The 70,407-nt window shown below is 50.0% G+C and overlaps 2 protein-coding genes and 2 non-coding genes across 7 annotated transcripts in view; 1 reads left to right on the forward strand and 3 right to left on the reverse strand.

The window, feature by feature from the left end:
* The first annotated feature begins 27,068 nt into the window (after nucleotides 1-27,068).
* TRNAK-UUU (transfer RNA lysine (anticodon UUU)) lies at nucleotides 27,069-27,141 on the forward strand. Its single transcript has one exon. It is a non-coding gene; the product is annotated as a tRNA-Lys (tRNA).
* Nucleotides 27,142-27,703: 562 nt separating this feature from the next.
* TRNAV-UAC (transfer RNA valine (anticodon UAC)) lies at nucleotides 27,704-27,776 on the reverse strand. Its single transcript has one exon. It is a non-coding gene; the product is annotated as a tRNA-Val (tRNA).
* A 4,657-nt stretch (nucleotides 27,777-32,433) lies between these two features.
* Nucleotides 32,434-57,171, reverse strand: OSBP (oxysterol binding protein). 2 transcript variants are annotated; one of them, XM_074954596.1, is made up of 14 exons: nucleotides 56,855-57,171; nucleotides 44,885-45,093; nucleotides 41,867-42,117; nucleotides 40,461-40,659; nucleotides 39,847-39,949; nucleotides 39,472-39,526; nucleotides 38,906-39,037; nucleotides 38,454-38,699; nucleotides 38,095-38,215; nucleotides 36,008-36,111; nucleotides 35,621-35,716; nucleotides 34,861-35,033; nucleotides 34,372-34,592; nucleotides 32,434-34,278 (listed from the first exon to the last, which is right to left on the reverse strand). In XM_074954596.1, the coding sequence occupies exons 1-14, from the start codon at nucleotides 57,169-57,171 to the stop codon at nucleotides 34,136-34,138; spliced, it is 2,370 nt and encodes a 789-aa protein (XP_074810697.1). In that variant the 3' UTR covers nucleotides 32,434-34,135. The 2 variants fall into 2 exon arrangements, with proteins under 2 accessions (XP_074810697.1, XP_074810698.1); XM_074954597.1 differs by lacking the exons at nucleotides 41,867-42,117; nucleotides 44,885-45,093; nucleotides 56,855-57,171 and adding an exon at nucleotides 41,699-41,851.
* Nucleotides 57,172-70,237: 13,066 nt separating this feature from the next.
* PATL1 (PAT1 homolog 1, processing body mRNA decay factor) overlaps nucleotides 70,238-70,407 on the reverse strand; it is a 20,153-nt gene continuing 19,983 nt past the window's right edge. For all 3 annotated transcript variants that reach the window (XM_074954599.1, XM_074954600.1, XM_074954598.1), the window contains one exon: nucleotides 70,238-70,407. This exon is cut by the window's right edge and continues 1,084 nt beyond it. The gene's annotated coding sequence lies outside the window, so the exon portion shown is untranslated.

The raw sequence follows: 70,407 nt of genomic DNA on the forward strand, positions 1-70,407 counted from the left end.
AGCCTAGCTTTGAGTTGTGCCACCTCCACGGGGCAAACTCTTGGGGCACCTGTCAGTCAATCCTGACTGCCCGCTGCGAAGGAGCTCTGAGCTCTAGCAGTTAAAGTCACGGGTGTGGAGAGGCTCTTAGTGCTGCCATTGGGGCACCTGTCAGTCAGTGTTGACTGCCCGCTGCGAAGGAGCTCTGAGCTCTAGCAGTTAAAGTCACGGGTGGTTAGGACCTTGGGGCATCCGTCAGCCTAGCCCGGGCTGCCCGCCGCGAAGGGACAGTGCATCCTAGCGGTTAAAGTCACGGATGGTATAAAACGGGCATAGCTGGCACCTCACCAAACATCCCTGGCCATCGGCTAACACCTTTGCATTCCCTGATGGCTCTGCCCATCACTATGCAGATTCCCATGACACTGAGGGATGTGTGTGAATGCAATATGGGATGCGCTGCAATCTTGGAGTTCCTGGACAAGGGGCATCTGCCAAACCAGAACATCTTGCTGACCCCTGAGGGGCTATAAGAGCATGGTTCAAGATGCAGGTGCCTATCTGCCCCCTGTGCACATTAGGGAAATGACTCACGGCTCACAACGGTTGCCAGTCTCCTCTCATCTGGGGTCAGACATGTTTAGCTTCTAGTGTAGATGGGGCAGACCCAGCCTCAATCCTCAGATAGAAAACACAATAGACCTTTGTGACAAAGTGGGAATTTTCTTAATGTTTTGTATGAACAGTGTGGGTTCCTGTTTCCCCTGCGTATTGCACAAGTATCTAGGTGGCGGGACAAGGGTGTGTGATATTTGCAGAGACCCCTAGCAGGCAGGTGTGGCTGCCATCTAGCTGCTGGGCCCAGACAACAGCCGGACCCTCTGTATCCTGGCAAGGGATGACTAGGGCCCATCCTCTGCAAGAGCTAGGCGGAGGAGTTTGAGAACAAAGCCAGAGGTGGTGGCCAGGTGACTGGTTTGCCTGGAAAGAGACAAAGGGCGGAGGAGGGGCAACTGGGCATGACTGAGGGTTGGCTGCTGGAAGCGAGTCAGTCTCCTGGTGTGGGACTCAGGGGGACAGCCCAGGGCTTCCCCAAGATGGACTTAGCTGAATCTTTCTACCCTTCTGTGCTAACAAGCACTGTTCTATGCTGTGTTCCTGATGTCTACTAAACCCTTCTGTTTTCCACGCTGGCTGGGAGTCACTGCTGACTGTGAAGTGGGGGTGTATAAGGTTTCCCCAGGTCCCATCTAGGTGGACTCACTTCAGGGAGCAGGGGTGCTGAATGCTCCGAGGTCAGACCCAGGAGGTGCTGAAGCTGAGGAGACTTGCCCTGGTGAGAGTGTGCCCTCAGGGGTGTCACACTACAAGAGCGGCCTGTCTCTTCTTCTTTCCGAGTAGTTCCAGAGCACTGAACCCATGCACCTGTGACAGCCTCACATTCCCCCAGGAGCAGCTCATGCCATGTGCAGGGCCCTTATCCTGACTCATTGTGCAAGCAGGGGTTCAAGTTCTGGTCTTCATTCACAGGGTTTATTTGTGGCCATGTTAAGGCCTGGTGATGTCACAGAAGAATCATTTTTCACAGGTGTCCCAGAATTGTGATTGCCTCAATTTGGGCAGAAATTGGTTCATTAACAGCTCAGTGATGTAAGCATGTAACCTGCTCCCAACAGCGTTGGCAACAATAGGGGCTAGGTCCTTCTGTCTAGGGCAGAGGTGGGCAACCTACAGCCCATGGGCTGGACCGTCCTGCCCGGCCCCTGAGCTCCTGGCCCAGGGAGGCTAGCCCCCGGCTCCTCCCCTCCTGGGCAGTGTGTCTGGCTCTGGCTGGGCGGCGCGGTGGCCAGACATGCTGCTTTGAGTGGCATGGTAAGGGAGCCAGGGGGTCAGATAAGGGGCAGGGGGTCCCGGGGGGCAGTCAGGGGACAGGGAGCAGGGTGTGGTTGGATGGGGCGGAGGTTCTGGGGCGGTCAGGGTATGGGAAACAGGGGGCGGTTGGGATCCCAGGGGGCAGTTAGGGGACAAGGAGCAGGGTGGGTTGGAGGGGTGGGGGGTTCTGAGGGGGGTGGAAAGTGGGAGGGGTCGGATAGGGGGCAGGGGGCCAGGCTGTTTGGGGGAGCACAGCCTTCCCTATCTGGCCCTCCATATAGTTTCACACCCCGCTGTGGCCCTCAGGCCAAAAAGTTTGCCCACCCCCTGATCTAGGGGATTCTCTACAACTTGCTTAATTTTGGTTCTAGCCTCCACCTAGTAATCTAGGAACCCAGATCCACTCAGTGCACTTTTGATAGGCAAATCTAGAAATCTAAATCTAAAAACAGAGGTGTAAACAGAAGAACTTTACTGGAGGAAGGAAAAGGGCAGGATAGGGTGAACTTGGACAAACTTTGCAATTTAACGCTTTCTACCACCTGCTACCTCAGGGAGCATGAATCACAGTCCCTGAGTGGCTGATGCAGGTTTTCCAGCTCTGTGACCCCACCCCAATTCATGGGTCCCCAAATTCCCCACTCACAGTCTGCGGCTCCAGAAGTGCCAGGAAAAATCACAGTCCCCATTCCTTAGGCAGCTCTAGGGCGCTCCCACCTGTCCTTCCATAATGAGTGCAGCAGCTAGGACAGGAAGGCCTTACTAGAGTCTTCAGGCTGGCATAACGGCTGTCATAAACTCCTCTGCTCTACCATAGTCCACACAACTGCTCTTAGTCTGCTGTTGTCCTGCACGGGGGCTCTCACCTATCGCTTTTCTGGCCCCTGCTGACCAGGTAACCAGAACTACTGCTGGACTCTGCCCACAGAAGGCCCCTATGAATGCCACCTCTTCAAACATAAGAGAATCGGTGGCATAAGGAACCCACCTCACTCCCTACCTCACAAACCGATAATCACAACAGCAAGCTAGGCACACACAATTTCTCTTGTGACTAGGTTTGTAGCTTTCCCAGGTCTCTCCCAGGGTGGAAGAATAGCTCAGTGGTTTGAGTTCAATCCTTGAGGGGGCCATTTAGGGATCTGGGGCAAAAGTTGGAGCTTGATACTCCTTGAAGCACATAGTTGAACTACATAAAGTCCTTTCCAACCCTGATAGGCTATGATTCTTACCCAACCTCAGCAAACCCTAGTTCCTGTTAGGGTGACCCTTGAACTTAGTCAGTGACCAGGTCATGCCCAGGTGGTTCCTGATAAAGTAATCTCTAAAATATTGGCTCCCAATGCAAAACAGAGCCAGATTACACCCCAATGTCCTCAAACTATCCACAGCTGACATGCAAATGAGGTGCTGGCTCACTCAGTCAGCTCCCTTCACTGTCAGCAGAGACCAGCAGACAGCTCCTCTGTCACCACCTTCTGCTTGTTGACTTCAGACCACAGGGCCTGCCAGCAGAAAACACAACAAGGACATTCCTCAAAAGCTTTTTATAAACAGCCTCATTTATCATTTGGATCATGCGCTGCCATGTGGCTCATGATCACACACAAAATAGCTGCTTTCTGGGCAGCTGCTTGGTACAACCAAGAAAACCAAAGAGAATATGAACTGGAAGTGTAATTTACAAGGATCAGCACCTGTCTATTTATGTAGACTCATGAGTTAAGGTTGCTGGGGAATGTACCCTTAAGGACAGCGGTGCAGCCACTCCTTTCTCATGGGATGCAAACATCTGTCAGGGATGGTCTAGATTTACTTGGTCCTGCCTCACTACAGGGGGCTGGACTTGATGACTTCTCAAGGTCTCTTCCACCCTTGTGTTTCTGTGAGAGGTTTGATAAGTCCAAGGACCTTGGGAATAGGAGATATTGGTAGACGGAAAGTGGTCTGGGTTATAAGTCGTGTTTGGGAGGAAATCTTGTTACTGTTTCTTTAAGGGCCCAGGACCAGGAGCCTTGCAGAGTGGGTGGGACATGGCACCCCTCTCTCCCTGGCAATTGGGATGAGCTTTGGGAAGGGGACCAACATGTATGCTGCCTCTTCCCTTATTCAGCAGGGGAGGGTGGTGTGCTGTGCTGTGCTGGACCTCGCAAGCCTGAAGGGGAAAGGGTGGATGGAAGGGCTAGCTGGAGGAGAAGCTGGCTGAGGGCCTGCACTTGGCCTCAGTGAGAACCCAGCTCTAGCAGGAAGGGCTTTGATCTAAGGACAGAGCTAATAACTGCCTGAAGAGGCTGGGGGTGGACTTGAGGATGCTTCTCAGCAGCTGGCTGGGAAGAAGCTGTGTGAGGAGACAGCTCCAGAGCAGGAGCAGTGGAGTCTGCAGCCTGTGAGAGATGCCGACAACCAGGGAGAAGATAGGAGCAGCCTAGGGAAGTGGTGGGATTATTGCACGGTGCTGTCCTTGGCTGCCTAACACAGGGGCCCTGGGCTGGAACCCAGAGGCGAGGGTGGGCGTGGGTTCCTCTCCTGATCCCCCCCATCAAGAGCGGAGGTACAAGCTTCAGGGCTAAAAGCTGATCAGTCCCAGATGGGTGCTGAGAGCTTGGCACAGAGGCCAGTAGACTCTGGGTTTTCTGTTTGGCCTTTTTTGCTACCTCTGGAAGGGGACTGAACTGGAAGGTGACCTGTCCGGAGGGCTGAGCCATGAAAGCTGCAGACCACAAATGATGAACAACAGGCGGTGCTAGAGCAGAAGAGCTCTTTCCAAGTTGCATTGTGGCATGAGCAGATGCTATGGTGGCGAATTCACCCTGTTACACCTTCCAGAATAGTTTAGCAAAACTCAAACCTTTGGAAACCAGGAAATGCAGAGGTAAGGTCCACGCTAACCCAACTTTAACTCTGCCCCCCTGGAGCTGGCAATAGCCCCTGGGCATTATCAGCAAGCACATCAGCTGCTGTCGCTCTGAGGTGGAGGTGTATTGAATGGTGGTGGCATTAGCTGGAGCGCTTTGACAGCGGTGTGATCTGATGGCCATATGAGATCTGGGGACTAAGCTGAAGAGCACCACAGTGTTGTGATTGTGAAAAGAGAGATGAGAAGTGCATGTGTGTGACAGATACCGTGGAGTACATTGTATAAAGACTGCAGATGTTTATGTGTGATTCTGGGTTGGTACAGAGCATCTCTGGGGGCTGGAGGCAGGACCCATGTAAATCCTGGGATGTGTTATGACCTTTAAAGGATTATTTCAAACAATGTGAATTTTTAAAGTTCGTAGACTCCAGCCAGAAGGGACCATTGCGATCAAACACTATTCCCTTTATCAACCAAACCTGTAATCTCATCCAAAAAAGATATCAAGTTTAGGTAGATAACATGCACAGTGTAATCCATTTGATTCATGAGCGTCAGTGCCTAGCTGGAGAGCACTTGTGGCACCTTAGAGACTAACAAATTTATTTGAGCTTAAGCTTTCGGATGAAGTGAGCTGTAGCTCACGAAAGCTTATGCTCAAATAAATTCGTTAGTCTCTAAGGTGTCACAAGTCCTCCTTTTCTTTTTGCAGATACAGACTAACATGGCTGCTACTCTGATAGCTGGACAGCGAAATTCTTTCTCGAATACCATTGTCACTTTTGCTTCCTCCATAGGAGGTGTGCATGGCACAATGGCTGGAGTAAATGCTGGGAGACTGAGATCATTTGGGCCACAATCCGAGCTGTGGTTTGATCCCAGGTCTAGGGGAAAAAGACATTGGAAGAATTTGTCAATCTTAAGCTCTTTTTTTGGAGGGGGACGTATTTCAGGGACCCGTTAGTCAAATCACCCCAAATTGGGAACACTCACCCTACCCGACATTGTCTGGAGGAACATGAAGTTTCAAGGCAATCCAAATAACGGGTGGATATTAGAGCACTTAGAAGAACTTGAAACAGAAAGCAATTCTTGCCTACGGTGGCAGAGCTGCTGCTTGGCTCTACTTAGGTTTTTTCATAATGCTGTAGTATGTCAGCAGTCTATGAACAAGGAGAGCTAATGCCAGCTCCAAACATTCATAAATTGTGAATCAGGCCCCAAGAACTCCTGGGATTGTTTTCCATCAAGAGTAAAAACAACCAAACTTATATTATGTTCCTTTATGGATATCCTGGGTTTGGAGCCTTTTGGGTTCACATTTTGCAGCTTTTTTCTACAACCACGAAAGCTGACAATTCACTTTTTTCCCCCTTAAATTAAATCTGAGACTCTCATAATTCCAGGAGGTAGGTGTTTAAGAAGATCAAATATCACGAGCCTTGTGGTAAAATCACCAGAGCTGGCCACACCAAGGATGTGAATTCTGCCGAAAACATTTTATAGAAAACTTACCTTAGGCTGTTTGCTGTATTTTTCAAGAGTGAGAGTTCCACCTTTCAGCTTGGGTGAATAGGCAAACATTTGGGGTCTGGTGGGTTGCTCTAATTAGGAGGAGAAATTGATGACGGAATTAAGCATTTCTTTAATGCAGTCTTATTTGTTTATTATCACAGGGTGAATGGGGTTCCTTTAAGAGGGAACAGATCCAGCACATCTGTGCCTCATTAGCAGCCTTGCCATGGGGCCTGAGAGAGGGCAGCTCTATAAAGAGCCGGAGGGTAGCTGTGGCAGAGGGAGCTGCAGAGAATTAGACTCCAGCAGGTTGTAGAGAGCAGATGGCTACAGAAGAGTTTAAGAGACCAGGACAACAAGACTCCAGCCAAGTAGGGCTGGGAGTGGCTGGCGTAAAGCAGGGAACTGAGGTGGATGGTGTGGACTTTTTATTGAGACTTTGAGTTTCGTTTGTAACTGAACTATTAATAAACCCAGAACCTAAGGAGGGATGTTTGCACAGAAAGAAGCCTCTGTGTGAAGTAAGAGGAGCCCAGGAACAAGGGAAACTGAGGCAGGGTGTCGCAGAATTACCCCTGGCCCTGAGGGTGTGTGTGGGAGGCAGCCAACTCTGTTACAGTTACAAAGAACGTACAAAGTCCTGTTCCCCTGAACACAGTAGAAATCAAACAATGAGAGACAATGTTATTGCTTACGATTCCCAGCACCTTTCCAGGCTGCACTTAGCCCAAAAGCTCTCTCCTAGCTTTGCTCAGGGCCGTGTTCCTAGTGCTTGTCTTGGCTGTGTCCTTGGCTTTTCTGCTCCTTCTTTGTGTCTGTTTCTGTGGTTTCTTGCTGCTTCTGTCACTTGTGCACACGCTTCTTTCCATTACCCCATTGACTGGGGTCTGGTTGAAATACCATCATCTACCATCTTCTTTTGTCCTAGGTGGCACTAAGGTCCACCTGCTTGCCATCTTCTTTGATGCTATCCATCCATCGCTTCCTCAATTTTCCTTGGGGTCTCTTTCCTGCTACCTTCTCCTTCCATGCTCTCTTCACCAGGTCTCCTTCATTCATCCTCTGTATAGGTCCCTACCAGCAAAATTGCACTTTCTGGATTTTGTCAGCCACATCATGAACATTGACTTTCCCCACAGTGCTTTCATTGTGTTCATGAACTCCTCGTCTGGTGTGAAGGCATCTAATCTCAAACATTTGTAGGTGTTGAACCTGCCATCTCTTTGCCACTCAAGCTTCTGCACCATACCGCATTGGAGGATGCATAATTGTTCTGTACAGTTCTGCTTTCATTCTTGGTGGCATACTCTTCTCATAGACAACATCTGAAATGTTATTCCACACTCTTCCAGCACTCCCTAGTCTAGACTGGGTCTCCCATTCAGACTCGCCAACTTCCATAACCCCGCTGCCATGGTCCTTGAACTGCTCAGTCTGGTTTAATGGCTGTCACACCTCTACTGACCCACCTGACCTCAGTCTTAGTCATGCTCATTTTCATCCCACTCCTGCTTACTGGTCAAACCACTGGTTTACCATTTCTTCTACCATCCTTCTTTTGAGGATGCCTTTATTGCTGTATTATCTGCATAGAGCAGCTTCTCGCCTTTTCCTCTTGGGATCTTCCTGCTGACACTGTCCATCAATCTGATAAACAGCAGTGGACGGCGGGCTGACACTTGGCATAGTTGGCCTTTCATTTCAAAAGGACTCATCATTCCAGAACATGCTAAGATCCCTGTTTTGTAGGTGATCTGCCTAGGGCATTCATTATAGTCGGTCACTCCTCAGACACTCCATCTTTCCTCAGCACTGTCCACTTTACCGGATGCCTTTTCCAGAAAAGCTATTCTGTTGGTGCTCTAGCTGCTTCTCTATCTCTTACTGTATTACAAGCATGGCATCTGTGGACTTCCTTCTCCTCTCCTACAGCCGAACAGAACAAGAACACACACACACCCCTCTACTAAAACAATACCTAGCTACGCCTCTCTGCGCGCACTCTCCAAATTCCTGAGCAGCCTCCCGTGGGCCTCTCTGTTGGGTGGTGAAATGTGCCTGTCTTTGCTGGGAGCCCCATATGGTTCCACCTTCCGCAGAACTTACCTGTGTAAATTCCCTGTCCCCGTCGCCTATGTGCTTGTAATGTGCAGCATCCCCTTTCCTGGACACGCGCACGCACCACTGCAGTACCCGTGTCTCTCTCTTTAAACATTTCTCTGGTATCTTGTTTATTCATTTGGCAGCCATCTGGTTCCATTTTGATGCAGGTGGAGCCGGCCAGCAAAAATGTTCCCCAGTGTCTAATCAACTTAAACTTTTCTTCTTGGCACCATCTTTTCAACCACACATGGAGACCCTGGCAGTCCCCATGCCTAGCTGGACTGGCCCGGGAAATGAAGCATTTCAGAGAGCGCTACTGCTGAGGCCTTGCCCTTGAGCCTTTGACCTAGCAGGCTACAATTAGTAGGGTGACCATATTTTCCCAAAGGGAAAATGGGACACACCACGTGGGGTCCAAGGCCCCCCTCCACGTGGGGCTGGCCCGAACTCTCCCTGCCTCCTGCCTGCACAGGGCCAGCCTGAGGCCCCCATGGAACAGCCCGAGATCCCCTGCCACCCTCCCACACAGGGCTGGCCTGGCCCAAGTTGCTCTCCTGAGCACTTCCTGCCATGCGGGGCTGGTGTTGTCACTCCCCGCCCCCTGCGCACGTCCTCCGCACCCTGCTAGGGGTCGCATCCCATCTTTTTTGGCAAAACTGTGCATCTGTCCCGTTTGCTCTTACCAACAGGGCTTAAAAAAGGGACTGTTCCAGCCAAAACAGAACATATGGTCACCCTATGTTTAGCTTTCAGGATCTCTCCCCACATCACTGGTACCAGCATGGACCACAACTGCAAGCTCCTCCTCACTGCTCATCAGATGCCTGTCTAGGTGTCCCCCACACTGACACCCGGCAGGCAAGTCACCAAGCAGTTTACACTGTCACCACACACCCTACTTCCCCTTGCCTGATGATCAAATCCCATTTCCACCACTGCCTTCACCTCCCTGCTGTAAGCCACAGGGGACTGGGGAGAAGCCGCCATGGAAATGCAGAGCAAAGGGGTGCAGTAGTCCTATTTAAACACTGGTGCTTCAGAGTGGAGCTGCTGGTTCTACTGGCGTGGGCCTCAGACTCAGTTCCTTATAGAATCTCAGGGCGGGAAGGGACCTCAGGAGGTCACTAGTCCAACCCCCGGCTCAAAGCAGGACTTCTGCATGTAAAAGAGCCAAGCACACCACTACACTATGCAATTTGCTGGTGGATAAGGGCCCCTCAGGACTCTATTTAAAGGTGATCCTTGCAGCTGTGGTAGGCAGGATCTCTGCAAATTACAGTCAGGAAGAAAGAGATGGAGCTCAGAGAGGTATGGACAGAGCTGAAAGTGCATGAGGGAGAGAACAGGAAATACCTGTCCTCACAGCTTACCCCTGACTCACTAAAGAGTCAGGAGACCTTGCAGTGAGTGAGTCATTGCTCCAGGAAACAAATGGCACTATGGCAAAAGGGCCAGCAGGTCACTTGCTAGAATGGCTGAGTGGTTAAGGCATTGGAATTAAGATTGTATAGATATATGCCCATGTGGGTTCAAACCCCACTTCAGTTTGAGATGTTTTACCCCCCAATATTTCCATTTAACAATAGGGATAAAAACCATTTTCTTTCCACAGTTCTTCACATAGTGAATCGTGACTGACTCCACTTGACATTCAGTCATCACACTGAACAACACTAAAGTAAATGATTAACTTAGGCCACCCCTAACTCACTTGGTCTGGTTTAGCTTTTTCTCTAGACCCTGTCATAATAGTTCCCTTGAATTCCTTGATCTGGACTGGATGGGACTTGGGGGACAGGGGGAAGGATATTTGTAGCACTGCTGAAGGAGCTACTTCGTACCACCACGCCCCTGAATTCTTCTCCAGGCCTAAATTTGGCACGCTACCCCATCACACCACAAAGTTGCTCACATGGAGAGCACCCAAAGTCACACATCACGAGATGCCTAGGAGCTGGTATCTGGATGAAGCCTGTATCACAGAAAAAAGAGAGAGCTGATCCCATTGCTCCTGAGGGGTTAGATGGTTCCTCTTGATGTGGAAGAGGGCTAATTTTTAATCAGAATGGTGTGTGGTGCTAAGTCTCACAAACGTCTAAATATATGTTACCGTTATCAACCAAACTTTGTCATCTCAAGCAAAAATATCAAGTTGGTTTGATAAGGCTGACTTTCCATAAAACCAGGTTCATGGGCATTAATTATATTCCCAGTCTTTACTGATTGAATCGTGTATCAGCTTTTCTAGTATTTTGCAGTGGTACGAAGGAGGCCATGTTCCTGGAATACTGGCCATTCTGGGAACAAGGCGTGGCCCAGCCCTTGCCAGCCTTGCCCTGCCCCCATCAACGTGACAATGCATTTGCGGTCACAGCATAGGAGGGGTGTCATTTGTAAGAGCCAGAGAGGGCGGAGTGGCGTTTCCCCATCCGATACCCCACAAAACCACATCCAGTTTTGTCTCAGTACCGGATGTGGGAAAAGCCTCTCAAAAACAGGACCATCCAGTTTCATACCATACAATTGATCTCCCTACCTGGAACTGATTTCAAGCTAAGTGGTCTATAATTACCTGGATCATTCCGTCGGCCTTTTTTGTATATTGGCACAACATTAGCTCTCTTCCAGTCTTCCGGAACTTCCCCAGTATTCCAAAACTTATTAAAAATGAACCAGAGATCTCCTCCTCAGCCAACTTTTAGGACTCGGGTACAAACTGTTTGGGCGTACTGACTTTAAAATGTTTACTCCTAGCAGATGCTATTTAATATCTTTCTTAGTTACAAAAGGGCAAGTAGCTCAGCATCCTCATGTGCTATGAATACATCATCCTCTTCCTTTCCAAATAAAAAAGTGAACATTTCTACATCATTAATAACTTTACCATGTAGCCAATCTCCTGATTTTGGGGTCTGACCTATGATTAAGGCATCAGAGAGATTGTGCGAGATTCTATTGTATTGTCTTGGGACCTGTGGGTGTTTAAGACTCCGCCTATCCAGCACAGCAATTTTCAGGGGCTGATTTTCGTTTTGCTGGGGCAGACGGTGTTTGTGACACTGTCACCTCTCCATCATTGAGCTGACTCCAAATGTAGCCCTTTGCAGCTGAACATCACCCCATCTGGCCGTCCCTAGGGCGTCTGCATTATGACAGGCACACGGAGGGTCTGACAATGCCTTTTACTGAATTGACTTCTATTGGCAAAAGAAACAAGCTTTTTCTGATTACACAGAGCTCTGCTTCAGGTCCCTTCTCTCCGGGGCTTTGGGGCACAGGGTTTACAACACGTATTTGACCTCTTGGGGTGGGCTATACTGAATATGAGAAGAAGCGTATCTAAAAATGCAAAGAAATTGCGTGAGATTCTATTGTCTGAAGAGTAGCAGACACTTGGCTATTACAGATTGTCTCATAATGCTGGGGGCTGGTGATACTCCTCTGCAATGGGACGCATTTGGAGCCAGCTTGGTGGTGTCACACAAACACCATCTGCCCCAATGAAACAAAATTAGCCCCCGAAAACTGCAATGTTGGATTTTTGTAAACATTGTCACTACTGGGGCTTGAACGCAGGACTTTCTACGTGTAAAGCCTATATGATAATCACTACGCTATAGAACCTTCCTGTGGGAGTATTTTCCTTCTCCTTCCTTTCTTTCTTCCTTCCTACCCACCCAGGCATCTCACCTGAGCGTCAGGGTCTACAGCAGAGTGGAAAAAACTGAGTTCTTTTCAGGGAGAAGCCCTGAAAGGGGGCATGTAGCATTGTTCTTACACTCTACTGTCTTGGATGGTGAGTCTAGAACGCGAACTGCCACGTGTCTGTAAACTTCCTTTCACATGAGGAAGGATGTTTAGGTGGGGGTTGAAATGTGTGTTCTGCAAAAAGCCCCATGTCTGGGAACCTCCTTCTCTTCTATGAAGTCTCTGTTTTCTAGGCTGGAGTTGAGTGACTTATGTTCCTTAATATGCAGGGCGAAAAAAGCTATATAAAAGCCTGAGTAGCTCAGTTGATAGCACATCAGACTTTTAATTTGAGGGCCTAGGGTTCAAGTCCCTGTTCAGGTGGGGTTGCTTTTTGGAAAAAGCCATTGATTTCCTAGAAACACAGTTGTTTAAGCCCTAATGGGCCCTTCAACCAATCCTCACAAGGGTGAAGGAAAGTGAGATAAGGTCGTCCCAAACTGGGAAGAAAGGACAAAGGAGCCACTTGGTGGGTACAACCCTGATGGGGTAAAAAGCAAACTCCTCCTTCATATCTTTAAGTCCAGTATGAATTTGGGACAGATTGAATGGGTAAAGGAGAAGATATGGGCAAAGGAGCTATGAGAAAGGGGCAGGGAGACAGAAGGAATTTAGGAATTGCCTTCTTCTGTCACCTCCATCTTCTTGTGTCCTTCCATCACAATCATAGTTTTTTTTCAGCATTGGGCTTGTGATTTGGCCCGATCTGCAGCCTTGGTGTTATCTTCCAAGGCAGGTCAAAAGTCAATATACAGAAATGAGAACCAATAAAAGAATTCATTTAGCTTCTCAGCAATGTCCTTATCTTCTTTAATTGCTCCCACTAGCTCCCAGTGACCCATGGGTCCACCAATTTCTTTCACAGGCTTCTTGATCTATTTCAAGAATTTCTTGTTTGTTTTTTACACCTTTAGCTATTTCCTCGTCTAACTCCATTTTGGCCCTTCTCATTTCCCTCTTAATGCCTGCTGTCATGTATGCTCCTGGATTAATTGCTTCACTAGAGTCAGCTTGTGACATTCCCCTGGTGTTATCCGGACTGGTGATCTGCTAGGTCACTCCAATCCTTGACTCTGGGAGCCAGCCTTACCCTGCTCTGCTGGGAGAACCCCGACTCCTGGGCTGTTCATGCACAGCCTCTGGAATGTAAACTGCTCCCAGCTACTTGAAAGTGAATGACATTAGCCAATATCTCCGGACCCAGTCCCAGACACAACCCTAGGAACCGCTATCTTGCAGTGTCCAGTTATGCCTGCTGGATGCTGCAAGCTTATATAAGTTTGTCAATTTAACAAAGAAATTGATGTGTACCATGCTTGTTATCCCAAGGGGAGTCTCTGACACACTTCAAACCAAACGCGCTGCTTCAGGGAGAATAAACAAACAAATTTTAAGTGATCATAAGACAAAACATAAGAAGTCAGATTTGGTCAAATGAAATAAAAGCAAAATGCATTCTAAACTGATCTTAACACTTTCAATTTAGTTGGGGATTGGTCCTGCTTTGAGCATGGGGTTGGACTAGATGACCTCCTGAAGTCCCCTCCAACCCTGATATTCTATGATTCAATGCCCTTACAAACTTAACCTATGTCTACACTTACATTTTTTAGCGCTCTAACTTGCTGGCTCATGGGGGGTGAAAAATCACACCCCCCCGAGTGCAGCAAGTCTGAGTGCTTTAAAGTGCTAGTATAGACAGGCTCCGAGCATTGGGAGCTAATGCCCTTGTGGAGGTGGATTATCAGGAGCACTGGGAGAGCTCTCTCCCAGTGCTCGCACACGACCACTCGCACTTCAAAGCACTGCCACGGGAGCATTCCCGTGGCAGCACTTTGAAGTTTCCAGTGTAGACATACCCTTAGATGCTTCTCACCACAGACTGGCTGGTTGCCCTTCAACCAGCCTCTCCCCTTTGATCAGTGCTTCAGTCACGTGGTGGTGTCTGTAGATGTAGGTGGAAGACAGAGGAAGAGCATGGCAAACGTCTCTTCCTTTTATCATGTCCTTTCTTCCCTCTTGGCTTTGCCCCCCCACCTCAGAGTCAAGTGAACATTACCTCATCGCAGTCCCAAACTGACCAAAGGTGGGGGGGTGGGGGTGACTTCTGGGGGGAAGATCCTTTTGTTGCTGCCTAGGCCAGTGTCCTTTGTTCCTGTGAGGCTGGGCTGGGTTTGTCCCATACATGCCCTGAGGAGGTGTGAACTGCCTCTTTGCTTTTGGAGAGTTTTTGCCTGGGTTTATTTTAAGCCACGAAGACACATTTTCAACCTCATAACTATATACATGAAATTATAATCTATAACATTACTATAACATTGCTGTAACAACAATTACTATAACATCACTATAACAACAATGCTCGGTGCATTATGAGCCTTCTGAAGACACCCAACATGACAAACTTTGCATTGGATACCACACAATCATTTTCTAAAGATGAACGTAGGGGTATAGGGTGTTCCCACGAGGTACAGAACATCACACAGATGTCCATCATGTCTGGCTTTTTCTTACTAGTGTAAGCAGAGTCAGGATGGGCTCCACCCTGACATCTGGTGGTAAGGTGTGGCAAGTAGTGGAAAAGAACTTCAGGGGCTGATCTCAATTTGCATAGGCACACCCACCCCGCCTAGAATGAGGCCATAACTGCCCAAATGGTCACTTTGGCTGTTGTGGGATCCCCAGTGTCTTTGTTATTGGGGCGGGAAGAGTAAATTGTTATTACCCTGATTATGGGAACTGTGCTGGGAACTGTACTTGGCCTTTTGTTATGATGGAGGGACTCACCATCAACTGAGTAGCACTCGCTAGGCAAGGGACATGGGTTCCAAAACTCTGTGAAGGGGGAGAGACTTGAGATAGGTATTAGTACCTGGTGGTGTGGGCCCCTTTGTGAGGGCCTGAAGCACCAATTGCACCTCTGTCTCTCTCCACTGTGGAATGTCAGAGCTAATTTTGGGTCTATTAAGAGTCTTGCTACTGGAACTGTGCTGTATTCACTTTGGCCTTATGGTGCACCAGCACTAAGGCCCCCACTACTATGAGCTGAAATCACTGAGCACTATGTCAAGTAGTGGGGAGCCGGAAGATCTAGAGTGCAGTGGTGCTGTTTGCGGATAGGCTGGCAGAGCGGAGCTGTTCGTGAGACAGCGGTGTGTTCATGAGACGGCGAGCTGTGCAGAGCAGAGCCGGTCGTGGTGGAGCGGAGCCGTTCGTGAGACAGCAGTGTGTTCGTGAGATGGCGAGCTGTGCAGAGCGGAGCCGTTCTTGAGACAGTGAGCTGAGCAGAGCTGTTCGTGAGACAGCGAGCTGTGCAGAGCAGAGCCGGTCGTGGTGGAGCGGAGCCGTTCGTGAGACAGCGGTGTGTTCGTGAGACGGCAAGCTGAGCAGAGCTGTTCGTGAGACGGCGAGCTGTGCAGAGCGGAGCCGGTCGTGGTGGAGCAGAGCCCTGTGGGGCAGCCAGCTTCTGGACACGTAAGGTACCCCTTACCCCTTTCCCCCACACACAGGCACATTTTAGCCAGACTGGGGAGTAACACTATGCAGATGAACTTTTGAACTCTGGGGCTGGACTTTTTGGACTTTGGGTGATTTGTGGATTGCTGGACTCAAGAGACGCTTGGGTGCTGGGACTCAAGAACCCGAGGGAAAGGGGCATGCCCCAATTTGCTTGGGGTGGGTTTTTTTTTGCTCATGGGTTGTGTTATGAATCCTGTTGGTGGTGTCTCCCCAACATAATGCCACATTGTTTCTCTCTGTTATTAAAAGGCTTTTTGCTACATTCAGACTATGTGCTTGCGAGAGGGGAAGTATTGCCTCTTGGAGGCGCCCAGCGGGGGTGGTATATATTTGTCCCAGGTCACTGGGTGGGGGCTCGAGCCGGTTTGCATTGTATTATTGGAATGGATCCCCTAGATATTGAACCCGGCCCTTGTTGCTGCCAACTCTGATGGGCAGAAGGGTTACACTAGCATCCATGCCCGCCTGACCTGTGGCAGCTGAAATAGCTTGGTTGAGAGTGCATTAGACTGAAGATCTAAAGAGTACTGGTTTTCCGTAGAGCGTTTGCTGCTATCAGGGGTTTTCAATTGCTTGGGATTCTTTTCTTTTTCTTTTCTTGATAGTTCCAAATATTCTCACTGTTGCTCCCCCCCCCCCCAATTTGGTTATGATTCTTGTCATTCTTGGGGAAGGAATGGTTTCTTATTAACAGGAGTGTCGTATGTAAGACACGAGGAGGTAACTGTCCTGCTTTACTCAGCACTGATGAGGCCTCAGCTGGAGTATTGTGTAACAGTGTCTAGGTTGGGGTATCACACGTTAGGAAAGCTGTGAACAAATTGGAGAGAATCCAGAGGAGAGCAACAAAAATGCAAGGTTTGGAAAATATGACCTAAGAGGAAAGGTTGAAAGAATTGGGCGTATCTAATTTAAAAAAGAGAAGGCTGTGGAGGAACTTAATAACAGTCTTCAAATACATTGGGGGCTGGGACTGTTAGCAATTATCTTTGAGAATGCTTGGAGGACGGGTGAGAGATCCCATATGTCTGGAGAAGGGCAAACATAGTACCTATCTTTAAAAAGGGGAACAAAGATGAATTGGGGAACTATAGACCAGTCAGCCTAATTTCAATACCTGGAACGATACTGGAACAAATTATTAAACAATAAAGCACTGAGAGGATAATAGGGTAATGAGGAATAGCCAGTGTGGATTTGTCAAAAATAAACCATGCCAAACCACCCTAATTTCCTTTGTTGGCAGGATTACTGGCCAAGTGGATGGGGGGACCCAGTAGACGTGATATATCCTGATTTTTAGTCAGGGTTTTGACACAGTGCCACGACACTCTCATAAGCAAACTAGGGAAATGTGGTGCAGATGAAAATTACTATGGTGGATGCACAGCTGGTTGAAAGACCATTCTCAAAGAGTAGTTGTCAATGGTTCGCTGTCAAAATGGGAAAGTGTATCTAGTGGGGTCCTGCCAGCATCAGTCTTGGGTCTGGTACTTGTCAATATTTTCATTAATGACTTGGATAATGGAGTGGAGAATATGCTTTCAAAATTTGAAGATGACACCAAGCTGGGAGGGGTTGGAAGCATTTTGGAGGACAGAAGTGGAATTCAAAATGACTTTGACAAATTGGAGAACTGGTCTGAAATTCAATAAAAACAAGTGCAAAGTACTTCATAGAATCATAGAATATCAGGGTTGGAAGGGACCTCAGGAGGTCATCTAGTCCAACTCCCTGCTCAAAGCAGGACCGATCCCCAATTAAATCATCTCAGCCAGGGCTTTGTCAAGCCTGACCTTAAAAACTTCTAAGGAAGGAGATTCCACCACCTCCCTAGGTAACACATTCCAGTGTTTCACCACCCTCCTAGTGAAAAAGTTTTTCCTAATATCCAACCTAAATCTCCCCCACTGCAACTTGAGACCATTACTCCTTGTTCTGTCATCTGCTACCACTGAGAACAGTCTAGAGCCATTCTCTTTGGAACCCCCTTTCAGGTAGTTGAAAGCAGCTATCAAATCGCCCCTCATTTTTCTCTTCCGTAGACTAAACATCCCCAGTTCCCTCAGCCTCTCCTCATAACTCATGTGTTCCAGTCCCCTAATCATTTTTGTTGCCCTCCGCTGGGCTCTTTCCAGTTTTTCCACATCCTTCTTGTAGTGTGGGGCCCAAAACTGGACACAGTACTCCAGATGGCGCCTCACCAGTGTCGAATAGAGGGGAACGATCATGTCCCTCGATCTGCTGGCAATGCCCCTACTTATACATCCCAAAATGCCATTGTCGTTCTTGGCAACAAGGGCACGCTGTTGACTCATATCCAGCTTCTCGTCCACTGTCACCCCTAGGTCCTTTTCTGCAGAACTGCTGCCGAGCCATTCAGTCCCTAGTCTGTAGCAGTGCATGGGATTCTTCCGTCCTAAGTGCAGGACTCTGCACTTCTCCTTGTTGAACCTCATCAGATTTCTTTTGGCCCAATCCTCCAATTTGTCTAGGGCCCTCTGTATCCTATCCCTACCCTCCAGCATATCTACCTCTCCTCCCAGTTTAGTGTACTTCATTTAGGAAAGAAAAATCAAATCGCCAACTACCAAATGGGGAATAACTGGCTAGGTGGTAGTACTGCTGAAAAGGATCTGGGGGTTAGAGTAAACTGAATGAGTCAACAATGATGCAGCTGCAAAAAAAAAAAAAAAAAAAAAAGTTATTCTGGGGTGTATTTACAGGAGTGTTGTATGTAAGACACGGGAGGTAACTGTCCCTCTCCGCTCAGCACTGGTGATGCCTCAGCTGGAGTTCTGTTCTGGGCATCACACTTTAGGAAAGATGTGGAAAACTGGAGAGAGTCAGAAGAGAGCAACAAAAATGATAAAAGGTTTAGAAAACCTGATCTATGAGTAAAGGTTTAAAAAAAACTGGGCATGTTTAGTCTTGAGAAAAGACAACTGAGGGGGGGGCCTGATAAGTCTTCAAATCTGTTATAAATAGGACAGGGATCAATTGTTCTTTGTATCCACTGAAGGAAGGACAAGAAGTAATGAGCTTCATCTGCAGCAAGGGAGATTTAGGTTAGATCTTAGGAAAAGCTTTCTAACTATATGGCTAGTTAAACTCTGGAACAGGCTTCCAAGGGGGGTTGTAGAATCCCCATCATTGGAGGTGTTTAAGAACAGGTTGGATAAACGCTTGTCAGGGATGGTCTAGGTTTACTTGGCCCTGTCTCCACATAGGGAGGATGGACTAGATGACCTTTACAGTCCCTTCCAGCCCTCCATTTCTGTGATTGATGAATGCTTGGAGTAATACAATGCAGTATCTTTTCACTCAGTCAGGATGCATAAAGAGGAAAATGAAGAATAATACTAAGACTATTATAATATTTTTGCATATAAATAAATGGTGTGGCCCCTCAGGTCACCCCATCTCCAAGAGGATCTTGGGATTCAGAGAAGGGTTATGAGAATGATCAAGGGCCTGGAAAACTCCCTCACAACACAATCAGTCCCTGGAAATCACAGCATGGGGTTGGATATGAAAACTGACTCTAACCCAGGACCTTTGGGATATACAGCAGGCATAGTAACTACTACATTACAGGTTTCAGAGTAACAGCCGTGTTAGTCTGTATTCGCAAAAAGAAAAGGAGTACTTGTGGCACCTTAGAGACGAACCAATTTATTTGAGCATAAGCTTTCGTGAGCTACAACTCACTTCATCGGATGCATTCTGTGGAAAATACAGAAGATGTTTGTTTTTATACACACAAATCATGAAAAAATAGGTGTTTATCACTACAGAAGGTTTTCTCTCCCCGCACCCCACTCTCCTGCTGGTAATAGCTTATGTAAAGTGATCACTCTCCTTACAATGTGTATGATAATCAAGGTGGGCCATTTCCAGCACAAATCCAGGGTTTAATAAGAACGTCTGAGGAAGGGGGGGTTAGGAAAACAAGGGGAAATAGGTTACCTTGCATAATGACTTAGCCATTCCCAGTCTCTATTCAAGCCTAAGTTAATTGTATCCAATTTGCAAATGAATTCCAATTCAGCAGTCTCTCGCTGGAGTCTGGATTTGAAGTTTTTTTGTTGTAATATCGCAACTTTCATGTCTGTAATCGCGTGATCAGAGAGATTGAAGTGTTCTCCGACTGGTTTATGAAAGTTATAATTCTTGACATCTGATTTGTGTCCATTTATTCTTTTACGTAAAGACTGTCCAGTCTGACCAATGTACATGGCAGAGGAGCATTGCTGGCACATGATGGCATATATCACATTGGTAGATGTGCAGGTGAACGAGCCTCTGATAGTGTGGCTGATATTATTAGGCCCTGTGATGGTGTCCCCTGAATAGATATGTGGGCACAGTTGGCAACGGGCTTTGTTGCAAGGATAGGTTCCTGGGTTAGTGGTTCTGTTGTGTGGTATGTGGTTGCTGGTGAGTATTCGCTTCAGGTTGGGGGACTGTCTGTAGGCAAGGACTGGCCTGTCTCCCAAGATTTGTGAGAGTGTTGGGTCATCCTTCAGGATAGGTTGTAGATCCTTGATAATGCGTTGGAGGGGTTTTAGTTGGGGGCTGAAGGTGACGGCTAGTGGCGTTCTGTTATTTTCTATTTCTAAACACCCATTTTTTCATGATTTGTGTGTATAAAAACAAACATCTTCTGTATTTTCCACAGCATGCATCCGATGAAGTGAGCTATAGCTCACGAAAGCTTATGCTCAAATAAATTGGTTAGTCTCTAAGGTGCCACAAGTACTCCTTTTCTTTTTACTACATTACAGAATCACACTTTGCAACGTGGACCTTTAGCATCTCAGGAAGAGATGTCTCTGGAAGAGCAGGAAGAAGTGAGCCCTTCACAGAGAGGGGCCCAGTGAGGGGAAAGGCTGGAGTTTCCTTCTCATTTTCTCGACATCCCCTTCCTGCAGGTTGCTTGCAAGGAAGAGCTATTGATGGACCCACATTTTTTGTTTCTTTTTCCAGGCAGCAGAGGGCAGAGCTCACGGGTCCCTCTATATAGGCCCTGGGGCTCAGAGTGCCCACCCCCTTACCATTCTGGCCCTTGCACATGGCTCAGGCAGAGCTGGTTGGAAAATATATTTAAATTTCTATGAAATTTTTGGAAACTCTTTTCTTGCCCTTTTCCCCCCAGATTTTTCAGATTTCTTTTTTTGAGGTTGTCATTGAAAAATGACTTTTATTTGGATGATGAAAACCCCCAGAATGTTGCCAAACGTGGTACTTTTCTTCCCAAAATTTCCTTTCCATCCAAAAACAATTGATGTGATTCACACCAAATTTCCTTGAACCAGCCATGAAAAATAATGGCTTTTTCTGTTTTAATCACTGACTGATTTTTATTTTTGCCCTTCTGTTTCCCGTTTATTGACTAAAAGGTGTAGCCAGTTGTCTGACTACACTCGCGGTTTGCTCTTAAAATGTTCAAGAGACCAAATAATTGAACTTAGCCAAATTTATCGTCTAAAGACAAATCAGTACAATACTTCTCGGAAGCAAATTCTCACTGCATGTTCACCTTACACAGAACGTGCTTCAAAGAAACACATTCCAGATAGCAGAATTTATCAGATGATTTTACAAGTTACAAAACTTTCTAAAGTCACTAAAATCCAACCCATCAGTTTGTCTCAGTTCCTTAACTTGTTGTTCTGTACCTTCGTTATCTTTGTTCTGGATATTAGCATTCCAGGTACTGGTCTGCGAAGGTATCAGCTTGTACCCTGGCAACACATTAAAGTATTTTGCCTTTGATACGTTTCCTATTGTCTAATGTCAAAGCTGACTTCAGCTTTGCAAAGTGTTGCGGGATACTTGATATGGGTGCCAGAACTGTGGGGAAAGCATAATACAGTTGGTTAACAAAACTTCCCAACACTCACGTATATAGGTGTAGAAAGAATGAGGAGTACTTGTGGCACCTTAGAGACTAACACATTTATTTGTGTGTTTGTGTGTGTGTGAGTGAGTAATACCAGGCACATAATACTTATTAATGTGGTGTATACTACACTTAACATAGACCATTGGCTAATACCATCCTTGACTTAGTGGGTCTCTGAGCCACATGCCATGAGCACACGATAGCTGGGGTTGAAAGAACATCTTCCTTTTCTTCCTTGATCTCACAGTGACACCTGCTGGCCACTTCTCTATTGTAGCGCAGTGCAAAGGGACCAGCTCCCCAACTGTAGGGGAACTAGAACAGGAGGACTTGTGGCACCTTAGAGACTAACAAATTTATTTGAGCATAAGCTTTCATGAGCTACAGCTCACGTCATTGGATGCATTCAGGGGAAATGTTGCTCGATGGAGGTCTGGGGCAGGTGGGGTGTGATGTTTGCTGAAACAGAGGGAGGCTGGGGTGATGGGTAGGTCACAGCGTTAACTCCCCAGAGAATGGGGGTGATGGTTAGACTGGGGGTGGAGAGTCAGTGAAGGGGAGGGGATGAATGTTACCCACCATAGTGGGTTGGGGAGTGGTGGATTATAGTGAATAGGAATAGGGTAGTATGTCTTTAAATAGTTTGTGAGCCCTTTAGTGGTGCTCACCGTATCCTATGTCTTTGAAGGGACCAGATCCCAGCCAGCGAACAGGAGCAGCTAACGGGAGTTTTGCGAGGGAGTTCTCCAGGTGAAGTAGGAGTGACTATGTGAACCTTGGAGTGATTTTGTTGTCAGTTTGTTTGTTTGTTGTGTGCTTGCAGCTTGACTGAAGTATATAGTGTGGTCTGTTTGTTCGGGGGCCATGTGCTGAGACTACCGGCCTGCTAGGCAAAGCTGAGAGCTTCTTAACTAGGCTTTGATCCCTAAACCATTTAGTACCCATCAACCCTTTACCGGGAGTGGGGCTACTCAGAGCTTTAAAAAGCCCGCTCCTAAGTGACCAGAGGAGCTAGTGAACATGGGAGTTTTGCAAGGGAGTGGGAAAGCCAGATACACCTGATGAACAGTCTCTAGACTTAGGCCAATAAAGACCCTCCCACAAAACAAAAACAAAACCCAACGAATATGGCTGCAGGAGTAAAAAGAGAATGCAAGTAGAAGTCCAGTGGCAGAGTTTATTGCACTGAATGCAGAATGTCTGATTGCCAGCCTTGGGGGCAGGTGGCGTATGTGTGCATTCAGTGCAAGGATCTCCTGGCCCTCAGAAACCAAGTACAGGCTCTGGAGACCAGAGAGGCTGAACTGGAGGAGCTAAGGGAGACAGAGGTACACAGACAAGACTCTCCGGGACACAGCAGAGTGGTCCTACTCCCAGTCTGACAGCCTCTGTGTTGATGAGGAGGATGAATGTCTCAGAGAAGAAGAACATCAAAGTGAAGTGGAGGGAAATGATCTCATATTTAGGAACCTCCTTCCAGATGATGTCATAGTATCCTCTCGCAATGAGGATACCTCTTCAAGGGAGGGAATCCCAGTTATTACCTGTCTCTTCCTTATAGCAATGGGGGATTTGATTATTAGAAATATAGATAGCTGGGTTTGTGATGACTGGGAGAACCACATGGGGAATTGCCTGCAGAGTGCAAAAGTTGCCGATCTCTCGAGACATCTAGATAGGCTATGTGCGGTGCTGCGGAGGAGCCGGTGGCCGTGGTACACATAGGTACCAATGACATTAGGGAAAGGTAGGAGAGAGGTCCTGGAGGCCAAATTTAGGCTGCTAGGTAAGCGATTAAAATCCAGGTCCTCCATGTTTCGGAAATGCTTCCAGTTCCATGTGCAGGGCCAGTTAGACAGGCAGAGCTGCAGGGTCTCAAGGAATGGATGAGAAGATGGTGTAGGGAGGAGGGGTTTGGTTTATTAGGAACTGGGGAACCTTTTGGGAAAGAAGGAGCCTACTCAGGAAGGATGGGCTCCATCAACACCACAACGGACCCAGATTGCTGGCATGTAAAATTAAAAAGGTTGTAGAGGAGTTTTTAAATTAAGGGGGCTGAGGGAAAGCTGACAGGTGCGGAGGAGCACGTGGTAAAGGCAGAGACATCCCTCTGGGGATCTTTTCATGGGAATTCTCTATATCCTAGTAAGAAGGAGAGGATAGAAGTTGATAAAGTACAGGTAGGAACTGAAGAGAAACAGTCAAATGAAAGCATCCCATTCAATTACATTGCATAATGGCAGACAGTTAAAAAGTGACAAATTTTATAAGTGCTTGTATACAAATGCTAGAAGTCTAAATCCTGAGATGGGTGAACTTGAGTGCCTGGTATTAAATGAGGATATTAATATAACAGGCATCACAGAAACTTGTTGGAATGATGAGAATCAATGGGACATGGTAATACCAGGATACAAAATATACAGGAATGACAGAGTAGGTCGTGCTGCTAGGGGACTGGCACTATATGTGAAACAAAGCATAGAGACAAATAAAGCAAAAATCTTAAATCTCTATGGATAGAAATTCCACGCTTAAATAATAAGAATACAGCAGTAGGGATATTTTACCGACCACCTGACCAAGATGGTGATAGTGAATGTGAAATGCTTCAGGAGGTTAAAGAGGCTATAAAATAGAAAACTCAATAATAATGGGGGATTTCAAATATCCCCATATTGACTGGGTACATAACACCTCAGGACAGGATGCAGAGATAAAGTTTCTTGACAGCATAAATGACTGTTTCTTGGAGCAGTTAGTCCTGGAATCCACAATGGGGGAGGCAATTCTTGATTCTTGATCTGGTCCAAGATGTGAATACAGCTGAACCACTTGGTAATAGTGACCATAATGTAATTAAATTTAAAAGATAGATTTGGAAAAGCTATAGAGAAGGGCAATAAAATGATTAAAGGCATGGAATAAATTCCGTATGAGGAGCAATTAAAAAGACTGGGATTTTTAATCTTGGAAAAGACACAACTAAGAGGGGATATAATAGAGGTCTATAAAATCATCACGGTTGTGGAGAAAGCAAATAAGGAAGTGTTATTTACTCTTTTACATATTATATTGGGAGTTACCCAATGAAATTAACAGGCCGCAGGTTTAAAACAAACAAAAGGAAGCATTTCTTCACACAGGGGACAGTCAACCTGTGGAACTTGTTTTCAGGGATTGTTGTGAAGGTCAAAACTATAAAGGGGTTCAAAAAAGAACGACATAGGATCATGGAAGATAGGTCCATCAGTGGCTGTTAGCCAAGATGGGCTGGGACTCAACCCCATGCTCTGGGTGTCCCTGGGGATGAATCACTTGATGGTTACCTGTTCTGTTCATTCCCTCTGGGGCACCTTGCGTTGGCCACTGTCAGAAGACAGGATACTGGGCGAGAAGGAACATTGGTCTGACCCAGTTTGGCTGTTCGTATGTTCTTAGAGTAGTGGTGGGGAAGCAGCGGGGCATCAGTCCAGGCAAGTGAGGCACAGCCAAACCAAGAAGTTCCAAAAGCTCCCGAATACGTTTGGCATATTCTTTTGTCATTTAACTGATAAATATATACTGATTTAAGGACAAATTGTGATTTGATTAAAATGTCAAAACTCACTCTCTCCAGCAGCGAAATGCACCACTGGGAAGTTTGAAGCATGCCATGCTGCGGGAGGCCCAAACCTTGGTATAGCTAAGAGTGCCTCACGAAGCTGCCTTGTTACCGTGGCAATTTACCATGCCCAGGAATCCCTTTCTAACGGTGTTGTTGTGGTAGCCATGGCTTGGTGAGGCCACGGCAGGATTGTAGCCTTTAAGTCTATGCTGCAGGGGATGGGGATGGGGGCCCCATGGTGCATATGCGCAAGAAGCTGTAGCTTATGACTGGTCCACCTGCTGCTGCTTCACTATAAATGCCAGCTTTTAATAGCTAATAAATTATACATTGGGTGGGAGTGAAAATAATTATTTGTGACTTGTGCCTCACATCTCGAAAAAGTAATGAGTTGCCACTGGTGAATAGCCAGGCCTGGCTTGTTTATGAGCATTTAGTAAATTGGTTTTTTTGGGGGACTCAGCTGTGCCAGGCTTCATTTTTTGGGTGGGGGGGTTTAAAGAGCAAAAGATACAACTGGTGGTGAGGATGGGACCCTAACCTACGTGCTGTAAGTCTCACGAGGAACACTTTATTCTTTCAACGGTTGGGTCTTTCCTGACATGGCTTGGCCTTGAATTCTGCTGTCCTTTGTTAGTGGTTGGAGGGCTGCTTGCTTTTGGCTCAGCCCGAGCGATTTCCGAGAAGAGATCTGAATCCTGTGATCTGTGACCTCTATGCTGAACAGAGGATTTGAGCGCAGGAAAAGGATCACTTTTACCCAAAGTGGGGCATAAACCTAGGCAGGTACACATCCGTTGCGCTTAAGGCCCACTGGCCTGGTGAGTGCCCTATTGTTGTTTTTGCTATAGTGAGCTTTGCTTTGAGGAATAAGGATTCTCTCACTGCAGGTTTTCATGTCTCTTCAGCAGCCTGGTGGGGAGCTGTGAGGACAAGCAGATGTTCCCTCTTCTCTACCTCATGCCCTCTGGGGCCACTCTGAGCTCCATTGCTTTCCTGCTTAGCTATGATCCATCCCATCCCTTCTGAAGCATTCCTATCCTATGGCGTCCATAAGAGAATGTACTCAATGGTCATCATGTCTGCATTACACCCACCTTGGGGGGAGACAGGACCTTGGGGGTGGCTCTTTATCTAGCTTTCCCTACCCCAGCAGGAGAGCGTGGTGAGACTGGGAACTCCTGGTTTCCCACCCGACCCCCCAATGTGGGAGAAGGCGGGTTAGCTTAATGTTGCTGTGATGGCAAATGGGGAGCCAGTGCAACAGTTTGTAAGAGAGTGATGGGACCAAGTCCCCCAGGTGAAGAAGGTAATCTCAGTGGTTGTGTGTGGCTGGGCATCACCTCGGTTGAACTGGTGTGTCTCAAACACACTAGGGCATCTGAATTTAGCAGATCATACCCTATTTCTCAAATAATGCATTAGAACAGAGTGCAATTTGCTCTACACCTGGGTGGCATGTTCGAGCTCAGGGCGCTGCTCAGTGTGTGCCCGATAAACAGGACCCAGGGAAGTTTCACAAAGGGAATGCAGGGTTAGCATTTCTCAAATGTGGCCACTGTGTCCACATGCAGCCACCAGGGGGTTTTCCTGCAGCCACGACAGCCTTCTGGGGGGAGATGGAGGAAGGGGCAAAGCCATAGGACTCCAGGGGTGGTTAAAAGGTAACAGAAAGATAAGCACAATGCAGGCTAGGGTTAGGTATAATAATTTTTTTGGGGGGGTAGCCAGGTTCAAGCTCCTGCTTCTGATAAACTAAATTATATCTAAGAGCTGCTGCTTTGTCTTCTTTTTTTTTCTTTTTTTTTTTGGTCTCTTGTATGTTTTCTCCCCAGGTTTTGGACATCCCGTGTTGTTTAAATGAACATGCAGACATGGCTACAAATACATTGAAACTGCAGCTAATACAATTGCTTGGATTAGTGATTCTCAGCTGTGGGAAAAGATATCTGATGGCTGCATGGATAGCTCAGTTGGCAGAACATCAGACTTTTAATCTGAGGGTTGAGGGTTCAAGTCCCTGTTCGGGCGATACCAATGACTTTTTATCCCCAATCCCCTTGCCTCACCTGGGCGTACAGAGGCTGCAGACCATGGGGTGGTTCTGGGAAAAGGCCAGGACCGAGTGACCCTTTGACCACCTACCCCAGCCACCCTCTGGCCCTTACCCATCTACTCCAGTCCTCTGGCACTGCTGGGAGACTCCTCTCTCTCTGTCTCTCTCTCCATGGGCAGTTACATTCTTCTCCCAGGAGGGAATGTCACCAGCAGGGTCAGGGCTCAGGGGCAGACACCTGTGAGGGGGCAATTGGCTCCTTCCTCTGATCACCCCCTGGGAGTGGTGGGGGGGATTCTACTGATCCCTTTTGCCCTGCTTGGAGTGGGGGCTGGTGCTGGCACCTCTGCCAGTCCCTAGTGAAGGGACAGAGCCCTGCACTCCCAGGGCTGGATGTAGTACGTTCAATCAGGGGCAACTGGCAGAAACAATGGGTGACACCACCTCTCCCCTGCTGGGGGATAAAATCAACTCTTGAGGAGAGGTACATGGGGCTCACTAGCATTATTTACTGCTGCCTGTAAAATGACCCAAAGTTGGTTCCACTGGGGCTTGAACCCAGGACCTTCTGCGTGTAAAGCAGATGTGATAACCACTACACTATGGAACCATCTTCTGTAGGTTGGCTCCCCTTCTGGCAGGCCAGGGGTCATACAGCAGTTGGGAGGAACACAGCTGCTGTGGGCAGACCCAGGAGATGCTGGGAGTTCACCTTGCCCAGTGCTCAGAGCACCTGCCTGGCTGCAGGAAACCACATAGCTAGGGTCAGTGCGGTGGTTGCTTGCAGATCACTCACTATGACCAGCTGCTTCCCCAAGAAGGGTGCGAAGTCTGCGTGCATGGGGCTGGGGAAGTGGGGGTGGGAAGGATCCCGGAGCTATGGTGAATGCCAGCCAGCTGTGTGCACCCTAGAAAAACCAGCCATGTCCAGAAACGCTCCCCCTCTGTTGCTGCTCCCATTTGCGCCCGTTATAGAGTGACCTAAAATAATTGGTAAATAATAATGCCACGCGTTTAGCTACCACTCTTTAATCGGTAGCTCTCACATAGCTTTACAGAGGATGGCAAGGTCACTGCCTCCATTTCACAGATGGGGAAACTGAGGTGAAGGTAATCATCACTCACAGTCACCTGGCCAGGCTGAGACTGGAAGGCAGGGCTGAATCCTAGCCCAGTGCAATACCCACTAGGCCACCACCACCTCCAGCACCATACCTTCGTGAACAATGCTCCCTGCCCCCAGGCAGTGCCAGGGCTAGGAGACAGTGCTGCACAGAACGGGGGGAGTGCTAGCTGGGGGGGGAGGGTCTGGGGGAGGGCTGGATTAAGCGGGGAGGTCAGTGGTAGGTGAGTGAAGGCTGCAGGGTATCAGGGGAGGCTGGCTCAAAGGGGAGTGGATGGTTGTCTGGGATGTTAGGTGGGGGCGGGGCTGAGTAATGGGGTGTTGGGGGGATGCAAAAAGGGGCTGTCTGAGGAGAGCGGGTGGGGCCAGATGGGGGGGGCCCCGGGAGGGTCTCTCAGGGGAGAGGTGGGGGGGGCAGGATGGGGGGTGGTGGGAGCAGCTGGCTGCTGGACAGTCAAGTGGGTGAGGCCGGGGGTCTATGGGAAGCCGGGGGTGGTGGGGTCAGTGGCTGAAGAGAAGTCTGGGCCCCGGCTGGCCGCTGGAGGGAGGGGGCTGGGCGGATCTGTACTGCACGTGGTCTGGGGGAGCAGGGGGCGAGGGCGGAGCCGGTCTCTCCCCAGGCTGCCACCTGTGGCTCCGCGGCTCTGGGCTCCAGCCGGGACCAGCCGAGCGACTCCGCAGTGGTCTCTGGTGCCCGGCAGCGGCCATTGCAGCACCGCTGCAGAAGGACTTGGACAACTGCAGCCCCCAGCTCAGTGGTGTCAGGCCCTAATAGGCAGAATTGGGCTTTTTAAAGTCTCTTTAATTTCTGAGGCGCCACGGCCCGCAGGGTTTTGCGCTGCTTTTATTGGGAGATTGCTTATTTGGGCTTTCTATGCAGTAGGCACCTCACTTCTGTGCTGCTGGGAGCCCGGCCAGCAGCCACCCGCTTGCCAGCCGCCCAGCTCTGAAGGCAGCAGCCCGCTGCCAGCAGCAGCGAGAAGTGAGGGTGGCTGTACACCACAGCATGCAAGGATGGGGCGGCAGTGGCAGGGACTCCCCTGCCTTGCTCCCCTGGGATCCATTGCCCTGGAGATAGGGTGGCAGGCAGGGTCTCCCCCCGCAGCCCCTTGCTTCCCCTAGGAGAGCCCCCTGCATGGGGATGTCAGGCTGACCTCGGGGAGAGTGCAGGATTCTGCCCCAACCAGACGCTCCGCCCTGGGGGCTCTGGTGCCCGCAGCTGTGGCTCCCCCAGCTGGGCTCCCAGGCACTGAGAGCTGCTGTAGGAAGCAGGGGTGCCCGGTGGGGGAGGGGGCAGTGCCAGGAGGTCACAATAGGCCCTGAGACCCATGTCAAAGTGGCAGTTCTAGCCAGAAAGCAGGACGGGAACCCAGCCAGCCCTTGCTGGCGCAGAGCCTGCCTCTGCCCCTCTCTCCGCAGGGCACTGCAAGGGGAGTCGAGCAGCAAGCTTGGAGCGGTCCCAGCCCATTACATAGGGGCCTGGCTGGCCACCCCCAGGTCCATGAGCCCGATGCAGTGCTGCCGTCAACCAGGACACGTGCTGCCGACCCCACCCCCTGCCGCAGCCTCCTCTGTCCCGCTGGCTGGGGTCAGTCACGCAGAGAATGGCCCTGGCACCACCTCCCACTCCTCGCTCCCTCGGGTGTCCCTAGTGCCATCCCCTGCCCCTCGCTTGCTGTCTGGCTCTCCCTCCATGCGCTAGCAGAGCTTAGTGCTCACCCCACTCATCCTCAAGGAGGCTTCAGGCTGAAGGGCGGGGAAGACCTTTCGTAGTCAGTGTTGGCTGTTGACTATGGAAAGACAGAGGCGCGTGTGTGTCATCTCTTCCCCCCCCCCCCCCGCCAACCATCTTGCTAAACCCTGTTGCAAACATTTGAGTTTTTCCTTTCCAAGCTGGAGGAGGAAAATCTCCCACTGTTCCTGCCCCCTTTGGTGTTTATGCAGGGCTTAATTTGTGCGGGGGCAGCCTTTTCACTACAAATTAAGCCCTGACCCCATTCCCCTCCCTCTGAAACGGGTTTCGTGTGGTTTGAGAGGCAGTGTCGGGTTTTTTTTCCTCCTTGAGACTTGGCAACACTACAGTTGGGCTAGGCTGGCAGCCATAAACCAGGCTGGAGAGGGGTGTCCTGCTGCTAGCCAGCCCTGGTCCTGCAGTGAGTGCCCTGCTTTTGCAGCAGCTCCAGTTGCATTCACCCAGGGCTGTATGTGTTTAATTAAATACATGGTGGATGGCATAGTCTACTGGATAGATCAGTGGATGGGCACTCATGATAGTCAGGTTCTAGTCCCATCTCGCCCAATGTCACCCCGCAGGCCAGTGGCTAATTCCTACCAGTGCTCTGTAGGTGCCTCAGTTTTCCCCACTCTAGAACAGGGATAACCCTGCTCTGCTGATGAACTAGCACTAGGTGTCGTCATTTCTGAAGGCAGCTTTGCCCCAACCTTTCAGCTTGCAGGAGGCTGCAGCGTTCTGGGTGGAAGATATGTAGCAGTCACGCTGAAGCAGGAGGGTTGAGTAGCAGGATGAATCTCACTCTTTCCTTGCACCATAAATTGGTGCAAAGGGAGGGCTAAGCCAGGAAGGATCACCCCCTCGCATGCTGCTTCTGCAGCAGGAGGCTACAGGGGTGCAATTCCTCCCCCTGCTCCCCTCAATGCATTATGAGAGTCAGTTTATTTTGGTGATTATCCCTGAGGATCCCTGCCCTGCACCTCCCACTCCCAGCCCTCTAGCCAGGGTGGGCAGGAGAAGCATGTAGTATTATGGTCTGAAACTGACTCTAGGGGGCACCTAGGGGTGTAGCATGGAGCAAAATTGGTTAGTGGAAGAAGGGGAAGCAGAGAATAATTGGCTTTACACCCAAGGGCTAGGGCTAGCTTAGCTTGGTAAGCAGCTCACTCCTCTGAGAGCCCCCCCTGCTGTTATCTGGTGCTGCTGCGATGGGGAACTTCCCACTTCTACCCCCTACAGGTCCTAGGACACACCCCTGCCTTCCAGTGCAAGAGGATCTGGGGACATAGGGTGCTGCACACCCCACTACACCAGCACCTACAGAGCTGAAATGGAGAGAGGAGGCTGGAGCCATGCCCCGCCCACCCATCAGCCTAGGGAGCTCTATTCCTCTCCTATGCTGGTGGGGACACTGGGGGGGGGCGTTCCCCAGATTCCCCACCTAACCCCCCAACCCAGAGAGGGTCCATCACCCCCACAACTAGTGACCACAGGCCCACCTCTACCAGTGCTTCAAGGAACAGCTTCTAACCAGGGCTGTGTGCATGTTGCTAACATGAGCACAGCCAGAGTGTGAAAGGGGGATGTGTGGGAGAGGGGACAACAGGGCATTCTGGGGGCAGAGGGAAGGGGAATGCCCCCCCCCCCCACCATGGAGTAGCCCATGGTCCAGTGGCAGATTTTTTGAAAGGAGGGCCTTCTTAAAACATTGCCAGGCCAGCACTTAATGCCCCTCACCCCCCGACACTGTGTGGCCCTGTTTGAACCAGGGGACAGCTGTCCACCACTGCTTTGACTAGAGGGAACCAAGGGGTATGGACTGGGCCTGGCCTATCTCCAACCAGCATTGGAAGGACTGGCAAAAGCCAGGAAGTGGGGGTCCTAGGGAAGCCAAGTGCATCTATGATGGAGAAGGAAATGGGGGGGGGGGTTCATTGCCCTCTGCCTGTGACCCCCCATTGCAAAATCATACCCACACCCTCAATCTTTCCATCGAATCTAAGCCAACTCTGCTGGGCAGTGGCTTGAAGGGAGCATGTCCTAGCCTTGCAGGCCTCTGTCACCATATACAGCCTGCCTGAAGGCCTGCATGCTGAAGAGGGGGAGAGACACCTACACAAGTCAGGGAGGAAAAGCAGGGGGTGGCTGTCTTCACTCATTCCATGGCCTCTCGCTCCATGGTACACAGATGAACCTACCATAACCAGAGGGGGAGGGGACTTTGGGACCAACATCCTGATTGCCAGCCCCTGTGCAGAAGCAGCCAGCCACAGAGACAGCCCCAAGCCAGGGACCAGTTCAGCCCCAGCAGCCCAGCTGGGCAGGAGCAGGTCTACATACCAACCCAGCCAGGAGCTGGTCTCTACAGTGAATCAGCTGGCAGTGACACACACACACACACCCCCGTGGGGCTTTCAGGTTTTTTTTAATTTAGTTGTTTTCTTGGGGAAAAAAAAGAGAGAAAGAAAAAACAGTAAGGCAAAAAACCCAAGACTAGAAGTGGAGGGATTTGTTTTAGTTTTTTTTTTAAATCTACCAGTGTCCCTCCCATGGGAATCCAGGGCCCATGCCCCCTCCTGCCCCAACAAGCAGGGATCAGCTAGCACTGGGCTTGGCCTCATCTCACCCAGCCGGCGAGAGGGGACCTGCCCCGACCAGCCAGCAGTCTAAACACAGGAAGTACGAACACTGCCCCCTCACCCGGTTGGCAGAGGTGGTGGAGTCAAGGGGGGAAAGAATGAACCCAGAATGAAACATACAAGGAAGGCACCTCAGTGTGTGATTCTCAGCCAGGCTCAGGGCTGCAGAGAGACGCCCCTCTGATTTTGGGGCTGGCCTGTTTCCTGGCCCTGCCCCATCCTCTCCTGCTTTGGCAGCACCTCTGAACCTCAGGATCCAACTGTGGCTGCTATCAGTGCCTCCGTCCTTCCTGCTGAAAGGGGCAGGTGACTAACATGGGGGGGGGGGAGTGGCCAAGTGGAGAAGGAGGGATGCTAGCCCAAGTGGGCAGGGCCCTAGCCCAAAGTCAAGTATGGCTCTGGGCCCAAGCACCTCCTCCCCCTCTCCCCCAGACCAGTGCTGTGCCTGAGGGGCTGGGCAGGAGCTCTACAGAGCATGGGTACTCACTGTGCAGGTGACATGAGATGTGGGTGTTACAAAAATGAGACCCACTGTGGGAGGAGGGGGCAGAAATCAAACAAAATATTAGCTCTCTCTACATATATATAATATACAGATATATAACAGGCGCTCGCTTGGCCAGAGGGATGCTCCACCCCCACCGCAGCTCCCCACCTTCCAGAGTGCACATGGGGAGGGGGAAGACAGTGGGGTGGGTGCCTCTTGGCGGGAGAGGAAGGGAGAGCAGAGGGGGTGGGGGTCTCATTGCCCACGGCCCTCTCTGAAATCAGACAAAGTTCAGCAGACACTGCCCCAAACAGGGTTCTCGGAGAGCAAGGCCAGTCACAGCCTCTGCCCCTGCTCCGGGATGGAAGGGGAGCTATGGCTCTGCATTGCCTGCCACAACATTCCTCCATCTCCATGGGCACTCACCAGGCTCCCCCAGCCACTTGGGTGCCCCTAGCTCCTGCCTAAGGGAGGAGAGACTGACCCCTCCCCACCACAATATGAGATACAGGATATCCCCAGCTCCCGCAAACAGCCCCCCACCCCATGGGAAGTACATTGGGAGGCTTCTGTTCTGTCCCACAGCCCCATTGTGTGCATCCCCTTGTCTAAGGGTGTTAACAAGGGCCAGTCCTTTTCTAACAGCTCCAGAGCTCTTCCCTCCCACAGCTCCCGGAGGAGTCGGGCCGAGCCAAGCTGGACAGACAGACAGCCGCGTAAGGGAGCTGGGGGACACGGCCACCTGGGGCACAGAGCACCAGCCCCGGGGATCTAGACATCAATGTCAGTGTCAATCAGCTAAGGCAACCCAGCCAATCACCGCCACTGGCTTTTGCTTGTGGTGATTGATTCGGAACGAGCGATTGGTTAAGACAGACAGACACTCGAGGAAAGCGCTAGGCAAGGAAGTCACATGATCGGCTGCTTCCCTTCAACCTCCATCCTCTTTCCTTCTCTTCCTCCTGCTGCTGATCCTGCCACTTCCAGCTCAGAAAATGTCCGGACACGAGCTCCAGTCCTGCTTCTCTTTGCTCTCCCAGTATCCTCCCCGGTACACATGCGCCAACTCCTTTGTAACAGGGTCCTTCTTCCGCTCGAACCACAGAGCCTTGTAGGGGTCGTAGGGAGTGCCTGGAGGGGGAAGGAAGATTGGCGGGAGCGGTGTCAGACACACCAGTGCCGCCTGGGGCGAGGAGAGGGGCAGGGAGCCAACAGTCTCCTTACCATCCTCCGTGGCCTTCATAGCCTCGGCCTCGCGCTTCTTGCGGGAGATGCGCTGTTTCTCCTCCAGCCGCTGCTTCTCAGCGTTGGCCTCGTCCCAGCGCCCGTTCTCCATCAGCCTCTGGTCAGGCCGCAGCCGGCTGTCAGTGGGGGCGGTGCCGCTCTCGAGGGCGTTGAGTGTCAGCGCCAGCTCAGAGAAGTAGTACATGTTCTCAGTGTTCTTCCTGTGCCGAGGGACAAGGGTGAGACACAGCAGTGGGACGGGATCAGCCAGCATGGCATCCTCCCTCCAGCCCTGCTGCCTGCTCCGCCAGTGGGGAAGCGGTTCCCTGTCCCATGGGAATCCCTGATCTCTGCATTGGAGGGCAGAGATGGCAAGGCGTGAGCCGGCACCTGCATATCAGACCGCCCAGAAGGAAGCTGGGGCTATGCTGGACCATCTAGCCTCCACAGTGTCTCGGCCACACCCCCAGCCCAGCAGCCCTCACTCACGGGAGGGGGTTCCTTTTCCACAGCAGGACCCGACTCTCCTCGGCTCTCTGCCTCCCCTCAGCACCGTTCTCCCCACTGCCTGGCAGCACCTTGAAGCAGTCCATCTTCTCATCCCAGGTGCCCAGAAGGACAAAGTGCACTTTCCCCGAGAGGTCTGTCACCTCCCCCGTCACCTGCCGGGATGGAAAGTACAAAGTGGGACACTGGGTGCAGCTGTCTCCCCAGCCACCCAGCACAGGAGCAGAGAGATGGGGGAGTTCCCATGTGAGCCTCTAGTGCCGCTCCCAGCAGCCAAAGCCAGCTGCAGGAGCCAGAAATTCACCACATTCCACCCCCTTCCTCTCCATTAACTCATCATTCCGCTCAGGAGTTCACCAGATTCCTTGCCCCAGACCCACTGCGCCCTCCATGGATTCCCCAGATCCCATCCACCCCCAGCCCCGTTATCTCCGCGCTCATGACCCCAGAGGAACAGCTAGTTGGGACTGGAGCTGAGCCAGCAATACAGGGCTAGTTGGGCAGGTCACTCCCCAGATGTAGCTGCCATGTCACACCCCACGTGCTGCCTTCTCCCTCACCTGCCATGGGGCAGCAGCTCACACAGGTCCTTTCCCATCCTGTCTCCCCCTCTGCCCCACAGCACCTGGCCCTTTTATTCTCTCCCCTCCTCTATCCCCCAAGCCCCTCTCCAGCACTGCACCCTGCTCGGGGGTGGGGGAGGAGACTCAGGATGAGGATGAGCCATGAATCCCCCTCTTACCTTCCTGGCCACATCCCGGGAAAAGTAGCTGTAAGGAACAAACTTGAGATTGCACTTGTCGCCTGTCTTGTGATTGACGATTTCGATCTCACCAGACTGCGGGGGAGTAAGGTTTGGGTTAACTAGGCTCAGCGGCACTCACGATGCACTTTCCAAGCCCCCACCCCCGTGGTAGTGATGGGGAAACTAAGCCATGGCTGTTAGGTGCCTAGCCCAAGTCACACGGCTGGGAATAGAACCCAGGGGTCCTGGCTGCTGCTGTACGACCCATTCCTGGACTTACTTGCCCCCATTCCCATTCACGCTGCTGCAGGGCTGGCAACAGAACCCAGGAGTCCTGCCTCCCAGTGCTGCCACGTGAACATGTTCCCAAACCTGCCTGCTCACCTGGTCTATCCATAACTTGCCCACTATGATGTTGTGCACTGTGGTGGTCACCTTCTTCCACGTGTAGTGATTGCCGGAGGAGTGGAAGATGCAGTGGATGGTACCTAGAGACAGGGAGGTGGAGGTTGGAACAGCCGTTAGCAGACACCCCCTCCATGCTGGGACAGGACGAACTCCACCCACCCACGCCGCAGAAGCAGTAAAAATGGGGGAAGGGAACGGCCAGTCTAACCCCAGCGGCTGCCTTACCATGCTGCAGACAGCACACACCTGCGCCCATCCAGGCCTCCCGCCCATCTCTAGGAGAGCCCCCAACGCAACACAAACCCGACTTCACCCAGCCCAACACTTAACAGCAACCCAATCTGCTTTTATCTGACAGTCACATGCGCCACGCAATTAGGAAGTACCAAGCTGGCTGTGTGGGGAGCTCCCGGCTACTCCAGCCCCAGCCTCTCCCAGCAGGGAGCACTGTAGGGAGCGAGGGATGGGGAAAGCACTGGATTTGAGGATGTCCCTGCAGGAGCCATAACACTGCCGGGCTTATTTGTTTTCCAATCTCCTCGGAGGTGACCAACTGCATTCACGCAGCGGCACTTCCCTTTACTTTGGTGGTTTCAGCCCGATGTGTGTATTTGCTGTTATGTCTAACACGGTTTCTGGACAGATGCTTGTGCCATGCAACCAATTCCAGGAAGCAGCACACGAGTAGCAGCCAGGGGGCTGAAGGACAGGTCCCAGAGCATGTCTGATTTCTTGCACAAGGGGTATAAAAGAGCAAGACACTCTCCAGCAAATACTGCAGACACCGATTTCTCAACAGCTTATAAGCAGCTTTCCAGATCTCCAATTGTACAACCAATCCCCCACCACTCTGGAGTTACCATCCAATTGACTAGAACTCCCTCAGACCCATGATATTCACTGTTCCTTCCACTGGCAAAGAAACTCAGACAACGTGGTCTACTGGACTGGGCTGAGAGTCAGGGCACCTGGGTTCTACTCCCAGCCAATGTTCCCTCTAATTTTTTACATCCATGTGCAGAATGAAGTTTGTTATGTGCACCAATATGGAGGTGATGTGTGGTGGGTGTGGGGCCGAGGGGCTCAGGGGTGGAGCAGAGGGTTGGAGTGCGGGGAAGTGAGGGCTCTGGCTGGGGCCGGGGATGAGGGGTTTGGACTGGGGATGAGGGGTTCAGGCTCAGGGCTGGGGCAGACGGTTGGGGTGGGGGGGGGGGGTGAGGGCTCTGGCTGGGGGTGCGGCCAGGGATGACAGGTTTGAGGTGCAGGCTGCCCCAGGGCTGCAACGGGGAGAGAGGACTCCCCCCAGCCCTCTCTCACCGCAGCAGCTTGTGGCTGGGGGAGGGGCGCCTCTCCCTGGCCTGGCAGCTGCTGCAGGGCTGGGCTGGGCTGGGCTGGGCGGGGGGCGCCTCTCCCCGCCTGCGTGGCCCTTTTATAGCTTGCTGCATGGTCGCGCAGCTTAGAGGAAACTTAGCTCCCAGCTGTGCCCCAGACAGCAGGGTGATCTTGTATAAGTCACATCCCTTCTCTGTGCCTAGCTCCCCCCTGTAAAATAGAGGCCGTGACCCTGATCTCTATGGCTGAAAAGCTCTACGTCAGAGCGAGGTATTATAAACGTCACCTTAGTTGTGGGGCTGGGGTTAGCCTGCTGCAGTGGCACTTGCTTCATGCTTTCCAAGCTCCCCACCAGCTCAGGCCATTCCCACTATAGAAACTGAGGCACTGCAGCTGGGTGGCTTGCTCTAGATCACTCTGCAAGGCAGTGGCGGAGTGGAAATGGATCCCAGAAATCTGGCTCTCCAGTGCATGTTCCTGCGATGGGCTGGGGCAGAAGGAGCACTGAGCTGGGAGAAGAGAGGGGGCATCATCTTCACCACACTCTACCATCCTCCTTCCTGGGCAGCTGACAACACTACAGGAGGGGCTGGAGACCCTCGCTGGCACATAGGGTAACAGCAAGGGGAGTGGAGATAGAAACCCCCACTAAGGGGCCTGGGACACTCTGCCGTGGCTCGAGGAACCATCCCTAGTGCCTAGCAGTAGGGATGCTGGTGGCCAGGACTCACCGAGGGGCATGATGGATATGTATTTGCCGCGGAATTTGCTGGTGATTTTGATCTCCTGGCGAAGCGTCCAGCCGTGCTTGGAGTGAGCATGGTGGGCAGCAGCGGGAGGGTGGTGGCTTACCTGGGAGAGATAAGGGAGAGAACGAGACAGTTGCCAAGGGACCTGTGCCATTACTTGCCACTCCCAAGCCCAGCGTCTGGCTCTCTCTAAGAGACACAACCGTGGGGCCCTGGGGTAGGGTAGAGGTAGCACCAGGTAAGGTAGCACCAGGAGCTCCAGCTGGAGGAGATCTCTAAGGAGCCCCAGCACAGACGGCATGGCAGCCTGGCTTGCCCTCTAGGGCAGAGGCTGTTCACACCTGCTCGCAGAGGGAGCGGTAGCCGTTCTCCTCCAGTCGGTCCAGCTCGAAGGTCTCCCCCAGGAGAGGGTTGAATGGCTTGCTGGTGCGGAAGACGGTGGTGGAATAAGAGGAGACTGTGAAGGCGGCCACGTAGCAGAGCTGCTCCAGGGAGCTCTCGCACTTGGCTGCTCGGTCCAGCAGCTCGTGGTACTCCAAGTCCTCGGTGAGGCGCTGCAGCATGGACAGAGGCTCGTTGAAGTTCACCTAGGAGCAGGAGAGAGGAGTCAGAGACAGGAGAGGAGCCCAGGATCTTGGCTGCCCAGGGAGCCGCAGCACTGGGAACCTAACAACCTTAGATCAATGGGGCTCATCAATTTGCAGCCTCAGTCCCAGCTGTTCCTCAGAAAACTGGAGGTCACCCTCTTTCAAAGGACTAGCCCCAGAGCACCCCCGCAGGCTGGGGGACTCACCGGCATGGGGATCTTGGAGAGCTCCTTCCCAATGCAGTTCTTCATGATGCTCCACAGGTTGAGGCTGTAGTTCGGCTTGTTGGGAATCCGAGTTCTCTTCTCCTTTTTGGTGTCCTCTGGCTGATGTTTGAACTGAGGGCAAGACATGGGCAAGACCATGCTGGCATGACCAAGGGAAAGCCGGTCTGCAGGCTTTCCTGGCCCTGCATGACTTCTTCTCAATCTTGACTCCTTCCCTCCCTTCGTGTCCTTCTCTCTACCTCCAGCCTCCTTCCATGCAGCTTCCTATGCCTGGGACACCCTGCTTGACCAAGTCCACCAGATCTCCTCCCACTCCACTCCCAGAAGGCCTAGTTCTTCCGCCACTCAGCTTTCATGCACTCCCATACCCACAGCCCTGCCTGTCAGGCCCTTGGCTTCATGCCTGCTTAAAGCACCCAGCAAGCTCAAGTCAACAGTGCCAGGAACATTCCTTGGGATATCTGCCCATGTCCCCCAGACAGCTTCTCTCTCTCTGGGGGCTTCCATCAGCAACAAGACTGTACCTGCCCTGGGTACAGAACTACCTGCTCGTCGAGGCTGATGTCACTGCTGGCGCCGCTGATGTTGCTGCCGGTGCGTCTACAGGAAGAAGAGAAAACAAAAAAGTCAGCACATTGCGCCCCTCAATGCCCTCCCTCCCCCATGCCATCAGAGGCTTTTCTCAGTCTGATGCGCATTGAAGAGCAAAGGAATGGTACAGGACATGGCAGGGAGGTGGAGAGGCCCAGGCCATGCTGATAGCTACCCCTCTTCATCACAGTAACCTACAGTATGGTGCTTACCAGCAGAAGCAGAGCTACATGATCATCCAGAGATGTACGCGAAGGGAAGGGGCATCCTCCCTGCTAGGCAGAGGAGTAGGGAGAACGATGCCCAAGACTCAGCCCGAGATCACTCACTTGTGGCCCATGCTCTCCGGCATGGTGATGATCTCTGGTGCATCAAAGAACTCATTATCATCATCTTCGTCGCTCAGGTCTCCTTTCCCTGGGCAGCATTCATCTGCAAGAGGGAATGGTGGCAAGCTATACACGAGAGTCTTCAGTCTCCATCTGCCTGGAGCCCAGCAGGAGGCGCTATGGGAAGCAGGGCAGCAGTGCTGGCTGTGTGGGGAGCTCCCAGCTATTCCAGTCCTGGCCTCTCCCAGCAGGGGGTGCTACAAGGAGCAGGGCAGGAGTGCTGGCTATAGGGGAGCTCCCAGTTATTCCAGCCCCAGCCTCTCCCACCAGACCAGAGGGCACTGTTGGGAGCGGGGCAGCAGTGCTGCTTTTGGAGTGAGCTCCCAGCTACTGATCTCTTCCAGCAGGAGCAGGGCAGGAGCACTTGCTGTGGCAGAAGCTCCTGGCTACTCCAGTCCCAGCCTCTCTCAGCAGGGGGAGCGCTAGAAGGGAGCAGTGCATAATGATGGAGAGCTGAGAGAGCGCTCCCAATCCCACCAGTCCTTGCATCACCCAGCAAGAGCAACAGCAGACAGCTGTAGTGCAGCCTCGGGGAAGGAGCCCTGCCCTCTGACCTTTAGCGGATCCCCCGCTGCGGGGAGTGCTGGCTGGCAGCACGGTGGCCCCTCGGAAGGCTCTCTCTAGATGATTGTGCTGCTTGGCCAGCTGCTCCAGGGTCTCCTCCAGACGGATGCGCTGGTCTCGCTCGTACTGAAGGGACTTCTGCCACTTCTTGCTGTGCGTCTGTGCCAGCATCAGGAAGTCTCGGCAGGCCTGCGAGGAAGAGCACAGGTCACTGCCACAGCTCTGTACTCCGCCCTGCCCCGGAAGCGCTGCCTTAGAGGGGTCTGCTCAACATGCGTTGGTAGGCTCCAGATGCCTCTTATTCCCACCTGGGGCAATGCTGCCCCCTTGTGGACAAACAAGAGATGCAGGGGAATTTTCAAGCCATTGGCAGTGTCCCAGCCACCACCCCAGCTCAAGTGGCCTTGTAGCCACCCAGACGATAATTCCTTCTGGCCAGTCAAGACAACATCTTCTTTGTGAGCCCCTGTGCTGAGGTTCTGAAGACTAGAGGCAGCTCTGAGGCCAGAGACTCCCTGGCAAGTGCTTGGCAGCTTACAAAGCTGGGACAGCAGGCAGAGAAATAGAGGGGGCTCCCAGCTGAAGCCACCGTTGGCTCAGTCATTTGAGCGAGCATAGATCCCCATTTCCCTCACAGCCCCAGCTCCCTTCTGGGGACCAGCCCATACTGGGAACTTCCCACACCCCACATCCTATAACCTTGTTCCCCATCTCCCTCTGACACCAGGTCGGTGATACCTCAACCCTCTATGGCCAGATGAGCGATCACTGAACCATGCCTTCACTGGCCTCTTAGAAAATCACAGAGCTGAGCTGGAACCATTCTCCATGTGGAATCCTGCCCCATCCCCATCCCTTTCTACGTCCTACTGCGATCAACCCCCAGCGTGGCACACTGTATCAGGCTGCCTGGTGGGCAGAGAAGAGGTGTAAAAGGGTGCAAGGGATTTACATCCTTTTACACCTCTTCTCTGCCCACCAGGCTACCCAATTCAATGTGCTGTGGCAGGGGCTGATCGCAATAGCCACAGAAGCCCTAGATAGGCACCGCAGGGCATTCACCATAACAGGGAGGGCACGTAGGCCACAGGTGCTCGTGTTTTGCCCAACAGAGGGCTCCGATGGCAATGCAGGAACCCGTAGGTTACCTGTACTGATTTACAGAGGACAATACATCTGCCCCCTGCTCCAGAGATCGCCTTCACTGCAATAGTGATCAGGGCCTTACCGTGTCACACAGACCCAGGCCATGGCTGCTTGCCCCACACAGCATATGATCCAGCACGCACAGTTCCGCACTGATCTGAGAGGCCTCTCCAATCTGGAGCAGTGCATGCTGGGGCGTGTAATCCCTGCAGTTCCATGTGCTCCACCCCCCGCAGCTGGCCACACTCACGTTGATCATGGCATTGGAGGTGATGCGGAAGAGTGTGGCTCGCTCGTTGACCTGCTTGATCTTCTCGTTGCTCTCGGCGGGCAGCTTGAGGGTCTCCAGCTCGCTGAGGGAGCGCTGCAGCGCCGTGCCGTGCTTGGCAATAAGGTCGTTGCACGTGCTCAGGTCCTCCACTTTGCTGGACAGGGTGCGCAGTGTGTTCTGCAGCTCCGTCTTGTCTGTCTGTGATACGGACTCTTCATCACCCGACTCATCTGGGGGGCGGGGGGGGGGGTGTCAAGGACAAGCCACGTCACATCCAGCCAGGAAGGGATACTCAGCACCGACCAGCCAAGTGTGTTACCAAACCCCTCCCCTGCTCCCCACACACGGTCAGCGCTTCCTACATTCTGTCTCCACAAAGTGATGGTAGTGGATTGGACAGCTCAGGGGAAATGGTGCCTCATCCTGTCCAATCCAGCTGGAGGTCAGTAATGATTGACAGCAGCTGTCATCCAATGGCTGCTCAGGTTGGAATTGTACCACCTGGCTGGGGCCTCAGCAGTGGGGACTGACCCTAGGACCTCTTTTCAGAGTAGCAGCCGTGTTAGTCTGTATTCGCAAAAAGAAAAGGAGGACTTGTGGCACCTTAGAGACTAACAAATTTATCTGAGCATAAGCTTTCGTGAGCTACAGCTCACTTCATCGGTTCTCAAAACATAAGCCACGCCTACCTGGACTAAAAGAGCCAGCTCTGTTAGCCATGGCTCCATCTGTGGCCCAGCCACCACTGGTGGGCACAGAGTGCCAGGCTGAGTGGCTGTGGGTTACAGAACCACTGCTAGTGACCCATGCTGGCAGCTGGGCTCCCGTACTGCAATCTACATAAGCCACATCACAAAACTTCAGCTAGCGCTCAATGCAGCAGCCCAATCGCTTGGCAAGAATTATTACACCTATGCTCCGTGTCAGCTACCAACGTGTCTCAGCTCCTGGGTCTACCCTCGGAGCAGACTGGGCGCTGCCTTTTCCACCCATGTGACATCTCAGCAGCTGAAGTGCTGGAGCCCTGGTTGAACTGTTAGGGCAGAGCTTCAGCAGACAGGGGCTTTTGAGCTTCCTTCCTTGGTTTAACAGCACATGTCTGCTCACCTACAGGCCATAGCGTAAAGCTCACCTTGCTCCCCAGACAGCTGAGAAGGGGCATGGATTGGAGTTAAAGAGGGAGGGTATTTTTACTCCAGACAGGCTATTTATTGTGCTCCCCTCTATTTCAAAACAGAATCTGAAATGATTATTCTAAAGCCAGGATGACAGTAATGGGCAGGGCTGTTTACTGCATAAGTGGCTCCAAGAAGTCTATCCAAGACACTATCCAAGTCCAATATACTATCAGAACAGATCAAGCCAGGAAATCTTAAGGGAAAGATCTGATCTGACCATGTGGCTGGCATACAAGGTGTGTGTTAAACAGCAAGAGAGCCAACGCTAGGGTATATATTAGAACTCAGAAAATAAAGACGTTTCAGGAATACCAGAGCCCCGAATCTTGGAATTCACGGTTAGAGATGGCAGAGATTGTAATCAAGACTTAGCACTGTCAGAGTCAGTAAAGACATGACAGCTGATCTTTTAGTGGTCTACTTTGTCCTGAAAAAAGAAAAAAAAAAAAAGAGGTCCAGAAATCCCAAGCAGGCCAACGCAGAGCTACATTAAATAACTGTATTGGGGGTCGCTCCCAAAGGCACTACTCAGGAATGATACCTCACTATGCTGGCAGCTGTACATACTGTCCCAACCAGATATAGCTAATCATTTGCTATGTCCATAGGGGCTAATCTGGAAAAGGTCTAGAAAAATTGGGATATTCTCCCCCCGCCTCAAAACTGCAAGTAATCTTTCATTTTCCAGACCTGTTCCACCATTTGTTCTATGTTACATGGTGCAAAAGTGACAGCTGCCATTCAAGCAGCAGTCAGAGGAGACCTGGGATTTTTGTATTAAGGGAGGTAACAGCTGACACTATTAGAGAGGTTCAGAGACAACTTCGATTGTCACACACAAAATTCAGTTCCTGGGTATGGCTGGACACCTACCAAGGGTGCTGACTTCACTTTCCTGAACATTCCAAGCAGCGGCTGCCTGAGTGTGGAGAGCCCTTGTGAGTGCATGAGCAGATCTTTATGCGCATTCATGCCACAGCCCCAGACAGCGCAAGGCGGTAGCTGAGCCACAGTCAGACCCCCGTGTTCCCATGGGAAATAAAATTCAGTGGAGCTAAATACATCAGCCCAGGGGGAAGAATGGCCTCAAAAGCCTCTTGCTGCAGAACACAGCAGCTTAGCCATGGGATGGGGAGCCAGGCAGATTTACGATACAGAAACAGGGTGTAGTTGTGGAGATACAGCTCTACCAGAGATTGAACAGCCTACTGGGTAAAGCAGGGTCCATCTGCCTCTTATGCTAAAGCAAGCTGGAAGGCAACAAGCCCCCAGGCCGTGTGTTGCCATGGGGCATCGGGCACGCAGTTCAGCACTGAGCAGTGACTGGAGAACCATGGGCTTGGTGCTGGGCAAGGCTGGAGACGCGTGGTCTTTGCCCCGAGGAGCTGAAAATCTAAATAGGATGGAACGAAACATGCCAGGAATCCCAATTATAAAATTGTATCGACCCCCACGCTACACATCACATCCCTAAAATGGAAAGGTGATTGGTATCTTGGGGTGAAGCGTTTGGTGCTGCTTTCAGGTGCGAGGTGCTCATCATCTGCAGCTCCCAAGAGAGCTCCAAGCAGGTAGCTACAGGAGTTGGGAGATTCAATTACTTAGGGGGTTCAGATCCCGCCTCCTGACACGCAGCACTGCACCCTGGGACCCTAAGCCCCATCTAGGAGAGCACTCCCTCCCCTGAGAGGAAGGGAATTCAGTCTTCATGTTCACTCATTCCTAGCTTCCCCCGTGTCCTCTGCACTGCACCACCACTGGGTCCCTCCCTCCTCTTCCACAGAGCTCCCTCGGAGAAGCCGCGCATGGCACCCCTTACCTGATTCAGCCAGCATCTTGACAGCCTTGGCCTTGGCCAGCTCCAGGGCCGTGACCCAGCGCTGCCGTTCCACCTCTGAGCTGGCCTTCAAGTGGTAGGTCTGTGCCCCACCGTTGGAGATGATGAAGTTGCAGGAGTCTTCCACGGTGATGTTGGCTGTGGCTAGGTTAATGGTCCCACGACAGGTGTGACGCATCTCCGCTTTCGATCTGCAATTATGGTGGAGAAGGTTGGGGAACAAAGGCAAACAATGGGTAACCCAAGTCAACACTGAGAGGGGCATCACAGAACCAGACTGCTGGCATGTAAAATTAAGACAGACAGAGGAGTTTTTAAACTAAGGGCTGGGGGAAAGCCGACAGGTCATGCTAGTGGGGGAGTGGTTTTATATGTGAAAGAAAGCATAGACTGAAATAAAGTAAAAATCCTAAATGAATCAAACTGTACTATAGAATCTCTATGGATAGAAATTCCATGTTTGACTAATCAGAGGAGAGCAATAGGAATAAACTACTGACCATGTGACCAGGATGCTGACGGTGCTTGTGAAATACCCAGGGAAACTAGAGAGGCTGCAGAAACAGAAAACCCAATAATAATGGGGAATTTCAACTGTCCCCATATTGACTGGGAACATGTCACCTCCGGATGTGATGCAGAGATAAAGTTTCTAGACACTATAAATGACTGCTTCTTGGAGCAGCTAGTCCTGGAACCCACAAGGGGGGAGGTGGAGGGGGGAGATGCAATTCTTGATTTAGAACTAAATGGAGCACAGGATCTGGTTCAAGAGGTGAACATAGCTGAACCACTAGGTAATAGCAACCATGGCGTAATTAAATTTAACCTCCTCGTAGGGAGAAAAATACCAAAACAACACGCCACAGTAGCATTTAACTTCAAAAAGAAAACTACACAAAAATAAGAAAGATAGTTAAATGGATATTAAAAGGAACAGTCACAAGAGTAAAATGCCTGCACACTGCATGGAAACTTCTTAAAAACATCATAATAGAGGCTCAAACTACATGTATACCCCAAACAACAGAAACAGTGAGAGGACCAAACAAAAACAATGCCACCATGGCTAAACAATAGTAAAAGAGTTGGTTAGAGACAAAAAGACACCTTTTAAAAATTGGAAGTCAAATCCTTCTGAGGAAAACAGAAAGGAACAAACTCCGGCAAGTCAAATGTAAAAGTATAATTAGGCAGGCTAAACCGGGGTGGCCAACCCGTGGCTCCAGAGCCGCATGCAGCTCTTCAGAAGTTACTATGTGGCTCCTTGTACAGGCACCGACTCTGGGGCTGGAGCTCCAGGCACCAACTTTCCACTGTGCCGGGGGGTGGGGGTGGGGGTGTGTGTGTGTTCGCTCACTGCTCAACCCCTGGCTCTGCCACAGGCCCTGCCCCCACTCCAGCCCTTCCCGCCCCCTCCACTGAGCCTGCTGTGCCCTGCTCCTCCCCCCTCCCCCTGCATGCCAGGAAACAGCGGATCGGAAGGTGAGGGACGGGGAGGTGGCTCTGGGAGCGGAGGGGGGGCTGCTGACGTATTACGGTGGCTCTTTGACGATGTGCATCGGTAAATTCTGGCTCCTTCTCAGGCTCAGGGTGGCCACCCCTGGGCTGAACAGAATCTGAAGAGCAACTAGCAAAAGATTCAAAAACTAAACAGCAACTTTTTTTTGGGGGGGGGGGGGGAAGGAGTGCAGGGGAAGCAGGGTCCCTGCCAGGCTCTCTGTGGGGCCACGGGATGATCCAGGCGCTGAAGCAGCACGCAAGGAAGACAAGGCCATTGCAGAGAAGCTACATGAATTCTTTGCATCACTCTTCACTGGAGAGCATGAGAAGGAGATTCCCACACTAAGCCATAGCCGTAGTCTGTAACCTATCACTTAAATCTGCCTCTGTGCCAAGTGACTGGAGGATAGCTAATGTAACATTGACTTTTAAAAAGGCTTCAGAGCTGGTCCTGGCAATTGTAGCCCACTAAGCCTAACTTCAGTACCAGGCAAATTTGTGGAGACTATAGTAAAGAACAAAATTATTAGACACATAGATGAACACAATATATTGGGGAAGAATCCTTCTGTAAAGGAAATCATGCCTCACCAATCTATTAAACTTCTTTGATGGGGGTCAAACATGTGGGCAAGGGTGATCTAGTGGATACACTGTATTTGGATTTTCAGAAAGCCATTGACAAGGTCCCTCACCAAAAGCTCCTAAGCAAGCCAAGCAGTCATGGGATAAGAGGAAGGTCCTCTCATGGACCAGTAACTGGGTTAAAGATAGGAAACAAAGGGTAGGAATAAATTATCAGTTTTCACACTGGAAAGAGGTAAACAGTGGGTTCTCCCAAGGATCTGTACTGGGACCAGAGCTGTTCAACATATTCATAAATGGTTTGGGAAAAAAGGGTAAACAGTGAGGTGGCAAAGTTTGTAGACAATAAAAAATTATTCAAGATGGTTAAGTACAAAGCTGACTGAAGAGTTACAAAGGGCTCTCACAAAACTGGGCAGGTGGGTAACAAAATGGCAGATGAATTTCAGTGTAGGTAAGTGAAAACTAATGCGCACTGGAAAACAATCTCAACTATACATACAAAACAATGGGGTCTAGATTAGCTGTTCCCACTTAAAAAAAGAGATCTTGGAGTTATTGTGGATAGTTCTCTGAAAACATCTGCTCAATGTGCACCGGCAGTAGAAAAAGCTAACAATGTTAGGAACCATTAGGAAAGGGCGATATAGTAAGACAGAAAATATCATAATGTCACTATATAAATCCATGGTACACCTGCACCTTGAATAAAGTGTGCAGGCCTGGTCGCCTCATCTCAAAAAAGATAGATTAGAATTGGGAAAAGTACAGAGAAGGGCAACAAAAATGACTAAGGGTCTGGAACAACTTCCATATGAGGAGAGATTAAAAAGACATGGGCTGTTCAGCTTGGGAAAGAGAGGACTAAGAGGGGAGACGACAGAGGTCTATAAAATCATGAATGGTGTGGAGAAAGCGAATAAGAAAGTATTATTTATTCCTTCACATAACTCAACAACCAGGGGTCATCCAACAAAATAAATAGGCAGCAGATTTAAAACAAACAAAAGGAAGAACTTCTTCACAAAATGCACAGTCAACCTGTGGAACTCTTTGCCAGGGGATGTTGTGATGGACAAAAGTATAATCTGGTTCAAGAAGAATTAGATAAGTTCCTGGAGGATAGGTCCATCAATGGCTACTAGCCAAGATAGTCAAGGACACAACCCAGTGGTTTGGGCGTCCTAAGCCTCTGACTGCCAGCAGCTGGGACTGGATGGTTCACTTGATAATTGCATTGTTTTGTTCATCCCATCTGAAGCATCTGGTGCCAGTCACTGTTGGCAGACAGGATAGTGGGCTAGCTGGACCATTGGTCTGACCCAACATATCTGTTCTTATGGCATGGCACCATCTCAGCAGCCACCTGTTCCCCCAGCATCCCATCCTCTTTCCTAGACAGAACTCCAGCCAAGGAGGAGAAGGTGGGGGTTTTGAGACCTTAGCAGCATCACCCCAGAATCAGCCAGAGAGGTGGTTGTGGAGTGCTGGGCACCTCATATGCTGGTGGTTTATTCTGATTTGAGCTCCCCGCTATGTGGGCATTATTAACCAAGTCTCTTCTCTGCCAGCTTTCACTAGCATATGGCAAGCTGCAGAGGCATTTCTCTCCGCCCCCCATGCCACCCCCCACGTTGGCAGTGGCTCCCAGTTTGTTCTATTAATGGGCCAGGCCAATCCCCTTTTAAGGGTCTGGGTGGGGAGGCTTTTCTATGCTCATGTGATCTCTACACTGGCAGGCATTTCTATTAATAGGGCAACATCTTGAACTTCATAGAACTGCCTGATAATTTAGCCCAGCCAGCCAGCCACACACTAGGCAAGCCAGATGGCTGGGGATTTTATGTTCACTGCTGGGACTCGGCCAGACTGGCGAGCTTTTGGGGGTGTTAAGCCCCAGGTGGATGTGGCTTCACAGAGTTCACACAACAGTCTTCCGCCCCCAAAGTAAATATTAACCAAGTGGACTAGTGAATTTCCGGCCAGCCACATCACACACTGCTGTCAACATGCCCAGTTATGCAGGGAGCAGAGCATGCACAGAACACCCACCACCCAGCAGGAAATTCCAGAGCTGGCAAGGGGAGATGTCCCTGCTAGATCCTGTCCTTTGATCTCACTGATTGGGCAATAGTGATGGGAAGAGAAAGGCCCCCAAATAGCCATGGCAGAATTAGCATGGCTGGAAGGGTTGGTCCTCTCTTGCCCCCCCATTAAGGTCAAGGGATCTCCCTTCCCCCCCTCCATATGCCCCCTGCTGGCTCAACTTCACTTTTAGCAAGAACACACAGCCTCCCTGCCCTGAAGGTCACATGAGCTCTTCAGCAGCCAATCTAGTTATTCAGGCTGCAACCTTTCCCTCCCCCATCCCAGCTCAGGATGAGTTCAAAGTTCCCACTGTATCGCTGTGGTACAATGCGGGGCCATCTCCCTGCCTGCATAACCAAGCAACACCTAGGCAGCCAACGGCTGGCACACACTCACACCTTCCCCCTGGCCTTGGCAGCTTACAGCTGGCACACCAAGGAAGCTGATGTAGGTCACCCTCTTGGAGAGGGGGGAGAAGACAACATGGGGGTGACCTGCTTTATCTCAGGGGCTGCCACTTTTCCTGAGTACTCTCTAAACCCTGGAAGTCTTTGCTCGAGAGCATCAGACAAGAAGGCTGGGGGAGGGGAACTGTGCATTCTGCCCTCCCACACCCCCAGCTGTGTAACATGAGCTTGTGTTGCCAGCTATTCTTACCCTCCAGGCTCTAGTTACTCTATGAATAATACAGGGCTAGCTAGAGGAGAACAGCTAACAAGCAGCCACCCCACCCTGGGTTCAGCCAGGCTGGGCGCCCTAACTCTGTGTTGTCACTTTAAACAGTTTATAATCAAGATGCCTGCCTGAGACATAACTCCTGAACCATTTTCCTGGGACTTTTCTGAGATGCCACAGGCCTGGTGTCAAGGGTGGGGAGGATAAGTCACCGCCTTCTGAGGATTTAAGCTTTCATTTATTTACGAAATGATGTTTCTAGCCCTTAAGGTTGGGAAGAAAATCCTCCCAACATGACCAAATGCAGGGCTGCCTTCCTGAGGCTGCAGTGTCTCTGCTCATGGCTTTCCTGAGCATCAGCAGAGTGACATAACAAGATGCTGGTCAGTTTCATAGCTAAAAGAAAAGTAGTACTTGTGGCACCTTAGAGACTAACAAATTTATTTGAGCATAAGCTTTCGTGAGCTACAGCTCACTTCATCAGATGCTTATGCTCAAAATAAACTGGTTAGTCTCTAAGGTGCCACAAGTACTCCTTTTCGTTTTGCGAATACAGACTAAACACGGTTGCTACTCTGAAACCTGTCAGTTTCATAGCTGCCATTCCCAGCCCTTTGGACCACAGTGAGGGTCTCAAGAATCTGTCTCAGCTACTTGCACTTACATCACCATCTGAGCACCTCACAATCTAACATTCCCACTACACCCCGGAGAAGCTGGGCAGTGCCACTTTGACATCTGTAAAATAGAGACACACACACACAGACTTCAGAGTAGCAGCCGTGTTAGTCTGTATTTGCAAAAAGAAAAGGAGTACTTGTGGCACCTTAGAGACTAACAAATTTATTTGAGCATAAGCTTTCGTGAGCTACAGCTCACTTCATCGATGCATCGTGACTTGCTCCAGGTCACACAGCGAGTCTGTGGTAGAGCCAGGATTTGAACCTACGTCTCTCAAGTATCAGGCTAGTGCTCTGACCACTGGACTATCCTTCTCCCTTAGGCTGCTGCTGAGGAAAGATATGAGCAGAAGCAGGCCTTGTGGCAGGCCCTCAGGAGGATCCAAAGCAATAAAGCAGCAGACTGGTCTACACCTAAAAATTACATCGATCTGGCTACGTCACTCAGGGCTGTTAAGTTCCATGTCTACTGTTGTAGTTAGGTCAACCTAACCTTCTGGGGTAGACGCAGCTAGGCTAATAGAAGAATTCTTCCATGGACCTAGTTGCCACCTCTAGGGGATGTGAATTTCCTACCTCAAAGGAAAACTCCCCTCTCGAGTCCAGGGCTACAGCGATAGGGTGACCATATTTCTTAAAGTAAAAACAGGATGGCCAGGGCTTGCCAGAGCTGCCCCCCCCCTTCCCCCACCCACAGGGCTCGCCCAAGCTGTCCCCAGAGCCGCCCTCCCCATGCCACCAGGGGCTAGCCTGCCAAGCTCTGTGCCGCCGGCAGCTGGGGCTGACCTGCTGAGCTCTGCGCAGCCTGGGGGGGTCAGCTCTGAAGGCAGCACTGCCTGCCAGCATCACGCTTCTCCGCTGCTGCTGGAGGGTTACGCTGCCTTCAGCTGAACCCCGAGCAGCAGCCGCTGCTCTCTGCTCTGCCCTGCAGCTGGGACAAGAGCCCAGTTTTGGTGAAAAAGTAGGGACGGCTGGGACAGATTTGAAAAAGGGGACTGCCCCGGCCAAAACGGGACATATGGTCACTCTATACAGTGGGGTAGCTGCAGCTGCAAAGCCCCCTCTACAGTACAGTGCTACAGCAGGGTAGCCACAGCTGTAGCATGTGTAGTGTACCCATAGCCCCATACACTCACACCCGTAGCAGCTAGGAGGCTGGGATAGGGCAGAGTACTGAGAGCCCAACAGTCAGGAGATGGAAGAAAAAAACCTTCTCCTTCCCAGTACCCAGAGGGGCAGGGGTGGGGCTTCAAGCTTGTGAGATATCTACTTGCCAGGGGCAGATATGAAGGAGCCCCCATCAAGCATGGGGGTAGGGCCGGGCTTGGCAGGAGGAACCACCCCCTCCCTCTCTCTCCAATCCAGGCCTCTGGTAAAGCTTTTAACCCTTGTGGAGGCTCTGGGGCTCAGATGTCAGCTACAGGCAGGGTGTGCAAATAGTTCTGTTCTACCTGCAGATATTTACTATGCAGGTGGCAATGAAATTACTTCCTGGCTGCCCAAACCTAAACATGCAAAGCCAGGTCAGATGGGAGATGTTCAGCGAACCCTGAGGTGCTACAACAGCGGTTCTCAAACTTTTGTACTGGTGACCCCTTTCACATAGCAAGCCTCTGAGTGCAACACCATTAAAAACACTTTTTTATATATTTAACACCTTTATAAATGCTCGAGGAAAAGCAGGGTTTGGGGTGGAAGCTGACAGCTCACGACCCCCCCATGTAATAACCTCGTGACCCCCTGAGGGGTCCCAACCCCCAGTTTCAGAACCCCTGCGCTACAAACAGTAGTGCGAGCAATTCAGGAAGGCATACCCTGGAGGAAGTAGTGACTCAAAGCCCCAGTGTGGTGGTGGATACCGGGCTGCACAAGGTGCTGATGTAAATGGCCTTGGTGATTCAAATCTTATCACACTCCCCCACCTGAACCTGGGCATGTTGGCTAATTCCAATTCAGTGATGCCTGAATCCAGTCTAAACACCACTTTGAGATCCTTCAGGGAGGATGGCGCTGGAGAAAGATTTCAGTGGGTTTTTACAGAAGGCTCTAACTTGCTCACCCTGGTACAGGAGAGCAGTCCTTATGCCCACCCCAGCACCTTGGAGGGCCCAGAGCACAGAATCCCTCCACCACACACAGTAGCACTTTACCGCCTAGGTACCCACAAGCAGCCAGACTGAGCAGCACTGTTACACAAGGAGGAGACTGGAGCTGCCTCGGAGCCCCAAAAGTCAGAGGGGGCAGGAGGTGCACACGGCCCCTCTGGCTGGGTGGGCAATGCCCTTGCTGCCCCACTCACCCAAACAGAGAGGTTGCTTTCCACTTCCCTCCTGGTGCAAGGCACTAGAGGGCTGGACTGACCACACATCCCCTGAGCTTACACCTCACTGATCCACGCACTTAGAACAAGAAATATTTTGTTTAAAGCTCAGAGTAGTCCCCAGAGGGGGGAAGGAACCCAGGAGATGTGTTATGGACCAACTGCCATGCCGGGGGCTGCTGTGCGTAGCCTGTGATTCTGGGTAGGGCGTCAACCTAGGGGCATGCAGGGCAATGTACAATGGGCTGCAAGAGGCTTAGGGTTAGCAGCTGCCAGTGCTACTTACTGAGCTAGTGACCTATGTGTGTGTGTAACCCAGTTTAGGTAAGGAAACAAGGTGCCATCTCCCAGCTTGGGGAAGGGGAATTACGGGCTGGCAGCAGGAGGGTTTTCCAGCAGTTCAGGATGCCCCAAAACTGAGCTGAACAAGGGAATGTGAATGATGTCTGCTCAATGCTCTATCGGCCAAATAGCAGAGCGGTGCTGAGCGAGTGCCTAGACTTAGAGTTGGCATCCTGGCCCCGAAGTTTCCTAACGGGCACCAGCCACCAACCAAAAGAACAATGGAGTTGCCCCCCGCTACTTTACCGAATTCTTGGGGCTCTACTCAGCCAGCTGGGCCTCAGAGGGAACATCAGGAAGAGAAGGCCTCAGTACATATGGGTTATGATTGAGTGAGAGAGGAGGAGAGTTCAGATGGGGCAGCGACTGGCAGTGAACCCCTTATCTGTAGCAGCATTGCTCCAAGGAAGGGATAACATGGGGGAATCTCCCTGCTGAGTGAGAGGAAATTCTGGCTCCAGCAGTAGCTCAGTGAGGAGGAGGGGGGTGACTCCGAGCAAGAGGGAACCCCAGTCTCTGCAATAACTTAGGAACCATTTGTCCAGCGAGCCCAGTTAGGGTGGCTGGGCAGGCCAGCCCCTGTACCTTTGCTCAGTAACTCAGTGGCTCTGGCTGGGTGAGTGCGGGGGGGAGGGAGCAGACTCAGCAGGGGGATGGGAGATCTCTATCCAGCAAGAGTTTGGGCAGGCGTCTCTCTACCTAAGTATCTCAGCACTCTGAATGCTCATTGCTTTTCATGGAAAAGAATGTCCCCAGGACAAAAGACATCTCTCTTGCTGGGGTTATCTTTAGCAGCTGAGAAGCCCATTGATCTTTGGGGGAGGAGGGGGTCTCTCCCTGGGACAGGGCTGAGCCAGTTGTGGTACCAAGCTCTTATCTAGTAATTTCATCAGTAGATCTCAAAGTGCTTTACAAAAGTGGTCAGTATCATTACCCACATTTTACCGATGGGGGAAACAGAGGGGAAATGATTTGCCCAAGGTGGCCCAGCAGGCCAGTAGCAGAGCTGGGTAGAGAACCTAGGTCTCCTGAGTCCCAGTCCAGTGCTCTATCCACTAGGCAACACTGCTCTGCTTGTAGCTGGAATAGCTCGGCAACCTGTTGTTCTGGGTTTGGATGGGGGAGGGTGGCAGTCCCAGGGAATAAGTTGAGTGAGCGGCCCTGGTCGCCCCCATATTTATAACAGACCATCAGCCCATTGTGCTGGGTGGAGATATGGAAGGGTTTGCCTCTCCCTTGGAGGGCAGGCAGGGGAGGGAGTTCCCATGCCCAAATACCTACAGTAGATGAGGAGTCTGCTGCTCTGCTTGGGCATCTGGTTGCTCCTGTGTTTGTAGCAGCGAAGGAACCCACTGGTCTGGATGTGTGTCTCCCTCCACAGATGCTCAGGAGGTAAGGTCATGGTATCTCTATTAGTTAGAAGCTCTTAGCACAGAAAAGGGGATGGGAGTAGATCTCTCCCACAGGAGCATCAGTTAGGTTTTCCAGAGCCAGTGTTAGCTGAAAAGCCCATAGCTACCAAGAGATGGGGATGGGATGGAATCTCCTGGAAGAGGATCTATTTGCTGGAATTTGTAACAAGGACAGAGGGGGTTTCTGGTTAGTTATCCCCAGTAGCTGATGAGCCAACTGCTCTGGGGGTAAGGATAGGAACTGCCAGACTGGATCAGGTTCAAGGTTCATCTAGTCCCATATTCTGTTTCAACCAGTGGCCAGCACACAAGAAGATGTAAGAACGTTGCCATGGCAGGAGAGGGATAATCTGTCTCCTGCCTTAGGCCTCCTCTCATCCTAATAAGAAAAGGAGGACTTGTGGCACCTTAGAGACTAACCAATTTATTTGAGCATAAGCTTTCGTGAGCTACAGCTCACTTCATCGGATGCATTCCTGATGAAGTGAGCTGTAGCTCTCGAAAGCTTATGCTCAAATAAACTGATTAGTCTCTAAGGTGCCACAAGTACTCCTTTTCTTTTTGCAAATACAGACTAACACGGCTGCTACTCTGACACCTCTCATCCTAATAAATTTCAGACTTAAGCCAATCTTTAATATCCCTTCCAAAAATCTTTAATTAATCGGGATGTTCTTAATCTCCATATAGCTGTCCAATCCCTTTTTGAATCTTGCTAAATTCTGAACCTCAATGACTTCATGTGGCAGTGAGTTCCACAGGCTAATACCACACTGGTGTGAAAAAAGTATTGACTTTGAATGTCCCTTGGTCTAGTGTTAGAAAGCAGGGAGAACAGAAGCTCCCAATCTCCCCTTTTCAAAACCAGTGATTATTTTATAGATTTTTACCTTGACCCTTCTCATTTACCTTTTCTCTAAAGTACCAATCCCTGTCTTTTCAATCTCTCTGCCTGGGAGAGTTATCCAGGCCTTGATCATTTTCATCACCTTTCTCTGAACTCCCTCTAGTTCTGCTACTATCCCTCTCTACAGGGGTCTTGTTGTACAGGAAGATCCCTGATATTTACAGCAACCATGGAACCTGGTGCTCTTGGGAAACTCTCTCTGCAGGGGTTGCCACCAGTACCTGTAACTGAGGAGCTCATTGCAAAGGTCAGGGGGGACATGACTGGTGTCTCTTCCTAAGGGTAGGTACCTGTAGCAGCAGAAAGGCCTACTGTTCAGGGCATAAGCAAGGGGGTTCTCTCTCTTTCCCTAGGGGTTTTGAGTCTTCCTCACATGTGGGGGCAGGGACCTTGCTACCTGAAAAAGTCTGTTGGTCTACGTACTTATCTGGCCCATCATCACCACACCCTTGCAAGGCAGGGTAATATTATTTGCAGTTTACAGATGAGGCACAGAGCATCTGGCTTCTCCAAGGCCACACATGGAGTCTGGGGCACGGCAGGGAACTGAGTGACCCAATCCAGTCCTTTAACTACAAGAACAACCTTTCTTGTGAGGGGCAGAAGGGGAGAACTCCCCCTACCGGGAAATAATCACTATCTGAGTTAACGTATAAATCTTTTGATGTGAGGACAGGAACTGAGCAGCCTAATGCTACTTTAGGAGAATGTAAAAGGGGCTCTTCCCAGCAGGCTCTAGACAGGGAGGGGGATATAGAGCAAGAGATACAGTACCCGAGGAACCCATTGTTCTGGGTGGGAAAAGGAGCCTCTTTGTTGGGACATCCCAGGCCCGGAGAGGTATCAGTGTGAGGGAAGGGTTGGGATCTATAATAGCTGCAGGGCTAAATCACTCTCCCTAGGATGGGGTCCCAATGGGAGGCAGTCCCCAGCACAGGGGGTGCCATGACCTGCAGTAGCTTGGGGGAGGGAGGCCACGACACAGTGGTGAGGAGACTGTCTAGCTCAGAAAGGGAAATAGGGACTTCCTTGAAGCAGCTTAGGACCCCACTGCTGTCGGGGGAAGGGTCTCACCCATAGCTCAGGATTTGGGACGTACCACTGGGGGTGGGGCAGGGACTCAGTCGGCAGGACCCATCTCCAGCGGGGTGTAGTAGGTCAGCACCCATTGCTCTGGGGAAGGTCAGCTCACAGAGCACGAATGAGCTCAGGGTCTCACCTGTAGTAGCGCCGCAGCCCATCGCTATGGGGCAGGAGGGCTGGGCCCGGCCTGGGGGCGGGGTCTCACCTGTACTAGCGCTGCAGCCCATTGCCATGGGGCAGGAGGGCTGGGGGCGGGGCCCGGCCCGGGGGCGGGGTCTCACCTGTAGTAGCTCTGCAGCCCATTGCCATGGGGCAGGAGGGCTGGGGGCGGGGCCCGGCCCGGGGGCGGGGTCTCACCTGTAGTAGCTCAGCAGCCCGTTGCTCAGCACGAACCAGCGCCGCTGATACCCTTTGATGTAATTGGTCCATTTGAAGAGCCAGCCCTCACGGGCCGACCCGGAAGCGGAGCTGGCCGACCCGGAAGCGGCTGTCACCCCTCCCGGGCCCGCTCCAACGGGGCATCCTGGCCCGCCGCCGCCCGGTGCCGGCGAGGGGAGCGGGGTGGTCGGGCCGGGCCCGGAGCCTCCGCCGCCTCCCGCGGCCGGTGCCGAGGGTCCGGGCGCCGCCGCTGGGCTTGGCCCGGGCCCGGGCCCCGCCGCCCGCAGCTCTGACATCTCGCACCGCGTCCGAGAGCTCGTCGCGCCGGAGCCCAAGTGCCCTGCCCCCCTCCTTCCTCCGTGCGCTGCGCCGTCACCCGCCCCGCGCGCTGCCCATTGGCGGCGCCACCCCTCTCCGGGGGCAACAGACCCGCCCGCCAGCCCCGCGGCCCCGCCCATACGCTCCTATTGGCACAGCGGCCTCTGCTGGGCGGGTCCTGGCAGCGTATTGGCTGGCGGTAGCCATCGCTGCCATCCCATTGGCCTAGTCTTCCCCCTTCCCCCTGGCTGTTTTGCCTGTTCGTCGCTATCTGCGTCCAATGGGGAGATGTGGGCGGGGATAAGCTAACGTCGCCGTAGAGCAGAGACGTTATTGGTTGGGGGAGGTGCTGATAAGGCGACGCCACACACTGAGAGGTGATTCATCCTGTGTCTGATTGACTGGGTAGGCTCCAGTGGGCGGGGTTTCCACCAGTTTAATGTTGGGATTGGCTGAACCAGGAGCCAACCTATCCAGGAAGCAGTACGGCTCATGGACGTGTCCAAGTCAGGGTCTCGGTGACCTCTAACCTTGGTGACCTGTGACCCTCTGACCCTGAGTTACTCTCACCCTGGACTGCCAATCTCTGACCCTTGACCTGTCCCCAGGGCCAGGACCCTAGCATGCCTTACCAGTGTCCCCATTTGCTGGGTCTGGCCTCTTTGAGGCCCCAGGTCATGGCTGGGCAAATGGGCTCAGGATGGCAACGGACTCAGCCAGCGTCACATGGCTGTCTGTGGCAGAGCTGGGAACGGAACCCGAGCTCCCCGATCAAAGCCCCACAGACACCCAGGCTCCTAAACCACCATCTGAAAAGGATGGCATAGGGCAGAAGGAATGAATTGAAGCCAGGCTGCTCCCCCATCCCTGCATGGATTTGTCCCACCAAGCTGTTCTACATTAGGGGAAATCCACAGACCCTGGCCAAATGGTTGACCATAAATTAGAGGCAGAAATTGGGAGACATGTAGAGCCAGGAAAAGAGAGCATGATGGGAGAGTATATTCTGCTTGTCACAACCAAAATATGAAGAAGTTCAAGATAAGGATTTCCCTATCAGCTGTGAGAAAAAACTGTCCCATGAAGCGCAATGAAGAAAAAAAAAAGCATAATTGTGTGGAAAAGATGGCAAATGCATCACTGTCATGAAACACTGCACCTTACCGCCCAGTCAGGATTGGACAATGACTAATGGATGCAGAAAATAATAATATAATGCTTTTTATCAGTAGATCTCAAGGCACCTCAAAATCTTTAATGTATTTCTCCTGCAAACAGCCCTGAGAGGCAGGACAGTGCTATTATCCCTGTTTTTTGCATATGGGGAACGGAGGCACAGAGACTTGCCCAAGGTCACAGAGGAAGTCAGCATCACATGTCAACATATACAAAGTAAATATCCTTAAATCAAACTCTAAGAAGTTCTCAAGCAGCATTTTGCTTACTTTGCCCATCTGTACATTTTGATTATTATTGATGGTAATATGTTTCATCAGTTTGTCTGTGTAACAGTGAAATCAATATTTACTGACATTTACTGATAAAGATCTAATCCTTCCAAGCCTCCTCTAAGATCAAACCACAAATACACCATGAAGCCCCTCCCAATCCGATGCCATGCAGGCTCTGACATCACACACTCTCAACTGAGAAGATGGGATTAGAAACAGCAGAAGAAAATTGCGTGTGGTTAGATGATGCTGATACCAGATCACGGCATTGTTAACACAAATAATGAAGAATTTGGTGTATTGTACATATTGGCATTGCATGTTTAAAGTGCACCTTGATTTCTTCAGACAGTCATCACTTGATCTGCAGTAACTGTGAGGAATTGTTACTGAGTAAGAGAGGCCCAGATCCTGACAGGTATTTAGGCACCTCACATTCATTGAAATCAGTGGGAGTTAGGCACCTCAGTACCTTTGAGGATCTTAGCCCAAGCCAATAACTAGGTGATTGCCTAATTAATTACACACAGTGGATGCTCTCACTACCTTGCTCACTTTTAGAATTGTGCTTTTCTTTGTGAGCCGCTGGGGTAGCAGCAGGTACTCTCAAAGGCTGCATTGCCTCATTTTAATTAGGTGTATAGAATAAGTATTTATTTAAAGCACCTTCCCATCTGTGCACATTTGGTATTATGCTTCACTCCAGGTATCATTTGTTCATGTATCATTTTTTCAGGTGTACCCTGTCCCACTGGAGTGGAGATGGAAATTGTTGCTGCTAGGGTAAGTTCCCTGATCATTGTGGTCTCCCTTAGCTTAATAGGCTGGGCCCAGATGAGGCTGGACATCCTTCCCCCTGTCCCCCTCTCCAGCTGGCTCCTTCTTGAGGTTGCACTGGGTTCTCAGCCAGGCTAGGCCCATTGTCAAGGCTGCACCAGCCTTAATGTGAATTGGGCTGAGGTCTAGAGGAGGAATGATCCTTCTCTGGCAGCACTGTCTGAAGCCTGGATCCTCCTTTCCAAGGCTGCTGTAACACCACTGCTACTGATAACCTCTTTGATCTGAAAGCCATCCCGTTTGGATTCAAATAACTGGTTCTCATCTCCTCTAGAAACAAATAACCACCCTTCTTCTTTCTGGCTCCTTTTGCTAGTGACAGCTCTTGGACAGTTCCTAGCCTCTCTTCTCATCCCTTCTCTTTGTCTCCTTCTAGGGGACATAGCAGCAGGCAGACACTCATGAGAATCCCCTCCCAAAAAAACCCTTCGCTCTCCCTCCATCTCCCATAGGCTAGGATTGGTGTCTATCTCCTTTTGCCACCCAATCCGCCTCCTTCTCAGGCCCATGAGGAGCGAGGGGCATTTTCCAAGGCCCAACCATCACTTCCTAGAGCAGTGGTTCCCATCCTGATCTCTGCTGCCTTTTTCAAACCAAGCACTCCCAGCCCTCCAACCTCACTCTGTATTCTTAACAGTCTGCCAGTATTTTAATTAAAGTGAATTAAACTGTGTTTTAAAACATGTCTTTACATGTTGATGTTCAAGAATGGTGGATATTCAATAGGGAACATTAAGAAATGTTTGAATACAAAGTTATTGCATCATTTGAAACTGAAATACATCATCATTTATCCAGCCTATACTAGAATTTCTTTGCAACAACTATTACAAATATCACACACGTTGCAACATTAATATTTTCCTCTAACAAAACATCTTGCATCCATGGATCCTTGGACATGGCATCCCTTCAGTGGGAGTCAGATGCCTTGCTGTGCACCCTGGACTTCACTTCTTTCTGATTGTAGGCAGGAGCGGTGGTATCTCCTGAGACTACCCATTTGTAGCACCAGCATGAGCAGTCACTCCAAGTGTAATGTGGATTTTCTTAACTTAGGGTATATCTACACTAGAAATTTTAAGCTACACTGCTGCAGCTGCACCACTGTAGTGTTGTAGCATAGACACTACAGTGCTGGAGGGGGTTCTTCTCAGGGCATGAGAGAGAACTCAGTGGTTGGAGCATTGGTCTGCTAAACCCAGGGTTGTGAGTTCAATCCTTGAGGGGGCCATTTAAGGATCTGGGGCAAAAATAAGGGATGGTACTTGGTCCTGCTGTGAAGGCAGAGGACTGGACTTGATGACTTTTCAAGGTCCCTTCCAGCTCTATGAGATAGGTATAGCTCCATATTATATAGTTGTAGTAAATCCACTTTGCTGAGAGGCAGTAACGAGGTTGACAAAAGAATTCTTCTGTCAGCCTCGCTGTGTCTATACCAGGGTTCATAGAATCATAGAATATCAGGGTTGGAAGGGACCCCAGAAGGTCATCTAGTCCAACCCCCTGCTCGAAGCAGGACCAATTCCCAGTTAAATCATCCCAGCCAGGGCTTTGTCAAGCCTGACCTTAAAAACCTCTAAGGAAGGAGATTCTACCACCTCCCTAGGTAACGCATTCCAGTGTTTCACCACCCTCTTAGTGAAAAAGTTTTTCCTAATATCCAATCTAAACCTCCCCCATTGCAACTTGAGACCATTACTCCTCGTTCTGTCATCTGCTACCATTGAGAACAGTCTAGAGCCATCCTCTTTGGAACCCCCTTTCAGGTAGTTGAAAGCAGCTATCAAATCCCCCCTCATTCTTCTCTTCTGCAGACTAAACAATCCCAGCTCCCTCAGCCTCTCCTCATAAGTCATGTGCTCTAGACCCCTAATCATTTTTGTTGCCCTTCGCTGGACTCTCTCCAATTTATCCACATCCTTCTTGTAGTGTGGGGCCCAAAACTGGACACAGTACTCCAGATGAGGCCTCACCAGTGTCAAATAGAGGGGAACGATCACATCCCTCGATCTGCTGGCTATGCCCCTACTTATACATCCCAAAATGCCATTGGCCTTCTTGGCAACAAGGGCACACTGTTGACTCATATCCAGCTTCTCGTCCACTGTCACCCCTAGGTCCTTTTCCGCAGGTTTAGGTCATACATTTTTCACACACCTGCCCTTATGTACTTTCCTTTCTTACCTATTGTAACAAGCAGTGCAATAGTTAATAATCGTAACTTTGAAGTAGTATGATCTTGAAGTAGTATCCTCTGAGTGAGCAGCCATTGAAATGAATGGAGCAATTCACACGGAGCAATTGTTTCAGACATTTTGCAAGTTCAGGCAAACAGCATTGCAACCATTACAGTTGGTGCCACATTTAGGAAAGATGTGGACAAACTGGAGAGAGTCCAGAGAACAAAAATGACCTACAAAGAAAGGTTAAAAATACTGGGCATGTGTACTCTTGAGAAAAGAAGACTGAGGGTGGACCAGATAACACTCTTCAGGGCTGTTATGAAAAAGACAGTGATCGATTGTTCTCCATGTCCATTGAAGGTAGGCCAAGGCGTAATGGGCTTAAACTGCAGCAAGGGAGATTTAGGTAAGATATGAGGAAAAACTATCCAACTATAGGAGTAGTTCAGCTTTGGAATAGGCTTCCAAGGGAGGTTGTGGAATCCCCATCATGGAGATTTTTAAGAACAAGTGGGATAAACACCTATCAGGGATGGTCTAGGTTTACTTGGTCCTGCCTCAGCTCAGGGTGCTGAACTTGATGACTTCTCCAGGTCCCTTCCAGCCCAACATATATATTATTCTACAATGAGGCTCCTAGATCAGAGAGGGCCTGTGAATAGAAGACCCCATCTACCCTAGTCTCCTCTGTCAGGCTTCAGGGCCTGGTCAGAGAATCATAGAACTGTAGGCCTGGAAGGGACCTCGACAGGTCATCTAATCCAGTCCCCTACACTCAAGGCATGACTAAGTATTATTTAGAAACACCTGGTAGGGATGCTCTCTAACCTGCTCTTAAAAATCTCCAATGATGGAGATTCTACAACCTCCCTGGGCAATTTATTCCAGTGTTTAACCACCCTGACAGGAAATTTTTCCTAATGACCACCTAAACCACCCTTGCTGCAATTTAAACCCATTGCTTCTTGTCGTATCCTCACAGGTTAAGGAGAACAATTTTTCTCCCTCCTCCCTGTAACAACCTTTTATATACTTGAAAACTGGTATGTCCCCCCTCAGTCTTCTGCAAACTAAACAAACCCATTTTTTTTTCAATCTTCTCTTATAGGTCATGTTTTCTAGATCTTTAATCATTTTTGTTGCTCTTCTCTGGACTTCCTCCAATTTGTCCACATCTTTCCTGAAATGTGGCACCCAGAACCGGACACAATACTCCAGTGAGACCTAATTAGCATGGAGTAGACCAGAAGAATTACTTCTTGTGTCTTGCTGACAATACTCCTGCTAATACATCCCAGAATAATGTTTGCTTTTTTTGTAACAGTGTTACACTGTTCATTCATATTTAGCTTGTGATCCACTATGACTTTTTGAAGTATTCCTTCCTAGGCAGTCATTTCCCATTTCGTATGCGTGTAACTGATTTGTTCCTTCTTAAGTGGACTACTTTGCATGTCATTGAATTTCATCCTATTTACTTCAGACCATTTCTCCAGTTTGTCCAGATCATTTTGAATTTTAATCCTATCCTCCAAAGCAGCAGTTCTCAACTAGAGGTCCGAGGCCCCCTGTGGGGACGTGAGCAGGTTTCAGGGGGTCCATCAAACAGGGCTGTCATTAGACTCATTGGGGCCCAGGGCAGAAAGCCCACACTGCCCTGAGCTCCACCACCCGGGGCTGCAGCCAAGGCCTGAGCAGCTTAGCTTTGTGGGGCACCCCGTGGTGTGGTGCCTTGTGCAATTGCCCTGCTTGCTTCCCACTAATGCCAGTCCTGACTTTTAGAATCATAAAAGATTAGGGTTGAAAGAGACCTCAGAAGGTAGTCTAGTCCAACCCCCTGCTCAAAGCAGGACCAACACCAACTAAATCATCCCAGCCAGGGCTTCATCAAGCTGGGCCTTAAAAACCTCTAAGGATGGAGATTCCACCACCTCCCTAGGTAACCCATTCCAGTGCTTCCCCACCCTCCCAGTGAAATAGTGTTTCCGAATATCCAACCTTTTATATGCAGAAAAAGAGTTGTTGTGGCACAGGCGGGCTGTGGAGTTTTTATAGCATGGTAGGTCTCAAAGAAAAAGATCGAGAACCCCACTCCAAAGCGCTTGCAACCCCTCCCAGATTGTTATCATCCAAAAACTTTATAAGTGTACTCTCTATGCCATGATCTAAATCACTGATGAAGATATTGAACAAAACCACACCCAGAACTGATCCCTGCAAGGCCCCCTCAATATGCCCTTCCAGCTTGACTGTGAGTCACTGATAACTAATCTCTGGGAATGGCTTTCTAAGCAGTTATGCACCCAGCTTATAGTAGCTCCATTTAGGTTGCATTTCCCTAGTTTGTTTATGAGACAGTCATTTTCCACTGAATGCATCCAATGAAGTGAGCTGTAGCTCACAAAAGCTTATGCTCAAATAAATTTGTTAGTCTCTAAGGTGCCACAAGTACTCCTTTTCTTCATGAGAGACCGTATCAACAGCATTATTAAAGTCAAGATATCCCACATCTACTGCTTCCCCCCATTCACAAGGCTTGTTATCCTGTCAAAGAAAGCTATTAGGTTGGTTTGACATGATTTGTTCTTGACAAATCCATTCTGTTACTTATCACCTTGTTATCTTCTAGGTATTTGTGAATTGATTATTTGCTCCACCGGGTACTAACATTAAGATGACTGGTCTGTAATTCCCCAGGTTGTCCTTATTTCCCTTTTTATACGTGGGCACTATATTTGTGCTTTTACAGTCCTCTGGAATCTTTTCTGTCTTCCACGACTTTTTGAAGATAATTGCTAATGGCTCAGATACCTCCTCAGTCAGCTCCTTGGAGAATTCTAGGATGTCTTTCATCAGGCACTTGTGACTTGAAGACATCTAATTTTTTTAAGTAATTTTTAACTTGTCCCTATTTGAGCTTCTGATCCTACCTTATTTTCACTGGCATTCACTATGTTAGATGTCCAGTCACCACCAACCTTCTTGGTGAAAACCAAAACAAAGAAGTCATTTAACACTTCTGCCATTTCCACATTTTCTGTTATTGTCCGTCCTCCCCAATCATCACTGAGTAACGGGCCTACCTGGTCTTTAGTCTTCCTTGTACTTCTAATGTATGTGTAGAATGTTTTTTTCTTATCCTTTACATCTCTAGTTAGTTTAATCCTTGTTTTGTGCCTTGGCCTTTCTAATTTTGTCCCTACATACTGGTGTTATTTGTTTATATTCATTCTTCGTAATTTGCCTTGTTTCCACTCTTTGTAGAACTCTTTTTTGAGTTTCAGATCTTAATCCAAGGTGGTCTCTTGCCATACTTCCTATGTTTCCTACGCAGGAAGACAGTTTGCTCTCATGCCCATAATAATGTCTCTCTGAAAAACTGCCAACTCTCTTGAATGGTTTTTCCCCTTAGACTTGCTTCCCATGGGATCCTACCTACCAACTCCCTGAGTTTGCTAAAGTCTACCTTCTTGAAATCCATTATCTTTATTGTGCTGTTTTCCCTCCTACCATTCCTTAGAATCATAAAGTCTACCATTTCATGATCACTTTCACCTAAGCTGCCTTCCACTTTCAAATTCTCAACCAGTTCCTCCTTATTTGTCAAAATCAGTTCTAGAACAGCCTCTCCCCTAGCGGCTTACTCCACCTTCTGAAATAAACTGTCTCCAATACCTTCCAAGAACTTGTTGGATAATCTGTGCCTTGCGGTGTTATTTTTCCAACATATGTCTGGGTAGCTGAAGTCCCCCATCACCACCAAGTCCTGTGCTTTGGATGATTTTGTTAGTTGTTTAAAAAATAGCTGCATCCACCTCTTCTTCCTGGTTAGGTGGTCTGTAGTAGACCCCTACCATGACATCACCCTTGTTTTTTACCCTTTTTAATCTTACCCAGAGATTTTCAACAAGTCTGTCTATTTCCATCTTATCCTAGGCCCAAGCGTATATTTTTTAATATATAAGACAATACCTCCTCCCTTTTTTCCCTGCCTGTCCTTTCTGAGCAAGCTGTACCCGTCTACACCAATATTCCAGTCCTGTGTATTATCCCACCAAGTTTCTGTGATGCCAACTATGTCATAGTTGTGTTTTATTAACTAGCATTAGTTCTTCCTGCTTATTCTCCATACTTCTTGTATTAGTATACAGACATCTAAGATACTGATTTGATTTTCCCCCTATGTTCTCTCTTACCCCTACTATAATGGCCCATGCTCCCCACAGATTCCAACCCTTCTCCCAGGTCTTCATGTTTTGGAATTACCTGTGGGCTTTTGTCAGCTGCTGCTGTCGAACCCAGTTTAAAGCCCTCCTCACTCTGTATTCAAATATGCTCTTCCCCTGCCTTGATTGGTAGATCCCATCTCTGCTTATCAATCCTAGTTCCCGGAACAGCATCCCATGGTCAAGGAAGCTGAAGCCCTCCTGGCGCCACCATCCTCACAGCCAGGCATTCATTTCCAGGATGTATCTGTCTCTGTCTTGCCTCCTACCCTTGATGGGAAGGATCAAAGAGAACACCACCTGCACCTCCAGCTCCTTCACCCTTATTCCCAGAGCCCTGTAGTAACTTCTAATCTGCTCAGGGTCATACCTTGCAGTATCATTAGTGCACACATGGATGACCAGTAGCGGGTAGGAGTCAGAGGGTGGATGATCCTCGACAATCCCTCTGTAATGTCTTGAATACGGGACCCTGGCACACAGCATACCTCCTGGGTGCCTCCGTCCCCCTCAGAAGAGTCACCAACCACCACCACCAACCCGATCTGTCATGGATGATTCTATGGAACAGATAGTGTTGGTGTTATTGACAGATGTAAGAGATGGTCAGGAATTTTTTGAAAAAACAAAAAAAAAATTTTTTTTTTTTTTAAATAAAAAATGCCCATTCATCAAACCCCAAACTGTTTCCAAGTAGGGTCAAGTTTGACAAATCTGACTCAAAAAATTTGGGTAAAAAGTTTCAAAATCCCATTTCAATATTGTGGCAAATCGCTGGGACGATGATGATGGGTCCCGCACTTCCTCTTCGTGTGTGTGTGTGTGTGGGGGGGGTGTGTTGGGGGGGTGAGGGGAGGTGTGTTCAGGGCGCAGTTTCCTACCCCTGAACTAGGGTATCTACTGTCCCACTAAAAGAAAAGGAGTACTTGTGGCACCTTAGAGACTAACCAATTTATTTGAGCATAAGCTTTCGTGAGCTACAGCTCACTTCATTGGATGCATACTGTGGAAAGTGTAGAAGATCTTTTTATATACACACAAAGCATGAAAAAATACCTCCTCCCACCCCACTCTCCTGCTGGTAATAGCTTATCTAAAGTGATCACTCTCCTTACAATGTGTATGATAATCAAGGTGGGCCATTTCCAGCACAAATCCAGGGTTTAACAAGAACGTCTGGGGGGGGGGGGGGTAGGAAAAAACAAGGGGAAATAGGTTACCTTGCATAATGACTTAGCCATTCCCAGTCTACCGGAAACCTACTGACCGCTATTCCTACCTACATGCCTCCAGCTTTCACCCTGACCATACCACACAATCCATCGTCTACAGCCAAGCTCTGCGATACAACCGCATTTGCTCCAACCCCACAGACAGAGACAAACACCTACAAGATCTCTATCAAGCATTCTTACAGCTACAATACCCACCTGCGGAAGTGAAGAAACAGATTGATAGAGCCAGAAGAGTTCCCAAAAGTCACCCCACTACAGAACAGGCCTAACAAAGAAAATAACAGAACGCCACTAGCCGTCACCTTCAGCTCCCAACTAAAACCCCTCCAACGCATTATTAAGGATCTACAACCTATCCTGAAGGATGACCCAACACTCTCACAAATCTTGGGAGACAGGCCAGTCCTTGCCTACAGACAGCCCCCCAACCTGAAGCGAATACTCACCAGCAACCACATACCACACAACAGAACCACTAACCCAGGAACCTATCCTTGCAACAAAACCCGTTGCCAACTGTGCCCACATATCTATTCAGGGGACACCATCACAGGGCCTAATAACATCAGCCACACTATCAGAGGCTCGTTCACCTGCACATCCACCAATGTTATATATGCCTTCTTGTGCCAGCAATGCCCCTCTGCCATGCACATTGGTCAAACTGGACAGTCTCTAAGTAAAAGAATAAATGGACACAAATCAGATGTCAAGAATTATAACACTCATAAACCAGTCGGAGAACACTTCAATCTCTCTGGTCACGCGATTACAGACATGAAAGTTGCTATATTACAACAAAAAAACTTCAAATCCAGACTCCAGCGAGAAACTGTTGAATTGGAATTCATTTGCAAATTGGATACAATTAACTTAGGCTTGAATAGAGACTGGGAATGGCTAAGTCATTATGCAAGGTAACCTATTTCCCCTTGTTTTCCTAACCCCCCCTTCCTCAGACGTTCTTATTAAACCCTGGATTTGTGCTGGAAATGGCCCACCTTGATTATCATACACATTGTAAGGAGAGTGGTCACTTTAGATAAGCTATTACCAGCATTAGAGTGGAGTGGGAGGAGGTATTTTTTCATGCTTTGTGTGTATATAAAAAGATCTTCTACACTTTCCACACTATGCATCCGATGAAGTGAGCTGTAGCTCACGAAAGCTTATGCTCAAATAAATTTGTTAATCTCTAAGGTGCCACAAGTCCTCCTTTTCTTTATACATATTTTAGAAATCACCCTGAGTTGGGAGGGCAAAATTCTTTGAAACCTCAAATTCTCAGAGGACAGGAAATCCTTTTCCAACCCATTCCTACTAGCTACGCATTCTCCCATTGCTGGACCTCTCTACAGTCACCATGAAATCCTGCTGTTCTGCCTCAGAAGCAGCAAAGGCCAGTGGGATTGCACTTAGATGGTTTCAGCTGTGCCACTGCGGCCACTCGGCCCTCCCCCTCCGGAGCGCCTTAGGATCAGAGAGAGGCTGGGTCCCCACTAAAGAGCTATGTGAACATGGGCTGAAACGCCAGCACCAGGGAAACACCAGCCAGCTTTACATCATCTTTGCACCCCCCACCATGCTGGCGGAGATGAGCCCCCTAAATGAAGAGCAACTGCTGAGGCCAAATCGAGGTCTGACTGAGGAGATGGTGATTGGCAATGGAAGCACATTGAAGAACTCCCTATCTCCATAGCGTCACTCTCCACTGAAAGCAGCTTGCTGCTGGATTGCTAAAATGAGCCATTACTTCCTTATTCACCTGGAATCCTTGCGGCTAACCCTGGCCCAGAGAAAAGGCTGCTGCCATCTATAGCTGCCCAGGAGACTGCATACCCCTGGAACAAAACCACTCCAATTGGCTCAGAACAGAGCGGCTGACGTACTCAACAATGCAGGGTGGCAGGGCCACCTGTCCCCAGTGATGTGATCTTTTCAGCTCTTGCTCTGCCAGTATGTACCCATATCATGTACGAATGGCAGCTTAGCTGAGATTGATCTGATTTCACATGTAGCTCTGGGTGCTGAACATATCAGCCCTGGCACTTTCTCAGGCTGCTCCTTTGGTAGGTAACTGATGCTTGCGCTGAGATTCCATTCGGAACAACTTCATCATCCAGCCATTCCACTTCAGCTACAGAAAGAGGGGAGAGTGCCTAACTGCACCTGCTAAGCAAGATTGTCAGCACAGAGATGGGAGACCTCAAAGGTTAAGTTGGCTGCTATTAAGGGTAACAGCATTGATGATTCAGGACATGTTCTTTCCTCTGAATCAGTAGCAAGAGCCCACACGTCCCCTTTTTCAAATGAGACGTGAAACAGAAGTGCAGACTTCTTGGTTGTTAAAACCTCCCTGGCACTTTTCACAAAAGTTGGCAAGTTCACAAGATGGTAACAGTGGGGTCCTGGTCAGGTTCTGCCTTGAAGATTCACATTGATTTGACAAGTCCTGCAATTTCCAGTGGAGATGTTCTTAACATCCTGCCGTAACTTTCAGTAGTGGTGCTATGCCCTGTTAAACAGCTCCCCCACTCCACTCCCAAGACTATGATCAAGACAGAGTATAACAAGGGACCATTATGATCAGCTAGTCTGCCCTCCTGCATAGTTTGGCCAGAGAATGGCACCTGGCAATTCCTGCACTGAGCCCATGTTTGGTTGAACTAGTGCATATTGTTTTAGGAAGATGTCCAATTCTGATTCAACAACAAAGAGATGGAGAATTCCCCCACAGCCCTTGGCTAGTGATTCCAATGGCTGATTACCCTCATTTTTGAGGCACAAGTTTTTATTTTCAGTCAGAAAATGTCTAGCTTCAAGTGCCAGGTCTTGGATACTGCTATACTTTTGTCCACTAGATTAAAGAGCCCTCTATCAAAATCTTTTCTGCACCTCAGGCTTTAGAGGTAAGAGATATTTGCTGATAGCCTGTCTGGAAGGCACTTTGGGACGATGGAGAGAGCTCGAAGAGGCACAAGACCACCAAGTGGAAGGAAGAACTCTACTCTCCCCCAAGTATACAATTCATTTTTATTTACAATACCCTATAAAAATGTAAATTTAGAAACTTATTTTCATCAGAACCAAAAACAGGGAGGGAGGGAGGGGGAAGCACAAAAAAGGAATAATATAATAAAAGAACGGTCCACTCAATTGGTTGTGAGGGAAATGGAGGGTGTGGGGTGGGGGGCGACTGTGGGTATGGAGAGGAGTTATGGGGAGGTGGTTTTGGTTGGAGGGGAGAATTCTTTGGGGAGAGGGATTAGGAGAAAGCGG

The sequence above is a fragment of the Natator depressus genome, chromosome 6 (assembly GCF_965152275.1).
Source record: "Natator depressus isolate rNatDep1 chromosome 6, rNatDep2.hap1, whole genome shotgun sequence".
NCBI lineage: Eukaryota > Metazoa > Chordata > Testudines > Cheloniidae > Natator > Natator depressus.

Excerpts from the sequence above, each read along its gene's own strand:
- OSBP (XM_074954596.1), bottom strand. The coding sequence starts at position 57,171 with ATGTCAGAGCTGCGGGCGGCGGGGCCCGGGCCCGGGCCAAGCCCAGCG. Across the intron at positions 42,118-44,884 it reads CAAGATGCTGGCTGAATCAG|ATGAGTCGGGTGATGAAGAG; the intron begins GTAAGGGGTGCC and ends CCCGCCCCCCAG. Across the intron at positions 39,038-39,471 it reads ACATCAGCCTCGACGAGCAG|TTCAAACATCAGCCAGAGGA; the intron begins GTAGTTCTGTAC and ends TCTTGCCCTCAG.